At 45.0% G+C, this 72089-nt stretch overlaps 1 protein-coding gene across 1 annotated transcript; it reads right to left on the reverse strand.

Annotated features, from left to right (window-relative positions):
• Positions 1-1462: 1462 nt before the first annotated feature.
• ERP29 (endoplasmic reticulum protein 29) lies at positions 1463-49045 on the reverse strand. The gene is made up of 3 exons (XM_030219043.1): positions 48797-49045; positions 42058-42196; positions 1463-3141 (listed from the first exon to the last, which is right to left on the reverse strand). Exons 1-3 carry the CDS (start codon positions 48920-48922, stop codon positions 2642-2644), a joined length of 765 nt encoding a protein of 254 aa, XP_030074903.1. The 5' UTR covers positions 48923-49045; the 3' UTR covers positions 1463-2641.
• Positions 49046-72089: the final 23044 nt, after the last annotated feature.

Raw genomic sequence — 72089 nt, forward strand, 5'->3', positions numbered from 1 at the left:
TTCTTTAGGCAAAGTTCCCAACGGGGACCCACTTCACAAAGGCTTCTTCCGGAGACCTTACCAATCCCATGGACAACGGGTGCTGCTCATGGCCTGATCAAACAGTGACTTATTTTTTTAAAAATTCAGACACCTGTAGTTCCTGTAACCCACCATAATAGGTATTTACAAGTATTTAGATATATGGTGTGTTGATCCTTTTTAAGGGGGGGGGGGGGGGTTAAAAACAAATTGGACACATTCTTGGAGGGAAAGCCCATAAACTTAGTAGACCTAGGGACATCCCATACTTAGTCATGGTGGTAAGTAGCAAAATTCCACCTCTGTTTTGGATCATGCCAGGTACTCATAACTAATCCCCACTGTTGGAAAGAGCACTCTGCACTAAAATGACACTTGGTTTGACCCAGTATACCAAGTCTCATCTTTAAATTTAGTTCAGTTTACTTGGGGGGGGGGGGGGGGGGGTGTATGCTGCATCACAATAGTAAACATTAATCTTACTACTGAGAAGTATGATGCTAAAAGAGGGGTAAATCTAAAAGTTCAGTTTGGGGATTAATACAAAAAAAAAGCACTGCAAAGCTCCTTGGTTAGTTCAAATTCATTTTTAATTCATTTTCAAGTAATGAACTTGGAAGAAAACTGGCAACAATATTCTTAGCAAATGAAAACAGAACAACTGCTGGAAGTTGGATACTGCTCATGTAACATACAAGGTTTTGGTTTTAGTTTGACAGAATAACCATTAAACCAGGAAAAGAAAGCTTTTGTAGACTAAATCTGAAATAAAACAATAAAAAAAAACTGCATGGTATATTTCAATTTAAAAAAAACAAAAACACATTACGATTGATGGTCCCACTGAAGCCACTCCAGTCAGGCCCCTGTCTAATGCTGTTTTTTTGGCAAGATTGTGGACATTAATACTGCCAGTAATCAAACTATTCTCAATCCTGAGGTCCTCTTCCAGTGGCATACCAGGGGGGGGGGGGGGGGGGGGGGCAGTCCGCCCTGCCCTGGGTGCACGCCGCTGGGGGGGTGCCGCGCTCCTGTCGGCTCTTCGTTTTCATGCTCCCTTTGCCCCGGAACAGGAAGTAACCTGTTTCCGGGGCAGAGGGAGCATGAAAATGAAGAGCCGGCAGGCACGCGGCACCCCCCCCCCCCCCCCCCCCAGCGGCGTGCACCTGGGGGGGGGGTGTTCTTTCGCCGGGGGGGCGGGGCACATCGGTGATCCGTCCCGGTGTCAGCCCTCCCCCCCCCAGGAATGCCACTGGCCTCTTCCACTTCTTATATAAACCTTTTAATTAGTCAATACTCTACTAACACTATAAAGTCATACATTAGATGATGATAAATGTTGACTCCCAAGATATGCTTGGGGCACGGTGCTCAGGACCTAAAAGCTTGACTGCTTTTAGGATACTGCTCCTTTTCCAGGTCAGTTTGTTGCATTTTTTTGGTTTATATGAACAGGGAAGCCATTTAATTTAAAAAAAAAAAAATGGGTGGAGCCAGTATCTATTTCTCTTTCCAACTTAGAACAGCATAAGGAATGTATGGCAAATATGACAAAGTATTTTGTATATGGTGCTATTTTGATTGATGCTACTCTTTCTACTTTATTTGTACTTCCAATCCTTGGAAAATTCCAATTAAAAATAATTCAAGTACTTCCCTTGGCCTGGAAAATGCATTTCATAGTGTGACAAATACTTCAAAATACAATTATGTAAACCAACTTGACAATTAAACAATCTTTATTTCTACATATATTAATTCTTATTTCCAAATACTACAGTCAGACTACATTTTAAGTGAAATGCTGCTTTGTGTTGACTAGGCTACAGCAGGAATGTAGAACTGGCATCTCAGTTTGATAAGCTTAATCCAGCGGGCAAGGACTTAATTAGAAACGTTAAAAAAAAAATCCTAATCTCTGAACAGCTTATGAAATATGAACTGCTCCCTCCCCAGAGCCTAAATTCAAAGTAGATGTAGATCATTCATTGCAGATTATGATCTGGAGCAGCAACCTAACTAATCGTGAAAGCTGCTATTGCAGCCATCTTCAGTGATGTCTCTTTGGTCACAACCTGCAATGAACACACATCATTCTGCAGAAAACACTTTGCCTTGCACAACCTGTCTTCTGGCTCTATGCATATTTATTTTGCTTTTTTCCTATGCTTTAATTTCAAAAGCACTGAACTGTACTCAAGGCAAAAAAGGTTAGCCAGCTATTTCAGAGTCTAGGGGTGTGTCTTTGAATAATAAAAACTGGGTGGATCATAGCCAAAGGCCCAATTAATATGTAAATCTTGAAAGTCATAAAATTCCTTTTATCAAAATCTGGTTGCACTCTCTTATACCTTTGAAGAATTAATAATATAACTATGTTTTAAGAAGGGTATTTGGAAGCCAGGCACGCCTACCTTCTGTTGGGGAGATGTGGAACTTACAAAATTAAAGAAACAAGCTTACAAATTGAAGGTAGTTGAAGCCCTGCCTTTGTTCAGGTTATTTCCACAGTTTTTCCTAAAGTAGCCAGATCAATGGAAGAATGTAACCTCACGCAGTCTGAATTTCTGATTTAACTTTTTTAAATTGCTGGTAGGATGCTGATTCCTTACTCAAACTGCTAAAGCTCATCTTTCAGCTGGTTCTTCTGGAAGGAACTCAGGACGTTTAGTCTTTGCTGGAGCTCCTGCTTCTTTCCGTCACTCATTTTGTCCTTCTTAATCAGCTTGGTGATCCGCTCCACTTCAGCGGCTGTAAAGCCATCACCCTGCTCTACGATCTTGTTCATGATCTTCAGATACTGCCCAGCCATTTTCTGCTCTCCCTCTTGCATGTTTTGTAGCCAAGCTTGTCCCTTCTTCAGGAGGCTCTGGCGTTCTTCCTCCTGTACCGTGTTCACAAATTCTAGTGCCAGACTGTCAAACTCTTCCAAGCAACCCTCCATACCCAAATATACCCCTTTACTCTTCAGCCAACGCTGAATGGCGCTGGCCTTTATCTCCCCAGTGTAGGGCAAAGGATTCTCCAGGTCTCCATTGACAAATAAGAAAAACCCTGGATAGTTCTCCTTATCGATCTTGTACTTCTCACCCAGTTCCATGTTCAGTTTGTCACCGTAATCTGCAAAAGGAACAGAAAAAACTCCACTAAAACAGAAGAATGAGAGGATACTTAAAATTATTTCACTAATCCTAAGCGTTATGTTTTTTTATCATATGTGGTGACATATGTATGTAAAGGTAAAATTATGTATAATCATACCTGATAATTTTCTTTCCATTAATCATAGCTGATCAATCCATAGACTGGTGGGTTGTGTCCATCTACCAGCAGGTGGAGATAGAGAGCAAACTTTTGCCTCCCTATATGTGGTCATGTGCTGCCGGAAACTCCTCAGTATGTCGATATCAAAGCTCCATCCGCAGGACTCAGCACTTAAGAGAATTACACCCACAAAGGGACACTCTGCCCAGCTCACCACCGCCGAAACGGGGGAGGGGAAGTAACCCAGCTCATCCCCACACAAGTGGGGGAGGGGAATCCGTCCAGCTCATCCCCGCGGAGCGGGGGAGGGACACCACACCCGCCGATGCGGGGGGATCTGGCTTATCCTGCAACCGCAACCGCGGGAGGAGCTGATTGACCCGAACACCGCCGAAGCGGGAGGGGTACAAAGCTGCCCTACAGCCGCACGAAGCGGGAGGGAGTGCCGGCAGAATTTAGGTCTCAATCCAGCCCCGTAAAACGGAGGGGAGAGGAATGCAGCAGCTCACTGTAACACAAACTCGTCTCAACTCTTCAAGAATCCAAGTGAAGGAAGAACTTGAACGCGAAGTCTTTCTGAAGTAACTGAAGACTAAACTTGAACCTGAAATGCAACCAGAATAAAAACAGTACAGATATCTGGGAGGGGCTATGGATTGATCAGCTATGATTAATGGAAAGAAAATTATCAGGTATGATTATACATAATTTTACCTTCCATATCATCAAGCTGATCAATCCATAGACTGGTGGGATGTACCGAAGCAGTACTCACCCAGGGCGGGACATAGAAATCCCTGACCTCAACACTGAAGCTCCAAACCGGGCCTCCGCCCGTGCAGCCACAGTCAAACGGTAATGCTTGGAGAATGTATGAGCCGAAGCCCAAGTTGCCGCCTTGCATATCTCTTTCAAGGAGACGGATCCGGCCTCTGCCATCGAGGCCGCCTGAGCTCTCGTGGAGTGAGCCTTCAGCTGGATAGGCGGCACCTTCCCCGCGGCCACATAAGCCGCTGCAATGGCTTCCTTGACCCATCTTGCCACTGTAGGCTTAGCAGCCTGCAGACCCTTACGAGGACCTGCAAACAGGACAAACAGATGATCCGATTTCCGGAAATCATTGGTCACTTCCAAGTATCTGATGATGATTCGTCTCACATCCAGATATTTAAGAGCAGAGTACTCCTCTGGGTAGTCCTCCCTACGAAAGGAAGGGAGACAGAGCTGCTGATTCACATGGAAGCGAGAAACAATCTTGGGCAGGAAGGAAGGCACTGTGCGAATAGTCACTCCTGCCTCAGTGAACTGCAGAAAAGGCTCTCGACATGAGAGCGCCTGGAGCTCGGAAACTCTTCTGGCTGAAGTGATAGCCACCAAAAAGACTGCTTTCAACGTCAGGTCTTTCAGAGATGCCCTCGACAAGGGTTCAAAGGCGGCTTCTGCAATGCTCTTAGCACCAGGTTGAGATTCCACGCAGGCACCACTGAGTGCAGAGGAGGGCGCAGGTGATTAACTCCCTTGAGAAAGCGCACCACATCTGGCTGTGAAGCCAGGGAAGCACCCTTCAGGCGGCCCCTGAAGCAAGCCAGAGCCGCTACCTGGACTTTAAGGGAACTGAGCGACAGGCCTTTCTCCAGACCTTCTTGCAGGAACGCCAACACTGAAGCAATTGGAGCAGTGAAGGGAGAAAGTGAGCCTGCTTCACACCACGCTGCAAAGATACGCCAAACCCTGGCGTAAGCAGTAGAAGTAGAGCGCTTCCTCGCTCTCAGCATAGTGGCGATGACCTTGTCTGAGAAGCCCTTCTTCCTCAGACGCTGCCGCTCAATAGCCAGGCCGTAAGACCAAAGGGGGAGGGATCCTCCATCACCACAGGACCCTGATGTAACAGGCCCTGCTCCACTGGCAGCCGCAGAGGATCGTCGACTGAGAGCCTGATCAAGTCCGCATACCAGGGACGTCTGGGCCAATCCGGACCCACCAGGATTACCCTGCCGGGATGCTTTGCCACCCGGTCTAGCACCCTGCCCAACATGGGCCAGGGCGGGAACACATAGAGGAGCTCTTGTGTCGGCCACTGTTGGAGAAGAGCATCTACTCCCAGGGATCGAGGGTCCCGTCCTCTGCTGAAGAAGCGCGGCACTTGGCAATTGGCCGATGACGCCATTAGATCTAGGCTCGGCTGGCCCCAGCGCTTCGTGATGTCCAAGAACGCCTGAGCCAATAGCTGCCACTCTCCGGGCTCCAAGGTATGGCGACTGAGAAAGTCCGCCTTGACATTCATTACTCCGGCAATGTGGGCCGCTGAAAGCTGCTCCAGGTTCGCTTCCGCCCACTGGCAAAGATTCATAGCCTCCTTGGCTAGAGGGGCGCTCTTGGTACCTCCCTGGCGGTTGACATAGGCCACAGCCGTGGCATTGTCCGACAGTACCCGTACAGGCTTCAACACCAGTACCGGGATGAACTCCAAAAGCGCCAACCGAATGGCTCTGAGTTCCAGGAGGATGATAGACCACTTTGCCTCTGCAGGAGACCAGAGCCCCTGCGCTGTCCTTCCCAAGCAGTGGGCTCCCCAGCCCGACAAGGAGGCGTCCGTCGTGACGACAATCCACTCTGGGGTCACCAGAGGCATTCCCGCAGACAACTTGTCTGTCTGCATCCACCAGCTCAGCGCCTTGCGCACTGCTGGGTCCAAGGGAAGTCGCACAGCATAATCCTCCGACATCGGAGTCCAGCGCTGCAGCAAAGAGTGTTGAAGTGGTCTCATATGAGCCCTGGCCCAGGGCACTACTTCCATCGTGGCCGTCATAGAGCCCAACAGCTGCACATAGTCCCAAGCCCGAAGAGGAGAGGCTACCAGGAACTGGTCCACCTGAGCCTGAAGTTTGACAATCCGATTGTCTGGCAGGAACACTCTGCCCACTTGGGTGTCGAATCGAACTCCCAGGTACTCCAGGGACTGAGTCGGGCGCAGCTGGCTCTTCTCCCAGTTGATGATCCATCCCAGGGAGCTCAAAAGAGCAACTACCCGGTCCACAGCTTTGCCGCACTCTGCATAAGAGGGGGCTCGGATCAACCAGTCGTCCAGATAAGGATGGACTTGTACCCCTTCCTTCCGTAGGAAGGCCGCGATGACCACCATTACTTTGGAAAAGGTCCGCGGAGCAGTAGCCAACCCGAATGGGAGGGCTCTGAACTGGAAGTGTCGTCCCAGGACTGCAAAACGCAGAAAGCGTTGATGAGGAGGCCAGATGGGAATATGCAGGTACGCTTCCTTGATGTCCAAGGAAGCCAAGAACTCTCCTGCCTTCACTGCCGCTATAACAGAGCGGACAGTCTCCATGCGAAAGTGCCGCACTTTCAAGGCCCGATTGACCCCTTTGAGGTCGAGGATAGGCCGGACAGAACCTCCTTTCTTTGGTACCACAAAGTAAATGGAGTAACGTCCCTTGCCAAGCTGACTTTCTGGCACAGGAACGACCGCGCCCAGGCGGATCAGATTGTCCAAGGTCTGCTGCACTGCCACAGCTTTGACCGGAGACTTGCAGGGGGAGAGTACAAACCCGTCTTTTAAGGGTCGGCAGAACTCTAGCTTGTAGCCGTCTCTGATGACTTCCAGCACCCACGCGTCTGAAGTTATTGTGGTCCACTCGCCCAGAAACGAGGACAGCTGTCCTCCAATCTGCACTGGGGGGTGGACCAAGGCCCCGTCATTGGGTACGAGACCCTGGGGAGGACCGGAGTGAGCACCTCCGGGACGGCGGTCTCTGCGAAAGGAATGCTGCTTGGGGGAGAAATTCCTCTTGAAGGAAGAGGGGGCAGAGGAACCCGACTTGCCCGGGCGATACCGACGGGCTTCCTGCAACCGTCCTCTGGAGGTACCGGGACGAGTACTAGCCCGAGCCCTGACCTCTGGTAATTTCTTGCCCTTTACGTGCCGAGATCGGTCACGATTTTGTCCAGCTCGACCCCAAAGAGCAGCTTGCCTTTAAAAGGCAATCTAGCCAGGCGGGATTTAGAGGCGTGGTCAGCAGACCCATGTTTCAGCCAAAGCCACCGCCGCGCAGAGATTGTCTGAGCCATGCCTTTAGCTGAGGCCCTCAAGACATCATACAGCAAGTCTGCCAAATAGGCTAAGCCCGATTCCAGGGCCGGTCAATCAGTCCTCAAGGAATGATCCGAGGGGGAAGCCCGCTGCACCATAGTCAGGCACGCCCTGGCCACATAGGAGCCGCAAACTGAGGCCTGCAAACTTAAAGCAGCCGCCTCAAAGGACGACCTTAAGGCCGCCTCCAATCTTCTGTCTTGGGCGTCCTTTAGGGCCGTGCCACCTTCCACCGGCAACGCCGTTTTCTTAGTCACCGCAGTGATTAAAGAATCCACGGTAGGCCACAGATAGGCCTCACGTTCACTCACAGCCAAAGGATAGAGGCGGGACATAGCCCTAGCCACTTTAAGGCTCGCTTCCGGGACATCCCATTGAGCCGAAATTAAGGTGTGCATGGCATCATGCACGTGGAAGGTTCTAGGCGGGCGCTTCGTCCCCAGCATAATGGCAGAGCCAACAGGGGCTGAGGGAGAGACGTCCTCCGGAGAGGAAATCTTCAAAGTGTCCATGGCCTGTAACAACAGGTTGGGCAAATCCTCTGGGCTAAAAAGCCGCGCTGCAGAGGGGTCATCCGCTCCATCCGAGCGGGGATCCGTCTCCTCCAAGGAATCCGCAAAGGACCGTTGGGAGACCTCAGACACGCTGCCCTCATCTACATCGGAGGAGACAAAGTCCTCCAAGGCCTGGGAATCAACCCGAGGGCGTTTACCTCTGGGAACCTCAACCTCTTTACCAGACGAGGGAGCAGGGGCAGCGTTTTGCATGAGGAAAGCCTGATGCAGCAGCAAAACAAACTCGGGGGAGAAACCCCCCAGACTGTGCACTTCCGCAGCCTGGGCAACAGCCCTAGACGCACCCTCAACCGGCGCTCGCAAGAGCGGGGGAGAGACATGCTGCGCATCCAAAATGGCGTCCGGCGCGACACTCCGCGAAGGAGCCGCGCGGGAAGAACGGCGCTTAACTTTAGCCGCTTTTGTGCCGTCGCCCAAATTAAGGGCGTTCATGGCATTAATGTCTCCAATCTCAAGGGCGGCCCACGAAGAAGCCGTCCGAGCCGCGTGGCCGGCCAAGATGGCGGAGGCGAGGAGCGGGGGATGGGCGTTTATGGCGGGAAAAACCGCCACGCCGGAGGAAGGACCGGGACATTCATCGGTCACGAAACTGTCACCCAACAAGGGCGAATCAGGCTGTAAGACCCCCGCATCCCCTCTAGAAGCGCTCAAGCGATCCGGGGAGCGACCCTTTGCGCCCTCGCCCTCCGACGCCATATGCCACGAGGAGAAGGATCGGGGAACCCCCTGCCCGCTATAAAAAGGTAAAAATTACCTGCTGTCCGCTCCGAGCTGTAACGAACTGGTGTCCCAGTGAGTAGCTGCAATGAACGTTTAAATAAACGTCGAAATAAACGCCTTTAAGGACGTTTAAATTTTTTTTTTTTTTTTTTTTTAACGGAGCCAGCGGGAGGGGGGAGAAAAGGAGGGACCTGGCACCACCAGGTTTGCACTTGCTCAAAAGAGCCCTCAACCCCAGGCACTCAACAAAACCTAAAAATTAGGCTTGGAGGCCTAGCCAGAGCTGCTGCTGTGTGTGACCACCACCTGCTGAGATAGAGAACATACTGAGGAGTTTCCGGCAGCACATGACCACATATAGGGAGGCAAAAGTTTGCTCTCTATCTCCACCTGCTGGTAGATGGACACAACCCACCAGTCTATGGATTGATCAGCTTGATGATATGGAAACGGCTCTTAAAACAGTCAAAACCTCACCAAACTCCAAATATGTGATACCTTGTAAAATCAACAACAAAAAAAGGTCCTTTATTAACACCAAAGAACCTAATCCAAAAATAAATAGTACAGTCTCAATTATCTGATCTTTTGCTAAAATGAGCATCCAGCATATCTAACAGACCCCTCGATGATATCATTGTATTTATTTCTATTAAAAATCTTTGTTTTTAAAACAATTTTTGAAAATCAGGAACGCCTTTATGCATTGTTTTCCGTATTATCTGACGTTTTACTTAGGCAACAGGTCGGTCCTGTTTGTCGGATAATTGAGACCATACTGCATATAAGAGAGGCATCTTAAGAGCTCATTAACAGTGCATCATAAATCATACTTAGGAATAAACTACATGAAAGTCTAAAGGGGTAATATTTGACCTACAGCAGTAAGTGGCTTGTAAGCCACACACGGCCGTGAGCTGAACTAACCCTGCCTATTCAAAGGCTGGGCAAGCACGGCTCCCAGCCAGTGTTGTGTAGTAACTAAGTAAATGTAACTAGTTACTATATTTAAGTAAACATTTTGTCATTTTCACTTGTAAAGAAGTACAAGAAAATGTCACTTTACTTTTACCAAAGTAATAATTTTACCAATTTTTACTGTTTTTACCTAGTTAACGTCTGATGCTTGCAATTAAAAGTAAAAGTGGCAGAGAGACCTACATAATGATTCCTCAGTAAACTAAATGAAACACCAAAACCTGGAACAGGATTTTGCTACTCCAAACCTCATCATCACACAATCAGTGGATCATCTCATCTTAAATTTTGGTGTTCAGGGAATATAGCCTATCCTGCTTATAATCGAAAGAGAAAAACGCCTATATTCCGACCTAAATCTGGACATGGACGTCTTTCTCACGCGGGTGCCCAAATCGGTATAATCGAAAGCCGATTTTGGGTGTTTCCAACTGCACTCCGTTGCGGGAATGAATAAAGTTGATGGGGGCGTGTCGGAGGCGTGGTGAAGGCGGGACTGAGGCGTGGTTACCGGCTGAGCAGAGATGTGTGTGCTCGGCCGATAATGGAAAAAAGAAAGGCATTTTCAGAGAGAATTTAGGTCACTTTTGTTGGACCCGTTTTTTTCATGAACAGGTCCCAAAAAAGTGCCCTAAATGACCAGATGACCACTGAAGGGAACCGGGGATGACCTCCCCTGACTCCCCCAGTGGTCACTAACCCCCTCCCACCAAAAAAAACCGAACGTTAAACACTTTTTTTCCAACTTGGAAGCCAGCCTCAAATGTCATCCCCAGCTCCATGACAGCAGTATGCAGGTCCCTGAAGTAATTTTAGTTTAGTTAGTGCTGTGCGGGACCCATGCAGAGAGGAAAAATCGGAAGAAAAAAAAAAAAAAAAACAAGCAAGTGCAGTCAGGGACGTCTAAATTACCAGGATAGTAAAAGGGGGAATTGAACCAGCAACCTTCTGATTACAAGCTCAGTGCTCCAGCCAGTGAGCCACATTATTCAGGTGCTTAGCTGTCCTTCCCTTTCCATTAAGTCCCTCCAAGTTTCTGTCAGCCAATCACCGCTGTTTAGCTGACACAGATGTCAGCTAAATGAGCTGTGATTGGCTGACAGAAACTTGGAGAGACTTAATGGAAAGGGAAGGATTTCTAATCAGTGGTGCACTGGCTAGACCACTGAGCTTACATAGTAACATAGTAGATGACGGCAGAAAAAGCCCTGCATGGTCCATCCAGTCTGCCCAAGACAAACTCATATGTGTATACTTTACCTTGAATTTGTACCTGTCCTTTTCAGGGCACAGACCATATAAGTCTGCCCAGCAGTATTTCCCGCCTCCCAACCACCAGTCCCGCCTCCCATCAGTCTGGTACAGACCGTATAAGTCTGCCCTCCCCTATCCTCGCCTCCCAACCACCACCCCCTCTCCATCAGCGGCTCTGGTACAGACCGTATAAGTCTGCCCTCCCCTATCCTCGCCTCCCAACCACCACCCCCTCTTCCCCCCAACTGCTCCGCCACCCAATTTCAGCTAAGCTTCTGAGGATCCATTCCTTCTGCACAGGATTCCTCTATGCATATCCCACGCATGTTTGAACTCCGTTACCGTTTTCATCTCCACCACCTCCCGTGGGAGGGCATTCCAAGCGTCCACCACCCTCTCCGTGAAAAAATACTTGTAATCAGAAGGTTGCTGGTTCGATTCCCCCTTTTACTATCTTTTAATTTGGACGTCCCTGACTGCACTTGCTTGCTTGTTTTTTTTTTTCTTCCGATTTTTCCTCTCTGCATGGGTCCCGCGCAGCACCAACTAAAGTAAAGTAAAATTGCTCTGGAGCTAGGTATGATATTTGAGGCTGGCATAGAGGCATCTCAGGGGGACCAGTGCACTACGAATGCTGGCCCCTCCCATGACCAAATGCCTTGGATTTGGTCGTTTTTGAGCTGGGACGCTTCGGTTTCGATTATCGCTAAAAAAAAATGCCCAGCTCAAAAAAACACCCTAATCCAATGTATTTTCGAAAAAAAAGATGGACGTCCATTTTTTTTGAAAATACAGTTCAGTCCGCCCCTTCACAGACCCGTTCTCAGAGATGGACGTTCTTACACATAGGCGTTCGCGTTTGATTATGCCCCTCTATGAGAACAGTAGAGTTGACTGTTCTTGATGAACTGGTTACTAGGCTCCAGTCAAACAGACCAGTGAAGAGTTCAGTCACTTTGAAGCGGAGCTGAAGCTGGTTGCAATTCTTGGTGAACAGATATATCTCTCTACCACAACAGACTGCTGGACATCTCATGGAAAGTTTTACATTGGAGTGAATATCCACTGGATTAATATAGTCCGTTTGGCCATAAGACTGAAGAGTTTCCATACATTTGACATCATTGCATCAGTTCTTGAATATATTCAGCGTTTGCCATCAGAAGAAAAAGTGTTAGAACAACAATTGACAATGTAAAAGCCTTCTCTGTAATTGGACAGCATGACAATCAATAACAAATTGAAGACGCAAGTGCTGAATTAGACAGCACTACTACTAATGCAGATGTTAATAACAATCATGATGATAAAGCATTCTTTGCTATAAGGAAGTAAAGTGTTTCAGACAGAAATTCCCTTGATCAATACCTGCAGACCATGTATGTCAAAAGACATCAGTAATATCGTGGCCTGGCCTGATTTGAAGGAGCTTTTTAATTAGACTGAAGAATCCACTTCCTGATAGTGCAATCGTCAAACACCTTTTTAGCTGTGCTAGATTAATGACTCAAAAGCGCGTTCAATTGAGTGGCAGTCATTTTCAGCATTTAGTTTTACTAAAAGCAAAGTGGCTTGAATTGTAGAGCAATAAAATTGTTGGGCTAAAAATGTTAACAACAGTAGCATTCACTGTAGTTAAGGTATTTTTACTATATTATTAAATTTTTTACTTTCACAAGTAAATTTTTTAACGTGTTCTTCAAAATATACATTTATTTTTACTTTTAAGTATTTTGACCTAGTACTTTCAACAACACTGTTCTTGGCATTGAATATCCGGATATGGGGACTGATCCTGAAGTTAATTGGGCACTAGCTGCTATTCAGACCAGTGCTCGGTTAACTCTGCGCATAAAGTTAGGACACAAAGCTAAGTGCTATTTCCATTGCTTTGATTTTGAGCAGTGTGTATTTTTGCTCGCATTGGCGCTTTCAGCATTACTATTTAGAAAATAGTTCAAGTTGTATATTTGAGGCATTTTAGTTGCATGTTAGAAAGAAAAAAATAATTTGGAGAAAAACAAAAACCCCCATGATAGAAACTATCAACGGTCATATCATTTGGCAAGTTGTATACCTAGGACCGAAGGTCCGATAGGTTCTGAGGGGTTTCTCCTATAGACAATACTATCACTGTGGCATTGCCTATTTTGACTGGTGTTTTGTTTAGATTTACCCATTGATTACACCAGTTTCTTCCTGCATTTACAGTTTGAGTATTTTCCATTGCTCACTAGGGAACACATGGGTGTATGTGATTTATAAACACTGTTTAGTGAACACAAGGAGTAAGGGAGGTCTTGGTCCATGGTGCTTCACTAGGTTGGTTAAAATCTGCTTGTCAGTCAGTCAGTCAGTTAACATCTTGCATAGTGTTATAATAAAGGCTCCTAAGAATCAGACTCTCTCGCCTCTTTTTATATGTATGTTCAGATTCGGTTCCTTGGTGTTAATAATGGACTTGTCCTTTTCTTATATACAGTGCCAGGTTGTTATCTATGAGGCTTGAAGTTCACTTCTTAATATTTTAAATGTGTGATAGAATGAGGGAAGGGGGAAATAAAGTCAGTAATCTGTGGGTAAATATTGTAATCTGGCTTTACTGGTGCATTGTAAAAGGGACTAAACAGTGTTGCTGTTTTGAAACATTAAATAAAATTCAGATTGGGAGATGGAAGTTAAGGGAAGAGGAAGTTAAAGGAAGAAAATGACTTTGAAATATGTCTGACTAAGCTGGATTTTATTAGGTCATTTTGTAAATGCATTTGTGATATATGTAAAGTGTTCTAAAACACTAAGAGTGGAGGAGTGGCCTAGTGGTTAGGGTGGTGGACTCTGGTCCTGGGGAACTGAGGAACTGAGTTCAATTCTCACTTCAGGCACAAGCAGCTCCTTGTGACTCTGGGCAAGTTGCTTAACCCTCCATTGCCCCATGTAAGACGCATTGAGCCTGCCATGAGTGGGAAAGCGCGGGGTACAAATGTAACAAAAATAAAATAGATACTATTGGAGATTCTACATGGAATGTTGCTACTATTGGAGATTCTACATGGAATGTTGCTATTCCACTAGCAACATTCCATGTAGAAGGCTGCGCAGGCTTCTGTTTCTGTGAGTCTGATGTCCTGCATGTACGTGCAGGACGTCAGACTCACAGAAGCAGAAGCCTGCGCGGCCACATTGGTAATCCATGTAGAATCTCAAATAGTAGCAACAGTGGAGGAGTGGCCTGGTGGTGGACTTTGGTCCTGAGGAACTGAGTTCGATTCCCACTTCAGGCACAGGCAGCTCCTTGTGACTCTGGGCAAGTCACTTAACCCTCCATTGCCCCATGTAAGCCGCATTGAGTCTGCCATGAGTGGGAAAGCGCGGGGTACAAATGTAACAAAAATAAAATAGATACTATTGGAGATTCTACATGGAATGTTGCTACTATTGGAGATTCTACATGGAATGTTGCTATTCCACTAGCAACATTCCATGTAGAAGGCTGCGCAGGCTTCTGTTTCTGTGAGTCTGATGTCCTGCATGTACGTGCAGGACGTCAGACTCACAGAAGCAGAAGCCTGCGCGGCCACATTGGTAATCCATGTAGAATCTCAAATAGTAGCAACAGTGGAGGAGTGGCCTGGTGGTGGACTTTGGTCCTGAGGAACTGAGTTCGATTCCCACTTCAGGCACAGGCAGCTCCTTGTGACTCTGGGCAAGTCACTTAACCCTCCATTGCCCCATGTAAGCCGCATTGAGCCTGCCATGAGTGGGAAAGCGCGGGGTACAAATGTAACAAAAATAAATAAATAAAATAAACTACACAACAGTGCCAGGTGTAAAAATGCATATGCTAGCATTAATGCCTGTACTTTTAACATAAGCATTCAAGACTCCCTGTGCCCATACACCAAGCACCCTCACTGTCCATCTTCAAATCTCTACTCAAAACCCACCTCTTCAATGTCGCTTTCAGAACCTAACATTGTACCTAGTAACCTAGACTGTTCCAACTACTGATTGTCTGCTCTCCTTGTCCGTCTTGTCCTCTAGATTGTAAGCTCCTTTGAGCAGGGACGGTCATTGTTTGTTTATTGTACAGCGCTGCGTAACCCTAGTAGCGCTCTATAAATGTCAAATAGTAGTATAGTAGTAGTAAGGGTGAAGTCTGGGCAACTTTGGGCAGAGTTTGCAAGTTCTGCCATTTCATTTATATTATTTATAAACTGCCCTTATCCAGAGCAGGATACAAAATAAAAAGAAAACATCCCAATAGTAATAACAGAGCCAAAGAAATAATACAAACTGGCTCAGCAGGGATTGTAATCTACACAGGACCATTTGCCCCTCAGCAGTGTGTTCACACCTTCATCCAAGGCACAATTTTTGCCACTTACCCCTTGTATTTTACATAGTGACTAAATAAGTGGCTACTTGGCCTCTTGACCTAGGTGCTCTGCAATAACATTACCATACCCTTCCTCCTCATTCTATGTTAGCACCATTTGCGCTCTAAAATGAGAGAATAATAGCACTTATGTGGTTAATGGCATGCGTGCGATCAGCTCTCTTCTATAGCCAACACATACAACTCACCTAGCGCTTATACGCAATGGCGTATTCACAGGGGAGGGACATGGGCAGGACCTCAATTTACACATGTAACTTTACACACTGTAGTGCTACATTTAGGTGCCTGCGTTTACAACTGCTACTGATCGGGTGGAAGTGGGCGTGGCTAAATATAGATTGTAGATACCAACTTAAGCTAGTATTTCCATAATGAAATCTTGGCACATGCTGTTATAGAAATTATGCTCAGTACTCTACCCCTTGGTGCCTACTTTGGGGTGCCCAATTATTGAATTACCCCTAAATGAACTACATTCTATAAATGGTGCCTAAACATTGTGCCAAAAAAAAACCCAACCAACCCACGCTTAGCATTATTCTATAAACCTCACCTAAAGTTAGGTGCGGTTTATAGTATACGTGTACCGCCTGTCCCCACGACTAAAATGTAGGCAACTAAAACCTGGTGTAATAAGATCCCAGGCTCTCCTCTGTCAGTAGATTTATTATGTGGACTTGGAAGGTGCCTTACTTGTTATACGAGTTCCTGTTATTGTTAAGTGGGGGGGGGGGGGGGGGGTCTGATGTAGTTGGATGGGTGCCTCTTCTCATTTGCTATGTTTGTTCATGTAAACTCAAATATACTTGAACTAAAACCTGGTTTAAATACCAGATCGGGTGTATTCTATAACAGTGTGTGTACTTTTTAGAAATGCCTATGACCCTGCCCATGCCCCTCCCAAAGCCACACCCCTTTTACGATCCACACATTAGAATTTATGCGCGTCACTTTAAAGAATATGCTTAGAAAGTTGCACACATGAATTTTATTGTTGATAATTGCTTGTCAATGGCCAATTATTGGCATTGATTAGCTTGTTAAGCAATTAAGTTGCATGCGCAACTTTAGTCACCGTTTATAGAATCCGGGGGATATGGGCAATACAAATATAGGGGCCCTTTTACCCAGCTTAAAATGGTGTACCACGGATGTGCTCAGGTGTCCTGCAGTAATACTAATCCATATGGTAAAAAAATATTTCAATATTTTTTTTTCAGGAGTGTGTGTATGGGGAGGGGTTTTCTTGCACTAATCAGGTAGGAGCGCTTTTACAAAGGCATGTAAGGGCCTATGCACATGCAGCGCGCATCAAATCGGCATTACTGCCTGGCTAGCATGTGCGCCGGGCGGTAATTCCAAGTTTGGCGCGCAATGAAAACCCGCAGTAGAAAATAATTTTCTACTGCAGGGGTGTCTCCAGCGGTAATCGGCAGTTGGCATGCGCTAAACAGTTACCGCGCAGGTAACGCATGAGCCCTTACTGCTAAGTTAACGGGTAGCATTAAAGGCTAAGGCCATATGTGCACTTGTTTTAATTTTGCCGCACGTCCAATTTCTGGCCCAAAAAACCCCACCTTTTTTCCAGACATGGTGGAGAAATGATCCAGTGCGCGTCCAAAACGTGCACCCACAGTACCGGCCAAATTTTGGCACAATTTTGAAAATGGGCCCCTTAGTGCAGCTACAAAATCATGTGCTAACTGGTTAACGCAGAATTACTATGTGAACCCTTACTGTCAACAAAATGAGTGGTAGCAAGTGCTCACATGGTAATTTTTTTTTTTTTAATGGCAACATTAGCGCATGGTCATTAATACAAAAGATGGAAAAGCTGCCAGTTTATGGCTGCAGCAAAATGGCCTTACCACCCAGGACAAACCCATCTAACAGCACACACGCTAAGGGTACATTTTGCTACTCCGTAGTAAAACGCACCATAATTATTATTTTTTTCCCTATGATTATGGGATTGTTTCACAAATCCATTTTTTAGAACAAAGAGCAGGGTAAAGGGACAAAGAAAAAGCACTCAATTCTCATCCCCTGCTACCAAACGTTACATTAATATCTCAAAGATTAAGGATTCATGTTCATGTCAATAGCTACTATTTTAGTTTGAATGAGAGAACAGAGGTATAGCTAATAGTCAAAAATCTATTTTTGCTTTTACACTTCCTCCCAATCCACCTTGGAATGCCCGAGTGTTCACTTTGGGGCTCATTTTCAAACCACAACTTACAAAATTGTAATTCTAAGTGCTTTGAAAATACACCTCTATGCAACATAAAATTCAATTTTTAGATGCGCTTTCCTACTATAAGAGTTATTCTACATGATTCTGTGGGATATAAACATTTGGATAAAGAAGTAGCTCACCATGTTAACCTACTAAATGTTCTTCAAGCAATTTTACTGATTCTGGGAAAGCTGTAGTGAGAGCAGTGGCTTTGTTGTTTTACCCACTGCACCAGCCCACAAAGACCACTATTTCATGCTGGCTCGGCTTACTTTGGCTCTTTTGAATATTAAGACCTGTTCCATATGCATTTGTAAATGTACAACTATAATCTTGATGGGCGTGATCTCACGTTCCAATATTTTAAAAGTTGTTGACTGGCTCAGTGGGCAAGTGCTGTGCACTGAACTAGGGAAGAGACGTCGGACAATCAAACCTGGCAGAATTCCAGAGGTACGATTGTAGTCAAAAGCATTTATTGAAAACTCATACAATGGACTTGACACGATCCATGTTTCAGCAAAAAATGTGCCTGCTGCAAGTTTCAGAGTATCTACATGTACATGGCCTAGTGGTTAGGGTGGTGGACTTTGGTCCTGGGGAACTAAGGAACTGTGTTTGATTCCCTGCACAGGCGGCTCCTTGTGACTCTGGGCAAGTCACTTAACCCTCCATTGCCTGCCGCATTGAGCCTGCCATGAGTGGGAAAGTGCAGAGTATAAATAAATAAATAAATAAACACGATATAAACGCCCATACAAAACATATTAAAAATTATATATACATGTATGCAATGTAGTCAGAGAAGTGAAGTAGGGACAGTTAATCCACCTAAGTGGATGAACAGAAAAATCCCACAAATCAAAAAGACAAAAAAAAAAAAAAAAGGGGGGGGGGGGGGGGGGGGGGGGGGGGGGGGACAGGGAAGTGGACCAATGACTCCAGAGACTGGGACAGGAGGGTAAAATGAGAAAACCTTTATTACAGACTCAACACAGATCCGTGTTTCAGCCACAGGCCTGCCTCAGGAGTCTGGGACCATATAAAATAATCTGTATGATAAGTACATAAATAATACAGATTATATATATAAATATATAAAACATATGTGATAAATGGGAAACTTTTAAAGCATAAGTGAGCTGGAAAACAGGAGGAAAATATTAAAAAAATGAAATATAATCACGATAACATAAAATCATATTGTATTACACTTGAGACATACTATTAAATAACATGTTTAAAAATGACCAGTGGCCTAGTGGTTAGAGCACCGGTCTTGCAATCCAGAGGTGGCCGGTTCAAATCCCACTGCTGCTCCTTGTGATCTTGGGTGTCACTTAACCCTCCATTGCCTCAGGTACAAACTTAGATTGTGAGCCCTCCTGGGACAGAGAAATATCCAGAGTACCTGAATGTAACTCACCTTGAGCTACTACTGAAAAGGTGTGAGCAAAATCCAAATAAATAGCAAGATTCTAGAATCCTAAAGAGTAACAAGATTCCGTGCAGAATCTCTGAGTAGCAACATTCCATGTAGAATCCCAAAGAATAAGCGTGGAGGAGTGGCCTAGTGGTTAGAGCACCGGTCTTGGTGGCCGGTTCAAATCCCACTGCTGCTCCTTGTGATCTTGGGCAAGTCACTTAACCCTCCATTGCCTCAGGTACAAACTTAGATTGTGAGCCCTCCTGGGACAGAGAAATATCCAGTGTACCTGAATGTAACTCACCTTGAGCTACTACTAAAAAAGGTGTGAGCAAAATCTAAATAAATATCTATCATTAAAAACAATGAACACATATTACAATTTGGATAAAGTGACAAATAATGGTGTAAGCTGAATACACGGTATAAAATGCCTATGCTTAAGAATACCTTATTAAAAAAAAACTTGTAAATGCAAGGACAATATGTATAGTTACATTTAATTTGTAAGGCACATTTAGGTTGTAAAACTTGCGAAGATTTACTAATGCATTACTTCAACAGGGAAGTGAGCAGCCGTGATGTGTGTATTTGAGATAAGATCAATTGTACAAACGTAACTGAAAGACAAACAAGATTAAAAAAAAAACTGACCTTTGTGTGGTGTAATCAAAAGGAATTCGTCTGAGAGATTGGGTGGTCTGTAAAAGAAAATATATGTCTATGCATATATACATACAGCGAATGTTTGACAGCGATTGGCACTGTAAAAAGTATATGAGAACAAAAGAGAATAATATGGAGTAACAAAGCCGATATGAATGAACGAATTTTGGCAGGGGAAATGCTCTGCACGAACTGGTATACAGGAAAAGGTGAACCCTTAAGATGTATCAACTAGAAGTGTAGTGACTGGGATACAACTATGGTAAAGAGAGACGGGGAGAAAAGAAGAAAAAAAGACATTTACATTGATTGACTACATAGGTCACAGCAAACAGTAGTGTTATAGCTGAGATAAATGGAGATGGTGAGACAGACCGATGTTTGCATCAGTTGACTACCTAGGTCACAAGAAATGAAATAAAACAACTGAGAAGGGGAAAGTAAGTAACGTATATATCGACTGATTGCACGAGTCACCAAACAAACTGTGAAAACGTTGTTGGCGGTATAGAGAAGATAGGGAAGGGTAAATCCGCTAATGTTGATACGACGGGAATACCATGGAAGAATATGCTATGATAATATAATATGGATATCACGGAGAGATGAGAACAGAAAAAGTAAGACACCAATTACCATCCTGCAACCATAATGCAAATGGCAATGTTTTACCTTGAAAAAGACCTGAAAATGTGCAATCTCAAAGGTACGTAATTCAGCTCAATCGCCAGATCTCATACGGAAAAGCGCAAACAAAATTATACAGCTCTTGCTGCAGAGTATAAGCATAAAACAGAGGCAAGGAAAAGAGACGCCAATATAAAAGAAAAAAGGCGCCAAAAAGGGTCGGAAGTGAGATCTTTTGAATTTTAATGAGATGATGCAACAGCAGATGTCACTTTTCGTATGTATATTCTTGTGTGGGATAACGGAGGAAAACTGCCACATAGATGGAAACACAATGAATGAATGAGTTTAATGAGTGTAAACAATCTGTGTAGAAAAAAGTGTAATGCAAACGACTAGAACATGTACATCTGAGTGGAAACAGGAGAAAAGGATGTAAACAACGAAATTAAATAAATATGAGAAATGCTCATTGCAGGCAGACAGTAATACAAAAATGAATAAATATGGTGAATACGAAAATAAAACAAGTAATGACATAAAATAGTATACATGCTGAGAGAACAGTGGAACGGTAAACACAAATGCTGATTGAGAAATTTAAAGAATATAATCAAATGACAGAAAAAGCATAGGGAGCATATCGTGTATGACTCAAATAGCGTGATTACCTGATATATTGAATGGAATGTGCTGATAAAAATTTATATATATATATATTATATATATGGAACAATGTAACCATCAGGGCAGGTTAAATAAAGAGGTAGCAGTGGATACTGTTGATGAGGAATGTCATTAAAAAAACATCATAAAATAACCGGGGAGACCTAATAGAATGTGTATTAAAAAACAGATCATGTGCAACTATAATAAAATGGTTAACTATATATATATATATATATATATATATATATATATATATATATAAATAAAGAACCACAAGCTGTTGATCGATACATATCAAATAACGAAAAATTCTGTATATCCATGGGAGTATGTAAGCATTATTTGTGTAGAAGTCTGATGTAGAATTTATACATGAACCACATCATACGAAAAAACTGTAATCTACATCACTATTAAGTCCTGAGGGTGCTAATGTTTGCAACTCAAATATCAGTCTTTGTTCCTCCCTTAATAAAGGATTGTCCATATTTCCCCTTCTCGTGTTGGGTTGAAACACCTTGAAGACCAAATAGGAGAGATCAGAGATGGTATAATTGCCTGTTTTCCAATGACTGACAATAGGTGCACTTTCTTCTGTTGATGCAACTTCTGTGTTCTATAATTCTTGTCCTGATTGCTCTGGTGGTCTTACCAACATATAGACATGGACATTGACAAACGTAAACGACACTAGAGGTGTTGCAATCTGAGATATGGTGGCGATGATGTTTCCTTGATGCCACCGGATGTGTAAAAACAGTTGTATCGAGAGAGTGACTGCAAACACTGCATCTGCCACAGCGATGATGGCCGAGATGAAGAGGCTGGGTTCTGGTTAGCATAAACGGTACTAGATGTTCCTTTAGGTTCTTCTCTCTCGAATACACAATCACTAGTTTCTTGCTTCTAAAACACTCAAGTCCATCTAAGATGTGCCAATTTCATCTGATTGCCTTTAGTATATATTTAGCCACAGAAGAATATCTAAGTGTACAGACTATATCTGGCACCATCTTTTGTTTCGCTTGTTGGAGTAGAGTAGATCTGTCTTCTGTGACGGCCTGCATGTATCCTTCCTGAATGTATCGGGCTGGATATCCTCTGCTCTGGAAGCTATGACCTAAGTTCTCGGCTTGAATGCTGAAATCCTCAAAGTTGCAGCAAATCCTACGTAACCGGAGGAACAGACTCAATGGTAGATTTTTCTTAAGGGAAGGATTGTGGTAACTGGCGTGGTGCAAGACGGCATTTCTACCTGTGGGCTTATGGTAAATGGTTGTCTTGAAGAAATATTGATCTTTAGAAATAGTAAGGTCTAGAAAGTGAATGGCATCTGTACTGCATTCCATTTTAAATATAGGATTCATGGAGTTGAGCCAACTGTGGAAGGTCCGAAGAGTATCCTCATCGCCTTGCCACAAAATGAAAATATTGTCTATACATCTCTTGTATATTCTAATGCGTTCTCTAAATGTGCTGGACTCCAAATGCTCCTGTTCGAAATTCCCAAACTTAGAGATTGGCAATGTCAGTGCCATGGCTGACCCCATGGCTGTGCCCTTAATCTGGTAAAATGTGTTCTGAAAGGAAAAATAATTCTTAGTGAGGACCAAGGTTGCAAAGGGAGTACGAGATGGTTTGGAATTCTTCTATGTGTAGTCCTTTGGTGAAAAGTCCTCTCTATGATGTCCAAAGCTTCAAACTGAGGGATGTTAGTGTAGAGGGACTCTAGTCTAGTGTGACCATAATGGCATTGAGTAGCGGACCGTCATAGTCTTGCAGACTATTGGTCATGTCAGTGATGTCACGTACAAATGATGGAATGAATGGTCTGAAGAAAAAGTCCACAAAAAATAGAGAGGGGTTCAAGCACAAATCCATTGCCAGAGACAATCGGCCTGCCGGGTGGGTTCACCAAGGTCTTATGTATTTTTGGTAACACATAAATTGTAGGTATTACCAGATGTTTGACTTGTAGAATTCCCGATCTGTGAATTGTAATCAGTGTGGTTCATCACCACCACTCCGCCTCCCTTATCTGCCGATTTAATCACCACATCCTGGTTCTGCTTAAGATGTCTTTTGGCCTTCTTTTCGATCCTAGTGGTGTTAAAATATTGTGGGTGTTTCTTTTTCTCAAATTTTGAAATATCTTACTCTACGCACGAACTGAATGCTTAAATTAGTGGATTTATGGGGCCAGAGGGGACCCAGGATGAAGGTTTTTTAACTGAAGTGTCAAGGTAGGGACTGGAACTGTTGGAGAAAGCATGTAGGATCTGCAATTTCCAGTTAAATTTGAACAAGTCAACTCTTGTCTGAAATGCATTATACTTAACCGTAGGTACAAAAGAAAGCCCTTTCTGAAGGACCTTCATTTCTGGTTCTGTAAGATCCGTGTTGGACAAATTAAAGATTAGAATGGTCATCTCCATTGGTTGTCGTAATGGAACCTCTCCTTGCTGTAATGCTGTATGTGTGGTCCTCTGTACACCCCTCTGCCCCTACCCCTCTGTGGAAACCTCTCTCTGGGGGGGAGGAGGATATCTCCCTCTGGAGGGCGGGTAAGAGTATGGATTCTTGTTCTTGACATCTTTCCTCCAAAGTTCTTCTAAAAAAAAACAGAGGTACTGCCATGTGGAGGATCTACTGGAGATGGAAATGTTTCCTCAGGTAGAGAATGAGGTTCTCTGCTCCTTTTCCTTTCTGGTCATGGTTGCTTAGGCGCAAAGGTGATGTATACAAATCACCAGATTCACTCCTGACCCTCTTCCGTTTCTGCTCAATAGGGGTATTGTATTTCTGTGGTGTTGGTTCCACGGAAGAAAATTCCTCTCTGTGATAAGTGTTCAGTATTCATACCCTGGTTTGGGAAAATCTTGTCCTTATTACTGGAAGGGTACATTCTAGCCTTAGAGAATGGGTATACAATACCTCTCCTATACTCAATCTCATCACACTGAAATTTACAGTTTTTGGTTTCCTTAATTTCTTTCCTGGATTTAACCATCTTGGAACCTACATCTTTAGATACATGGTCAAAGTTAGTATCCAAGGTCCTTGCAGTTAACAGCTTAGAATCCAATGTTTCCTGCAATGATTTGCTCTTACGTTTGGAGGTTTCCGCTACTAAAATCATTAAATATAAGCTACATTTATTAAGAATAAAAACACCATTTGTCTAAAAATTCTTGATCATCTAAAAACAATGTGGGCGCCTTAGACAGTCTAAGGCCCCTAGGAATTCTTTTCACTCTACAATAGTTCAACACAGTATTAAAATGTAAATCATTTCTTCTAATGTTCTTCCTTAAATTAATAATTTCTAACCATAAGTCCATTGTAGATTGCACCGGCTGTGTAGTATCTTTATCCTCTTGATCCTGATGTTGTAGCAAATGGTTAAAAAACTCCTCGCTGTAGCTAAGGACATTGTCCCAGCCCTGGAAAGTCATGGTCCGGTTCTCAAAATGGGGTAGGGACAGGTAATCCACCTAGGTGGATGAACAGTGAAATCCCACAAATCAAGAAGACAAAAAAAAAAGGGGGGGGGGGGGGGGGGAGTGGGAAGTGGACCAATGACTCCAGAGATACATATATATGTATTGTACATGCAGATTTAAAACTTGTTAGTCATTGTTCTATTATGTTTTCTTTTGAAATACACCATCGCTGGTCTTTTTGAATATACATTTTTTTGGAGTATATCTGCTCCTTTAGACTCCCTCTGTCTATTAGTGATACTATATACTGTCTTAATCAGGCTACTCTGATTGCAGTAGTACATATACATTTTTTTCTATCAAGCCGCGCCCTCAGATTTACCTTTCAAGCCTCATTTCCACCGTTACGCTGCTTTGTTTTCATGCTGCTTTGCAATTCAAGCCTTGTTCCCGCATTCATTCTGTTCCATTTCCAAGCCTCGTTTTCATGCTGCTATGACTTCAGTCCAACAAAGGGTCCTTAAAGTCATAACTTATTTTTCCTTTCTTTCTCCTGCACTGTTTGAGCGTATTTGATAGGTTGAGATGACTGCTCGCACAACTGTGTGTGTTGTCTGCTTGAAACATATCTCACTTTTTTTGTGAGAGTATGTATAAGGTTAACACAGTTCAGTCCCTCCGTTTTTACTTTTCTTTTTTCTTTTTCTTCACGCTGTTTCAGGTTCCATCCCAATACTCTTATTTTTTTCCACTTACAACAACACTTGTATCTATGCTGTAAAGTCTTGGGTTTATATCACTTAAAAAAAATTTTTTTTAGCTTTATTGCTATTTATTTTGATTGTTTTCTGTGGTTGTACTTCACTTCTCCAACTACACTGCATACATGTATATATAATTTTTAATATGTTCTGTATGGTATTTACATGTGCTTCTCTGTGTATATTTTGTACATGTAGATATTCTGACTCCTGAAGCAGGCACACTTTTGCCAAAACACGGACCATGTCGATTCTATTGTATCTGAGTTTTAAATAAATACTTTTGACTACAATCTACCTATGGAATTCTGCATGGTTTGGTTGTCCCATGTCTCTTCCCTACTCCTTTGGGCTTTTTGATTCTTTGGAGGGAATCCTTCCTTGATTTGTCAAGTGCTGTGCACTGCCATACAGAAGGTCCCCCATTTAGCCTTCTACTCTTCGAGTCAGGGAAGGCGGTGGAGCTATGATCATTGCCTAAGGGTAATACCTGGTGGCCAAATTCAGGGCCCGTGATTGCAAGGTTCCTAAGGGAGCCCTGGTGCACAGCATCCAGGCCAGATGGTCATTGCAATGACTATTATTTGCATTTCCAGAAGTTACTTAGGGGGTCTTTTACAAAAGGCGTGCTAGCGTTTTTATTGTGCGATAAAAATTCACGTGTGCTAAACACTAAGATGCCATAGGAATATAATGGGCATCTTAGCGTTTAGCGTACACCGATTTTTAGTGTGCACTAAAAATGGTAGCGTGCAACTGTAAAAGGGGCCCTCAAGGTCACTTAACTCTCCATTGCCCCTGGTACAAAATAAGTACCCGAATATATGTAAACCGCTTTGAATGTAGTTGCAAAAACCTCAGAAAGGCGGTAAATCAAGTCCCATTTCCCTTTTTCCCTCATCAAATCTAATCTGGTACTTATCAACCGCCAATTCCTACAAAGGTCCAAACCAGTGTACAAAATCAAAAATACATTTAAAAAAAATCATATAATAACTAAACATATAATATTCATTAAACTAAGTAAGCAAATAGTCATTAAACAGTTGAAGATTTTTATGAAATAAAACATAAGAATTTTCAAATCTTAAATCAATTTGTAAAGTTTCATGGGGTGGGGGGGAGGAAGGTTAGCTGGATTTAGGGCCCCGTTTACTATGCAACGTTATAGACACATTAACGTTTTTAATACATATTAACCATATACATACCTACAATATTCCTATAGGCGCCTACATGGGCCCTTAGTTTGGTTCTTGGACTCAAGAGAAATAGAGTATCAGAAAAGTAAGGTACCCCCCATTTTGTTTGGAACCAGACAGTGTACTGTCAATATCACTTTCTCTTTTCTACTAATGGTTGTAAATTTAAAGCTTCCAATGTCTTGGTCTTGGAATTGGAAAAAGGGAAGGGAGAAAATTTTCTTTTATGTTTGTTCTGTATTATTTCAACCATTAATAAAAAGATTTTATTTAAAAAAAATTGGTGAAGACTTTCAATAAAAAGCAGCTTGAAAAGAATATGATCTTTCTTAGTTTCTTTTAGAGAGTAAATGATGAAAGAGAGGTTAAAGAAGAATATTATTGTTCTTAAATCTAAATGGTAACTGAGAGGAAGAACGGTCAAGTAGATCAAACAAATGAACAGAAGCTGAACCATGAAATGATTTAAAAACCCAACAAAAGACTTTATAAATAATTGTAATGGTAACCAATGTTTCAAGCAAGCTTTTAAATGAAGGCACAAGAGATAAAATGACCCTATAATTGAAGAGTTATTTGCAAATATAGAAGTAAGCAATGACGTTAATGTATTTGATGTTTAAATATTTTCTTTGTTATAATGTTTATATTGTTAGATTATAATTATCAATGTTTAAGTTGTAAACCACTTAGTACTAACGATAGTGCAGTCTAGAAAATTGTGGAAATAAATAAAATGTTTCAACCAAATGCCCATCCCTACTATTACATGTGAAAATAAACTTAGTTTCAAGATGGAGTAGGCCAGCAGCATGTGGTCAGAAAGGGCCCGTACATTTGACTTTATTTCCAAATCCATTTAATATGTTGCCATGCCCACATATGCTGCTTTTAAAAATATGTTTTAAATTTATTTTCAAGACTTATTAGACCACACAATCTAAAATCCTTGGCGGTTTACAGTAAAGGCATACACAACAAAGACAAACCACTCAGTTGTTAAAACATCAAACCTAGCATAAAAATACAATATTAGCTCAGTCAGTCAGCACTTTTCACTATAGTCAAAATAACCGTGCTATGTTCTGAAGCAAGTAACAGAGCTGTAAGAGCTGGGGCCAGCCCAAGAATAATTTAACACATGAGGCAAACCTGCAGCCATGCACCCTACCAAAGCGTGGTTTAAAGGCCAGCCCCATCACAGTGTTCAGCATCTCTCACCTTCCTTACCTCCCCCCCCCCCCCCACAATATGTTCAGTTTCTTCCAACCTCCAGGGTAGCACTGGTGCCAACACAGCAGTCATGGTGTCTACAAAATAGTCATCATGCCCGGCACAGAGTCTTGAACATCTGGACATGCTCAAGGCCTACAGGGTCCAATCTCCTGTTTTGGAAGGGGTGGGGACTGGCAGGCTTTGAGCATACACAGATGCTGGAGGCCCTGCACTGCTCATGATAACTGTTCTATACCACCATGATTGCCACGTCAGTGCCCGCCCCCCCCCCCCCCCCCCAAAAAAAAAAATTGTGCTGCTGTAGGTGAATGCCTAGTCTGTCAAGCGGATTGGCTTGGGTGGCATGGGCGCTCACATATAGCCTTTGACAGCAGAAGAGACGTAATATAAGATTTGAGGGCTCTCTCTGGCCATAAATCCAAGTGCTGATAGTTACCTGTTGCTTGCTTTTTTATTTTTATCCCTAATGGCTTGTGCTCTGGCTTTTTCCATAGCTACATCTGTGAAAATGTTAAATCTGCAGTAGAGAGCTGCACAGGAGCGGGTACCGCGGAAATCCCCTCTAGGTCTGCGGGATCCCTTTAGAAATGCCTTCTCTCCCCCAAGCGCAAGGTGCCCTCCCGGCACATACCTCAAAGTACCCTGGTGATCCAGTGGCTTCTTCAGGGCAGGAAAGATCCCCACTCTTTCCTACCCAATGCCACGGCACTGATCCTGCTAGAAATCTCGGCAGCCATTTTAAAAAAGTGGAGACAGCAAGAGGATCAGTGGCATCGGGTAGGAAAGAGTATGGATTTTTCCTGCCCCGAAGAAGCCACTAGACCACCAGGGTACCTTCAGGTATGTGCCAGAAGGGCACCCAGGACCAGAGGGGAGGTGGCTGGCTGGAGTTGGGATGATAAAAATTGAAGCTATGTAGGTGAGTCTCTGTTTCCCTTTCCTCACACAGCCATCATTGTTGTACATTCAAAACAAAGCAAGCAAACCTATGAGCCACTGCATCAATGTTGTCGTTCTTTATTGTTAGTGGCATTTTTATTTAATCTCACTTATACTTTCAAACATGCCGGCTTGTGCAGCATACAGATGTACACAGAGGAAGTATAATAATGGAATAACTTTACACAGGTACAGTAGTAATTTGTTATAAATTGTAATCAGTGTGTCATTTGGAGGGGCTGGTTATAGGAACACCCTAGCGCTGTTATATTCATGCAGAGATTTTTTTTTCTCCTGGTAAAGGGCCACTAAAACAGACATCATGTTATGAGAATCAGGTGCTCAACATTCAGAGTTTTTATCTATTTATTTATGACATTTACAGTGGTGGAAATAAGTATTTGATCCCTTGCTGATTTTGTAAGTTTGCCCACTGACAAAGACATGAGCAGCCCATAATTGAAGGGTAGGTTATTGGTAACAGTGAGAGATAGCACATCACAAATTAAATCCGGAAAATCACATTGTGGAAAGTATATGAATTTATTTGCATTCTGCAGAGGGAAATAAGTATTTGATCCCCCACCAACCAGTAAGAGATCTGGCCCCTACAGACCAGGTAGATGCTCCAAATCAACTCGTTACCTGCATGACAGACAGCTGTCGGCAATGGTCACCTGTATGAAAGACACCTGTCCACAGACTCAGTGAATCAGTCAGACTCTAACCTCTACAAAATGGCCAAGAGCAAGGAGCTGTCTAAGGATGTCAGGGACAAGATCATACACCTGCACAAGGCTGGAATGGGCTACAAAACCATCAGTAAGACGCTGGGCGAGAAGGAGACAACTGTTGGTGCCATAGTAAGAAAATGGAAGAAGTACAAAATGACTGTCAATCGACAAAGATCTGGGGCTCCACGCAAAATCTCACCTCGTGGGGTATCCTTGATCATGAGGAAGTTTAGAAATCAGCCTACAACTACAAGGGGGGAACTTGTCAATGATCTCAAGGCAGCTGGGACCACTGTCACCACGAAAACCATTGGTAACACATTACGACATAACGGATTGCAATCCTGCAGTGCCCGAAAGGTCCCCCTGCTCCGGAAGGCACATGTGACGGCCCGTCTGAAGTTTGCCAGTGAACACCTGGATGATGCCGAGAGTGATTGGGAGAAGGTGCTGTGGTCAGATGAGACAAAAATTGAGCTCTTTGGCATGAACTCAACTCGCCGTGTTTGGAGGAAGAGAAATGCTGCCTATGACCCAAAGAACACCGTCCCCACTGTCAAGCATGGAGGTGGAAATGTTATGTTTTGGGGGTGTTTCTCTGCTAAGGGCACAGGACTACTTCACCGCATCAATGGGAGAATGGATGGGGCCATGTACCGTACAATTCTGAGTGACAACCTCCTTCCCTCCGCCAGGGCCTTAAAAATGGGTCGTGGCTGGGTCTTCCAGCACGACAATGACCCAAAACATACAGCCAAGGCAACAAAGGAGTGGCTCAGGAAGAAGCACATTAGGGTCATGGAGTGGCCTAGCCAGTCACCAGACCTTAATCCCATTGAAAACTTATGGAGGGAGCTGAAGCTGCGAGTTGCCAAGCGACAGCCCAGAACTCTTAATGATTTAGAGATGATCTGCAAAGAGGAGTGGACCAAAATTCCTCCTGACATGTGTGCAAACCTCATCATCAACTACAGAAGACGTCTGACCGCTGTGCTTGCCAACAAGGGTTTTGCCACCAAGTATTAGGTCTTGTTTGCCAGAGGGATTAAATACTTATTTCCCTCTGCAGAATGCAAATAAATTCATATACTTTCCACAATGTGATTTTCCGGATTTAATTTGTGATGTGCTATCTCTCACTGTTACCAATAACCTACCCTTCAATTATGGGCTGCTCATGTCTTTGTCAGTGGGCAAACTTACAAAATCAGCAAGGGATCAAATACTTATTTCCACCACTGTATATCCTACATTAAACATGAATTAGGTTGACGAGGAGCATTTAACATCTTTTTTGCCTGTGCCTATATCAAAAGAAAAAGATGGCATGTGAGAACTTGATTCTTTTGTTTTATGGATTGCAGCGGTATTTTATAAAAAAGCACTTGCCTTTTTTATTACTGCTTTTTCACAGAGAGGTATTAAATAATTATGCAGAAGTTTTGTCCAGCGTCAGTTTAACTGTGCCAACACTGTCCAGTTCAAAGAAAAAAATGGCTTTGAAACTCCCAGTGATAAACTTCACCAAACAAATAAATATGCAGTTGCATGGTTCACAATAGGATTGCACATTGAGTGTGAAGGGAAAAGTCTCATAATGTCACTCAGGCTATTCATGTCCTCAATTAACACTCACAATCTGGACAAGCCTTGGCATTTGTGACTTGTGTAACCACAGACGAACACCCCTGACCTCCTATGTTTTAATAACAAAAGTGCAGTGATTCAGCCAATGGCATAACTCGTTGAAAGTATTTTTTTTAACTTTTTCTCTTTTTATACTTTTTCCGCAATACTCTATCAGCTTCAAAGTATTATACTGGTTATGGCTTTTACAGACAGTCACTTATCTGCATAATCTGGAGGAGTGGCCTAGTGGTTAGGGTGGTGGACTTTGGTCCTGGGGAACTGAGGAACTGAGTTCGATTCCCACTTCAGGCACAGGCAGCTCCTTGTGACTCTGGACAAGTCACTTAACCCTCCATTGCCCCATGTAAGCCGCATTGAGCCTGCCATGAGTGGGAAAGCGCGGGGTACAAATGTAACAAAAATAAAATAGATACTATTGGAGATTCTACATGGAATGTTGCTACTATTGGAGATTCTACATGGAATGTTGCTATTCCACTAGCAACATTCCATGTAGAAGGCTGCGCAGGCTTCCTGTTTCTGTGAGTACGTGCAGGACGTCAGACTCACAGAAGCAGAAGCCTGAGCGGCCACATTGGTGATCCATGTAGAATCTCAAATAGTAGCAACAGTGGAGAAGTGGCCTAGTGGTTAGGGTGGTGGACTTTGGGCCTGAGGAACTGAGTTCGATTCCCAACACAGGCAGCTCCTTGTGACTCTGGGCAAGTCGCTTAACCCTCCATTGCCCCATGTAAGCCGCATTGAGCCTGCCATGAGTGGGAAAGCGCAGGGTACAAATGTAACAAAAATAAAATAGGTACTATTGGAGATTCTACATGGAATGTTGCTACTATTGGAGATTCTACATGGAATGTTGCTATTACACTAGCAACATTCCATGTAGAAGGCTGCGCAGGCTTCCTGTTTCTGTGAGTCTGACGTCCTGCACGTACGTGCAGGACGTCAGACTCACAGAAGCAGAAGCCTGAGCGGCCACATTGGTGATCCATGTAGAATCTCAAATAGTAGCAACAGTGGAGAAGTGGCCTAGTGGTTAGGGTGGTGGACTTTGGGCCTGAGGAACTGAGTTCGATTCCCAACACAGGCAGCTCCTTGTGACTCTGGGCAAGTCGCTTAACCCTCCATTGCCCCATGTAAGCCGCATTGAGCCTGCCATGAGTGGGAAAGCGCGGGGTACAAATGTAACAAAAATAAAATAGATACTATTGGAGATTCTACATGGAATGTTGCTACTATTGGAGATTCTACATGGAATGTTGCTATTCCACTAGCAACATTCCATGTAGAAGGCTGCGCAGGCTTCTGTTTCTGTGAGTCTGACAAAAAAAAAAAAATCTGGACATTCTCGGGACCCCGCCAGGTTCCCATTTCATCTGGGCTTTGTCAAGGGGTCTGGGTTGATGCAGATTTGTGTTCTTCCTACCCCCTCCTCATTCGGGTAGGAGGGGGTAGGAAGAACACAAATCTGCGTCAACCCAGACCCCTTAACAAAGCTTAGGTGAAACGGGAACCCGTCGGGGTCCGGAGAATGTCCAGATTATGCAGATAAGTGACTGTCCCTCTGTAAAAGCCATAAACAGTATAATACTTTGAAGCTGCGAATAAAAGCGGAAAAAGTATAAAAAGAAAAAAAGAAAAAGTTAAAAAATACTTTCAACAAGTTATGCACATTGGCCGAATCACTGCACTTTTGTAATTAAAACATAGGAGGTCGGGGTTTTTTTTTTATCTGTGATTACACAAGTCAGGAATGCCAAGGCTTTATTTATTGCATTTGTACCCTACATTTTCCCACCTCTTTGCAGGCTCAATGTGGCTTACAATACATCATGAATGGTGGACATATATTAGAAAATAGACATTTAGTGATACAGAAGGATCTTGGGTAACATGATAATGATAAAACGTGATAGTAGTATAACAAGCAACTATTATAAGCCAGTTTTGAATATCTGTGGAGGAGTTGTGTATATTCACATTGGTTGACCTTTGTGGTATGCCTTGTTAAAGAGATGGGTCTTCAGTAGTTTGCGGAAGTTCATTAGTTCGTAAATCGTTTTTATGTTGCGCGGCAATGCGTTCCATAACTGTGTGCTCAAGTAAGTAAAGTTTGACGCGTGCATTAGTTTGTATTTTAGACCTTTGCAGTTAGGGAAGTGTAGATTCAGGAATATGCGGGATGATCTTTTGACATTCCTGGGTGGTAGGTCTATCAGGTCTGACTTGTAGGCTGGTGCATCTCCGTGTATGATTTTGTGAACTAGGGAGCATATTTTGAACGTGATGCTTTAAGTGGGAGCCAGTGTAGTTTCTCTCATAGGGGCTTAGCACTTTCATATTTTGTCTTACCGAATATGAGTCTGGCTGCAGTATTCTGGGCTGTTTGAAGTTTCTTGATTATTTGCTCTTTACAGCCGGCGTAGAGTGCGTTGCAGTAGTCTAGATGACTGAGCACCATTGATTGTACCAGGTTACAGAAAACAGTCCATGGGAAGAAAGGTCTTACTCTTTTTAATTTCCACATTGAGTGGAACATCTTCTTGGTTGTGTTTTTCACGTTGTCCAGACTGTGAGCATTAATTGTGGACATAAATAGCCTGAGTGACATTATAAGACTTTTCCCCTCACACTTAACATTCTCCAGTTCAGCACACTATTAGCCACCAAGTTCATACAAAGTTAATTATGTTCAGCAGAAAATACATCTGTTGGCTCATGGTGCTTGCTATGTGAATATTCCATCATTGTGCTACCAAGTATTACATAGTAAGGGCATTTATTTATCCAGTCTTTACATGCACATGGTTTTGCTTTAAACCCAAAGGTGAATCCTAAGGGTGGCTGAACAATTAGGTATAAACATTACTTGTTTTGGAATTTGGACTGCTTTAGGTTCTGTGCTATCTGTACGTCTGCTGTCTTAGCAGTGTACAAAAGAAAATTATTTATGTTAATTTTACTAGCATTTTTACTGCTTATAGAATCTGGCTTTTTTTGTGTGTGTGTGTGGGGGGGGGGGGGGGGGGGTGTCAAGGTGACTACAGCATGGCAAGGGCTGGGCAGGCCAGAAGCTGGGATGGAGGAAATTACTTGTGGCGGGGACAGACAAGGATGAGTTAGATTCCAGTGGGGACAGGATAGATCTCTGTCCATGTGCAACCCTCTAATCTGCAGAGGAGTTGATTTAGAGCCTCACTGCTGTGCTTCTTCTTTCTGATATTGCCCAAAGCCAAAATTGTTGAATGCCGTTCTACAAAACAATATTCTGTACAGGAAACATTACTACTACTACTACTATTTAGCATTTCTATAGCGCTACAAGGCATACGCAGCGCTGTACAAACATAGAAGAAAGACAGTCCCTGCTCAAAGAGCTTACAATCTAATAGACAAAAAATAAAGTAAGCAAATCAAATCAATTAATGTGAACGGGAAGGAAGAGAGGAGGGTAGGTGGAGGCGAGTGGTTACAAGTGGTTACGAGTCAAAAGCAATGTTAAAGAGGTGGGTTTTCAGTCTAGATTTAAAGGTGGCCAAGGATGGGGCAAGACGTAGGGGCTCAGGAAGTTTATTCCAGGCGTAGGGTGCAGCGAGACAGAAGGCGCGAAGTCTGGAGTTGGCAGTAGTGGAGAAGGGAACAGATAAGAAGGATTTATCCATGGAGCGGAGTGCACGGGAAGGGGTGTAGGGAAGGACGAGTGTGGAGAGATACTGGGGAGCAGCAGAGTGAATACATTTATAGGTTAGTAGAAGAAGTTTGAACAGGATGCGAAAACGGATAGGGAGCCAGTGAAGGGTCTTGAGGAGAGGGGTAGTATGAATAAAGTGACCCTGGCGGAAGATGAGACGGGCAGCAGAGTTTTGAACCGACTGGAGAGGGGAGAGGTGACTAAGTGGGAGGCCAGCAAGAAGCAGATTGCAGTAGTCTAAATGAGAGGTGACAAGGGTGTGGATGAGGGTTTTGGTAGAGTGCTCGGAAAGAAAGGGGCGGATTTTACGGATGTTGTAAAGAAAGAAACGACAGGTCTTGGCGGTCTGCTGGATATGAGCAGAGAAGGAGAGAGAAGAGTCAAAGATGACCCCAAGGTTTCGAGCTGAGGAGACAGGGAGAATGAGAGAGCCCTCAACAGAAATAGAAAACGGGGGGAGCGGGGAGGTGGGTTTGGGGGGGGAAATGAGAAGCTCGGTTTTGGTCATATTTAATTTCAGGTGGCGTTGAGACATCCAGGCAGCAATGTCAGACAAGCACGCTGAAACTTTGGTTTGGATGCAAGGTGAGATATCAGGGGTAGAAAGGTAGATTTGGGAGTCATCAGCATAGAGATGGTAGGAAAAGCCATGGGATGAGATTAATGAACCAAGGGAAGAAGTGTAGATAGAAAAGAGGAGGGGACCAAGAACAGAACCCTGAGGTACGCCGACAGGCAGAGGGATAGAAGTAGAAGAGGATCCACCAGAGTGAACACTAAAGGTGCGGAGGGAGAGGTAGGAAGAGAACCAGGAAAGGACAGAGCCCTGGAATCCAAGTGAGGACAGGGTATCGAGAAGTATGTTGTGATCGACAGTGTCAAAAGCAGCGGAAAGATCAAGAAGAATGAGGATGGAATATTGACCTCTGGATTTAGCCAGTAATAGGTCATTGGAGACTTTAGTAAGCGCAGTTTCGGTTGAGTGGAGAGGGCGAAAACCAGATTGTAATGGGTCAAGAATAGCATGTGAGGAGAGAAAATCAAGGCAGCGGCGGTGAACAGCACGCTCAAGTAATTTGGAGAGAAAAGGAAGGAGGGAGATGGGTCGGTAATTAGAGGGACAAGTAGGGTCAAGTGAAGGCTTCTTAAGGAGAGGTGTGACCACAGCATGTTTAAAGGCAGCAGGAACATCTTTCACATATCCTGTGGTGCTTTTCATTATAAGCTCAAAATACTGAATAATACAGTTCCTTCTAAGGCATGTGTTTTTATTATTATTTTAGATCAAATTCCACCCTACCTCCCTAAAGGCATGAACAGGTGTAGCCTTTAATAAATGTGAAGCACAGTCTTTTTGGTGTTCTGGGAGGCAGGCAAAGGGAGCAGGGCTCCCATTACAAAGGAAAATAGCACCTCACAACAAAAGTTAGGAACTTTAGGCTAACAAAGTCCAGACATCCACTTAATGGATTATACCAAATACTATGTATTTGTTCAAACCATAACCAGCTAACGCCGTTAACGGTTATATGTAAGCCACATTAAGCCTGCAAAAGGGAAGGGGGAAGGGAAATGGGACTTGATGTACCGCCTTTCTGTGATATTTTGCAACTATATTCAAAGCAGTTTACATATATACAGGTACTTATTTTGTACCTGGGGCAATGGAGGGTTAAGTGACCTGCCCACAGTCACAAGGAGCTGCAGTGGGAATTTAACCCAGTTCCCCAGGATCAAAGTCCGCTGCACTAACCACTAGGCTACTCCTCCACTCGGTGGGAAAATGTGGGATACAAATGTAACAAATAAATAAAAAAATAGTCAAAAGATTCATTGTTGGAGTTCAGCAAAAAAGTATAACGAGTGGAGTGGCCTAATGGTTAGAGCACCAGTCTTGACAGCCAGAGGTGGCTGGTTCAAATCCCACTGTTGCTGTTCCTTGTGATCTTGAGCAAGTCATTTAACCTTCCATTGCCTCAGGTACAAAATTAGATTGTGCCCTCTATGGACAGAGAAATACCTCACCTTGAGCTACTACTGAAAATCCCAAAAAATAAAGTTAAAGGCTCTACTTAAGAGTCTAGGCCTCAAGGGCTGAAAACCAGTCTGGTTTTATGGAGTTCCACAGTGTAACTGCTGTGTAACTTGCTTTGGACTGGAAAGACATGTAGTTTGTATATTTGCATGCACTGCCTCTATTCTATGCAAATGTATCTCATGCATATTCAAGATGTGACCATTTGATGCATTACAGACCTACTTTATAACTTGTTCAGATTATACAATCCTATATAATAAAACGCAACTCCATGGCTAAGGCATTCCTGCTCTCTGGCTCCAGCTACTAAACCGACGTCACGTAGTTCTGGGTATGTCAGCAGGACGAGGCCCCGCCCCTGCTGCCCTCGCCTCAACGCCACGTCCCCCCAGGTCGAACAACAGCAGCTTGAGGCCCCGCCCCTGCCGCAACGCCACGCTCCCAGGTCGAACGACAGCAGCACAAGGCCTCACCCCTGCCGCCTTCGCCGCAATGCCATGCCCCCCCAGGTCACCGCCCCCAGGCGTGCAGGCTCAGCCCTTCTCTCTGTTAGCTCTGGTCCCACCCTCATTTCCTGTTTCCGCAATGAGGGCAGGACCAGAGCTAACAGAGAGAGAAGGGCCGAGACTGCATGCCTTTTTATGCTTCTTTCGTAGGCCAAAAACACGATGTGGTGTCAAGATGATTTTACAAATTTGGAGAGAATTTACGGCAGAGAGGCAGAATGCTGCAAAGGGAAGGACCAGATTTGGCCCAGACAGCCTATTGCCAATGCCAGTAAAGATATAAGGTTTTTGGGGATGGAAGGATATGAAAGTGACAGACTGGGGGGGGGGGGGGGGGGGGGGGGGGGGGGGTCACTGGACTCACAGGTAGGGAAGGAAGTGGCACAGGATCTGCATCAGGAAGAGAAGAAAATACAGGGAATTAAATACAGAAAAAAAAAAAAAAAAAACACTCTCTGTGCTGTCCTCACGACACACTGGTTGAGAACCGCTGGCTTAGAGGGCTCTCCAGAATCTTAATTTTAAAACTTCTCCATGAGGTAACATGAATCCCTGAAGAGAGATACTGTGCCCCTTCACTGGTTCCTAAGGAAAGTCTGTGGCACCTTTTACAGCCTAACCTATTCCTCAGCAGACAGACCATGGCTCGGCACAAACCTAACACGGAGGAAGGGAGGGACGATGACCCTAGAACTGGGAGGGAGGGACGATGACTCTAGAACTGGGAGGGAGGGGGACCCTGAAACTGGGAGGGAGGGAGACCCCAAAACTGGGAGAGAGAGAGGGAGACCCCAAAACTCGGAGGGAGGGAGGGAGGGGAGGGCCACCCTGGAACTTGGAGGGAAGGCCCATGGCACACTCTCTCATTCTCACACACACACTCGCACCCAGTCTCACTCTCTCTCTGTAACACACACACAGTCGCACATTCACTCTCTCTCTCTCACACACACTCTCTGAAACATACACACTCCGAGGAAAACCTTGCTAGCGCCCGTTTCACTTGTGTCAGAAACGAGACATCCCCACAACCCCCCTCCTCCTCCTCTTACACCAAAACCCTCTCAGTTCACCAACCCCCACTTTCATTGTGAGACACACAAATAATATCACAAAAACAAAGACACTCACCCCCACACTCCCAGTCCACCCCACCCTCTCTCACTTACAAACACACAAACACACTCTGTGACACACAAACACACTCACACAAACTACCTCTGTGACACACATGAACTTTCACACTCATACACAGACACACAACCCCCCCCCCCCAAAACACCACAAATAAAACACACACACCAAACAAGGAGACATGCACACTCACTCCCTCTCTCTTGATATCACCCCTGCAACAATAACCACCCTCAAAGCCACCCCCCACATCCTCCTACTTTGCCAGCAAAGGACATCCCCAAAACCCCCGCCCCCCTTAAACCACAACCCTCTCAGTTCTCCACCCCCTGCCCCACCCCCCTTTCATTGTGAGACACACACACACAATATCACAAAACCAAAAACACTCGCCCCAACCTCCCAGTACACCCCACCCTCTCTCACTTACACACACACACACACACACAATATCCTCTGTGATACACATGACCTTTCACTAACACACACACAACCACCCCCCCCCCCCCAAAAAAAAAAAAAACACACACTCTCATGCGGAACATGGATAGATGCACATTCCATCTCTCTCTATATACATCATCCCAGAAACAATAACCACCCTCAAAGCCACACAACACTTCATCCCACTTTGCCAGCACAAGACATCCCCAACCCTCCCCAACAAAAACACCCCCACACCACACAATACAAGCAAGCAACAACATGGCCAACCCCCCCCTAAAAAAAAAACCCTGACCCAACCTCCAAGCCCCCTGCCACACCCTCTCAGATCACACCCCCCCCTTGGCGAGAAACACACACACTAGCACCCAACCTCCCAGTCCGCCCCACCCTCTCTCACTTTCACACACACATACACACACTCTCTGTGCCACACACACAGTGATGCAGGCTCAGAGATTGCCAAACACGCCCCCCCCCCACACAAACGCACAATGATGCCGCCTCACAGATCACCACACACACCCCCCCTACCCACACATCATCTCTCTCCCCCACATACTCCTTCCCATGCATCACTCTCAGACACACACATACTCACTTCATGAAACTGTCAGACTTACTGTCTCCTAACAGAGTACTACAATAAATAATTGAAAATACATGAGAATTGTGACACTGCCCATTTCATTTCTAGCAGAACACTGGACACACAGAAAACAACAACTGTGCCACCAAATAACATTACAACCAACACAACAAAAAAAACTAAATTAAAAAAAAAATACTATTACACACAACACAAAAATGTAAATTAATCATTACCATGACAACACAATTATCCTAAATATCCCTTTCGAAACATTAATTGCAGAAAACAAATACCTCACTAGCACCCGTTTCATTGGTCTCAGAAACGGACCTTTTTTATTAGTATAAAATAAAGCACCTTCTCAACCTTCAAAAATACAGTTCAAAGTAACGTATCTTATTAAAAATAAAATTCAGTAAAACATCCTCTCTTCTCCCAAATAAAAAAAAACAGACTCACAAACTAAGAAAGCTACCAGAGACTCACCCTGCTCCAAAAACCCTCCAACTTCCAAAGAGGAACTAATCAAAATAAACATTGCAACTCCCACTGCCTTCCTTCCTTGTGAATCTGGGCAAGTCATTTAACCCTCCACTGCCCCAAGTACAAAATAAGTACCTGTATATAATGTGTAAACCACTTTGATTGTAACTGCAGAAAGATTGTATATCAAGTCCCTTTCCCTCCCTTCACACTTGGGCTACTAAGGTCAAACAGGTTTTTTTTACCTTTTATTTCAAAAGCCATAATGTCTTGTTTGAACCTAACATTCATGGTATTTGCTCCAAAAAATGGAGACACTGCTGCAAAGGCACATGCTCATATCCAAGCACCTCTCTTTCCTAAAAGATGGAATCTCTAGCAAATCTCTCTAGCTAGACCTTAGCTGATTTCACAGGCACTGAACAGGGGTGGGAGGGGTTCGACCACAGGGGCCATGGCCCCACCAAAATTTGGAACTAAACCCCGCCCACCGGCCTATGGCAAATCAGCAGGACAGGAATGGTGCATCTCACCTCCCTTTTTTTTTCTCTTCATCCTTCCATAACTGCCACCCTACCCCTTCTGGAAGTAACACACATAGTAACATAGTAGATGACGGCAGGAAAAGACCTGCACGGTCCATCCAGTCTGCCCAACAAGACAAACTCATATATGCTACTTTGTGTGTATATCTTACCTTGATTTCTAACTGTCATTTTCAGGGCACAGACCGTACAAGTCTGCCCAGCACTATCCCCGCCTCCCAACCACCAGCCCTGCCTCCCACCACCGGCTCTGCCACCCAATCTCGGCTAAGCTCCCGAGGATCCATTTCTTCTGAACAGAAGTGAAGAGGAATGTAGCACCACTGACAGGGCATTAAAGCACAAGCCCACACTCATGTGATGTTGTGTTCCTCCCACCTCTGGGAGAAAGGTTTGCATCAGAAGGGGACAGGACGATACAGCATTTGCGTGTGCGTCTCTACTTCCAGGCTCCATGCCAGTGCTGAATCCTCTTGCCTCTTATGCTCCAGAACAGGGAAGGCAGTAGTAGCAGCAGCAACAGCAGGTCCAGTAAGCGGAACGGAAAAGTGGGAGACGCTGGACTGTTGGGAGGAGAGGAAACGGAAAGAGGAAGACAGAGGTGCTGGACTGTTGGGAGGAGGGGTTAGGGAGGGATGCTGGATTGTTGGGGGAAGGAGTTAGGGAAGGAAAATGGAGACGCTGGACTGCTATGCTCAGCTTCTTGCTTCCAGCCACTCTTGTAATCCTTAGTCAAGACAGCATGCCAAATCCAGGAGAGAAGTCTGCTCTATGGCCTGAACTATAAATTTCCTATACTGATAAACATAAAACTCATGTCGCCACCTGAGTATTTATTCACTACTCTGCCTGCTATGATCTTTTCCCTTGAATAAATACTTCCACAGAAGTTCTACATCAGTTATGAAAAAGGGTCCTATGTACTTACCATATTCATTCTCTAGATGCTTTTACTCTTCACTTTCCTATCGGATTTTGTAGTTCTTTTCTAATCTGTGTGATTTGGGGGCTCGTTTTCAAAAGAGAAAAACATCTCAAAAACGGCATAAGCCCCCAGGTCCTACATGCACATCAGCGCAACTTAATTGATTAATGAGCCAATCGGTGCTAATAGCAACTTGATTAATGAGCAACCAACTATTGGCGTTAATTGGACTTAACTGGGATTTATGCACGGATCGCATTCTATAATGATTCACACGTAAATCCTAGGAAGCATATTTTTTTTTGGGGGGGGGGGGGCGTTCCTATGAATTACGCACACTCTTATAGAATATGCCTGATCCATGCCTAATTTAGGCTCTGGCATTTACACCTGGTTTCAGCAGGCATAAACGCAGGCGACTTAAGCATGGGTTAATCGCTATTCTATAAAGTGTGGATGCCATTTATAGATTACCACTCAACGCATAATTTTTTCCACGCCAATTTTTTGGCTTGATTTACTGAATCTGGTCCAAAGTGGCATTTGGATGTTTTTCTCAAAAAAAAACAACAAAAAAAAACATTCAAATCGTGATTTCGAAATTCGCATAATTCATTACACCATGAACATAACAGGACTGCTTGAACTGCAGATGTTAAATCTTTGATCTTATGGCAAAAGGTAATCAACATTAGGGCTCATGCCTATTAATATAACAAATTTAATCTTTTCAGTAACAGAACATTTAGTATGAGAAGTCCAGAATAGCAAATACTGTTACTACCCCACATTACCTGATATTCCCACCTCAGCAACCAGAAGGTCCTTGCTGGAAGAGGAGCTTTCAGACAGTATTTTATACTCGTCCTGCTTTTCGCCATAAGGATATTGGGTGTCAAATTTTACCAGGACAAACCTACTCTTTGGAATGACCTGAAGGAAGACAAAATTTAGCATAAGGTATTTTAAACACTCACTTGTGAGAAAGCGATTTTAACCTACAACTAAGTGAAGGGTTATTTGCTTAGATTGGGTGGGGAGGGGAGGGAATAGCATATTACATGCTCTCTCATCTGTATATCACAGACAGAGATTATGCTTCAATACTTATGTGCACAGATTCTGCTATGCAGCACATGGTCCTAATGCTTTTTAATAATTCATGATATGAAAGCACTATCTTCAACAGCATGATTTAGAAATTCATCAATATGCATGATTCTAGACTAAGGCTGCCAGCTAGATCCAGATTCACAGGACAGGGTTGATCCAGTCCTAGGTTTACCCTGTTGCATGCAGGGACTTGTAGTCTTGCTTTTCTTAGGGAATGCAATGGGGAAATTAGATCAAGTCCCTACATGCAACAGGGTAAACCCATTTCCCCATTGCATTCCCTAAGAAAAGCAAGACTACAAGTCCCTGCATGCAACAGGGTAAACCTAGGACTGGATCAACCATGTCCTGTGAATCTCAATCCAGTTGGCAGCTTTATTCTAGACCTGAGAGGGGGGAGGAAAACAGATGTTTGATTGTTGTGTTCCTACTATAACATATGGTGATGGGGGAGGTTTGTACCCCAAAAAGCTTACAATAGGGTGGTACAAACTTTTCCTGGGGCCAGCACAGCTAGTAGAGTTTTCATAAAGTCTACAATGAATATAAATGAGAAAAATCAGCACATACTGGGTCTCCAACACATGCAAATCTGTCATGTGTATATTGTATTACAGATATCCTGAAAACCCAACTGGTTCCAAGGTCTCCAGGCCAGGCTGGAAAAACTCTAACACCACAAATGACGATAACCAGAAACTTGGATGCGGACAGGGGCCGCCACATGTGTTGATTTCAACAGTAAGGATACCAGAAGCTTGGGCTTAGATAGATTTTGCAGTCAGTTGTGAGGTAGGATTCACCAGTGGCAAGAGTGGAAAAGGGGAGGCAGCTTTACTTTATATCCCACATATACTTCAAGAGCTCATTGTGGCTTACATATAGTAACATAGTAGATGCATGAAACAGGCAGCATTTCTGGGAAATTAAACTCTGGAGGTTCTAGATTCAACTTTCTATCTAAAAGCCATCAAACAAAATAAAACATGGAAAAGAAAATGTGGTAGCAGATCTTTTTCAAAAAGTTTGTTCATTTTCCGATCTGACGAAGAAGGGCAACCTTCGAAAGCTAATCAAGAAATGTATTAAGTTATGTCCAATAAAAAAAGTATCATCATATTTTCTTTTCCATGTTTTATTTTGTTTGATTTCTATAGATTCTACATGGAATGTTGCTATTCCACTAGCAACATTCCATGTAGAAGTCGGCCCTTGCAGATCACCAACGTGGCCGCGCAGGCTTCTGCTTCTGTGAGTCTGACGTCCTGCACGTATGTGCAGGACGTCAGACTCACAGAAACAGAAGCCTGCGCAGCCTTCTACATGGAATGTTGCTAGTGGAATAGCAACATTCCATGTAGAATCTCCAATAGTAGCAACATTCCATGTAGAATCTCCAATAGTAGCAACATTCCATGTAGAATCTCCAATGGTATCTATTTTACTATCATAGTAATGCTTGAATGTTTTCACTTATATATGCTGTCAGCTAGCACATTTGCTTCTTTCCGATCTGACGAAGAAGGGCAACCTTCGAAAGCTAATCAAGAAATGTATTAAGTTATGACCAATAAAAAAGGTATCATCTTATTTTCTTTTCCGTGTTTTATTTTGTTTGATTTCTATAGATTCTACATGGAATGTTGCTATTCCACTAGCAACATTCCATGTAGAAGTCGGCCCTTGCAGATCACCAATGTGGCCGCGCAGGCTTCTGCTTCTGTGAGTCTGACGTCCATGTTTCATTTTGTTTGATGTCTATTGATAACCTTTAAGAGTGGACTAACACGGCTACCACACCTCTCTACTTAAGATGGAAGATACCGCATACAGCCGCATGAAAAGGCAAACTTTTGGAAAAACAAACTTTTGGAAAAAGATCTGCTACCACATTTGCTTATTTCCGATATGACGAAGAAGGGCAACCTTCGAAAGCTAATCAAGAAATGTATTAAGTTATGTCTTATTTTCTTTTCCATGTTTTATTTTGTTTGATTTCTATTGATAATATCTAAAAGCCTAAATTTGGCTTCCAGAAACTCCCTCCCACACTGTCCTATGTCAGTAGTACTGTGTTGTACAAAGACAGTTGGCTCCTCCCCAGCACGTGTAAATGCCCTAGTGGCGGAGACAGGTATTGCACTTTTAGAAAATTATTACAATAAGTCACGATTTCCCCAAATAACTTGCACCAGACTAGGAAATTTACTATTAAATATTTGTAATTAATAAATTTCACAGAAGTTGTTTAATTGATTAGCTAAGCAAACGAGTTGTTTCCTGCTTATACAATAATTTTGATAAAATGTTTCACTACAATTAAAATGTTCCTTTCCTTCAGGAAAACTGCGTCGCTTCTGTCACCTTAGATTCAACTTAAAACACAAATACTCAGATAATTATCATTTATCTCACTGTCCTTCACTTTAAGTTCTTCCTTTTGTGTACACACCAAGGATCTCAGGCACGTAACTGTTTTTTCTCTTCCCAGGACTTTCTTGTATCCTTGGCTGGCTCTTGAGTCCTCAATAATCTACAGCAACATCAGGCTCTCTCACAGGTAAGCAGATCCTCTGTACTTCTTCTCCCTACTAACCTGGCTCAACCAACTCAAAGAAAATCCTACCTCCCTAAGGATCCCTATGTGCATGTGCAAACCCATTTTAACAGGCATGGTCACCAAAAATAATACAGACTTGGTGTTACTAACTAATCCCCAAAAACAAAATTTAAAGTTCTCCCTATCTAGTTCCCTCCCAGCATCAGTTCTATCTTACACTCAAGACTCTCACATATGCTGTCTCTCCCCTCTGAACACAGCAATACCAGAAGGCTGTCTTATTCCCACCTCCCATCTCTCTCAGCAGCTCTTCTCTCATTCAGCCAAAACATTCCTTGCTGAGCTGCCTAAAATTTCATTTGTCACTTCTGCCAGACATCACACACACAACCTGTTCTAGAGCCTCCCCAACACACACTGGCACCCTGTTACTACATTTTACACAGCTGCTGCAACTAAATTAGCCTCTTCTCATAATCTGCAGCCCTCAAAACTCAATAAATCACGTCAGCAGACAGATACTTACTTAATATGTCTCTCTAACTCACTTGCCCATCCACCTGACACAGGCAAGCAATGGCGGCTGTAAGAATGCATCTCCTGGTCGCTAGGGGCAACCGGTCACCATGTGCAGGCCTGCACTAGCATATCTTCGCCTGTTCTCACCTGTTGCGCTGTATCAGCTTCACCATAAAAATAAAGTGGGTTTTCCCTCCTCAACAAACCCCTTACCTTGCCTTCCACAGTTGTCTTCCCACAACATGGCAGGGAGAGGCTTTCCCCAGCCTTGCCTCTGGGATCAGAGTTCTTACAGAGCCCATTTGGGCTTAAAACAACTTAAAAACCGGGTCTCCCGGTTCCTAGAGCGAGCCGAGGGAGAAGACCCAGGCTTCACTCCTGCCAGCTTCAGCTGCCACCGCCCTGCAGCCTGCTAAGTCCCGAATCAGCCTCCCCTCTCTGACTGCTGCAACCTGGCTCTAAGTGCGCACGCATGAATTACTTCTGGATTCGTGGCAGCCAGAAGGAAGCCCCAGTGCTGTTCTTGTTCTGCCTGCCGGCACTACTTCCTAAACAGCCCAAGTCCACTCTTCTTCCCTAGGGCAGCCGCCCAAAGTGCAGCCAGAACCCCCCCCCCCCCCCCCCCTTCCCTCAGGCCTGAAGCACCATCACAACCCACAGTCCTATTCCAACAACAGGGATCCAACACCCCAGCCCAGGTGAGCAAGTTTATTAATATGTAACACCCCTTTACATTAGATTTACTAGATGCACAGGGCTGGCTCAAAGGTGAGGCAATGGCTTAGGGGGCCGGAGAGAAAGGGAGCCACAATCCCAGTTTGGTCTACCTTCAGACTCCTAGAGGCATAAATGCTGGACTGGGATTGTAGTGCCCTTTATCACCAGTGTCTAACCTGGTCCAGCAAGAGGGGCGGACTTGAAAGGAGGGGGAAGAGGGAGATATTGGATCACAGGTGGCGAGAAGACTGAAGGGAGAGAACCAGATTGCGGGGGGCAGGTACAAAATGCAAAAGTTGGCTCAGAGCTTGACAGTCCCTTGAGTCAGCCCTGATACTAATGCATTTAAAATCAAGCTGTTAATAAATAGGCCCCAGTAAAAATAATGAGGCTTGTATTAAATAGCACTGACACACGTTAGTAAATCTAACCTGTAGACTAAGCAGTGCGGGGTTTTTTAGCGTAAAAGGTGCCGGTACTCAAATGCCAGGCCACCCTTCAGGGGTGGGATGATCACTGAGGGGCCCAACCCACAATGGCCAGGCCCCCTGCAACCAGTCACAGAATCTATGACAAGGCAGCTTTGGTGTGTAGGGCCCTAGCGCTTTCAAAAATCACTTGGGGACCATGGGTCAATTTTAGCAGACAACAAAAAAGGTGCCAGTACTCAGTAGGTGCTAGTCACCAAAACACGGCCCGTGTCGGGTCTTTTTGTCAAGGCTCATTCATGAAAGAACTATGTTCCATTTTTAAAGGCCCGTGGTGCTGTTTCTTTTGTTTGGACTTTAGTTTGTACTTCGTTCCCTCTCTTTTGTTATATCCAAGAAACAAAAACAGTGACAGAATTCAAAATGGCACGGGATGAACATAGAGGATATCTAATTAGAAAATGGATATTATTAAAAAAAAAACAAAAAAAACAGCCTAACCTTAACTGGTTGCATGTGTGTGATGTGTCAGGTGACACTTTGATGGCGACTCCAGCTGTGATAAACTAGGGCTGGTGCAGGGCAGACTTGTACGATCTGTGTCCTTTTTTGAAGCTGCTTTTAACTCCTAACCCTTATTCAGTTGTTCAGTACCCATGTCTTTTGCTTCATTCCCACATTATTTCCCTTATTTGTCCTGTCTGTCCTGATTAGATTGTAAGTTCTGTCGAGCAGGGACTGTCTCTTGCATTTTAAAGTGTACAGCGCTGCACACGTCTAAAAGAAATGATTAGCAATCCAGTTTAGGAAGTGCTTCGACAGCAGCCACTGTGCTGGGCAACTTTTACAGTCTGTGTCCTAGAAATGACTAGACAGATATGCTGGAGTCTGCTTCCACAGCAACCCCTGTAGTTGGGCACATAAGAACGGTGCTGGGTGGACTTCTACGGTCTATGTCCCACAAACACCAAAGAAAGACCATGATCAAGTATTTTACATCACATTCATGAATCATTGTTGATTTCATGAATTGATGAGTGTGACAATTGGGCAGACTGGACGTGTTCAGATCTTTATCTGCTGTCACTTATTACTATGTAAAACTAGGCTTTGAGATTTTTTTTTTTTTAATGGTGAAAATACGGTCCTTCCAACTAAAAAGTGTAAGACGATGCACTGCTAGCTCCATTCAATTCACAGTTAGGTTGTTGATTTATTACTACTTTATACAGAGCTGTCAAGTTACCCATTCCAGGAGGGAGACGTTTTGGCCAGTCCCGGATTTCTGCCAACCTCATCCTGGTGCATTATGGGACCTGCAGCACTGATTTCAATGGATAGAATCATGGACTACAAGTCCCACACTGCTTTGGGATATGTTTAAAACCAGGACCAGACAAAAAGTCTCCCTCCTGGAATGGGCAACTTGGCAGCTCTGTTTATATTTAGATAAATACTACTCTGTTGTGTGGGGGTTTTTTTTTCTTTTTTGCCAACTTGTATTGTCTTTAGTTGTGTGGGGAAAAAATGACCATACAGGCCCAGCCCATCCCCCCCCCCCTTCCAAACACCTCTTGCGTTGTAGGCTGCAGCCAATGGGTCCTTCCAGTCGCTTCTAGTGCACGTGCGTGACAGCTTCGCGCACAGTCTTTGCATTTAATACACAACCAACCCCATAGGTGCGAGCGACAACCCCAAGCTCCTTGAACCCGCTCCGCGTGCTGCTCGGCTGCAGAGACACTTGGACTCACGGCATTGGTCAGACAGTTACCTGCATCCACAGTACAGCTCTGAGCTGTTCTTTCTCTATTGGTTCCCCAAGTCAGGGGGAGGGCTTTGCATTAAAATGGATCATTAGTCTACACATTATACTATATATATTTTTTTTTTTAATATAAGAGCAGAGCAAACCGGTCTTATCAATAACGTTTTATAGGAAACACAATTTCGTGTTAAACGCGTCCGACTGTAGATCCTCGCGTGTAACTAAATATAAGCTGCTCTCCATAAGACACTGTAGTTACCAATTAGTTAAAGTAGATTGTGAGGATCCGTCCCCACGTGTGCGGCTAGGAAAGGGGGGGGGGGGGTCTGAATCTGCTACACAGCGAGTGATCGTTTTCATCAGTGTCAAAAGGATGCAAAACAATTTAAGCAATGGAAGTGCAAAAATAAAAGCCAAACAACTGCTTTTACCTTATGGAAAGTGATGACATCCAGAGGCAGAGATCCTTTAGTGTGCAAACCGCTGCTGCACTGCAGGCTTAATAAGAACAAGAAAACAATAACCAGAGACGAAAAACGAGGCCTGACAAAAGCCATGATGACAAACGGAAGATCAAAACCTGAAGGGGGAGGAGGGGACACACGTGATGTCTAGGGGCAGACACCCGGAAGTAAAGGGAAGGGGTAGAGTGTTGCCACCAGTTACAAGGCGGTTGGATGAAAACGAGACGGGGGTGTGAGTCTAGCTCTACCTAGTCCATTATATGGGCTGAAGGCAGTAGGCGGAGCTTGATACCGTTGTATTACACCCAACACACAAATAACAAAAGATTATTAGAAATAACGGACTAACTATGCAACATGGTCCATCTGTAAAAAGTCTAAACCTGTGCCAGTTGGATAGGCAGTGCCTTAGGTGGAGGGCAAAATATTGTTTTTCTTTTTTTACTTATTTGACACTTGACAGCTTTTTAATTTATTTGAAAGCCTCTAATATAAATATCATTAAATAAAAATTGAGTATCAGTAAAACAACTTTAAAAAAATATTGTAGCTGGTAGAAACAGCAGTTATAAAGTCTGTATTTTGTGCTCATTTTTCTATACTGTTCTAAACAATACAAATGGCCAAGTTTCAGTGAGGATATCTTGTTTCCTGATGGGTTCATCTTAACTTCTTGTAATCTGCTCTGGTATTATAAAGATGGGATATATTGAAATTAAATGGACGTAAAATTACTCTCCTTTCATTGGGGCACATGGAATCACATCTTCATCTGTTCTATAGAAGTTTACATTTTAGATACACAAATGGATTATCTGTTTTGAACATGTTTCAGTGGCAAGAGTTTTATAAGTCAAAATACAAATAAATATCTTGTTTCACGCAGATCTCTTTTGTTTAAGCATAACTAAATGGGCTATAAGACCCTAATGCAGTCCATTGGTTTTCTTATATTATGTTCTTGTGATGACTTATACTGTGCCAAAACTGAAAACTCTTATCTCTATCTTCTGGTAGATAATAAAAGGAGCACATTGTGAACACTATCCACCTAAAAGGTTGTTTTGTGGCTGTACATGATGAATCGTGATATCAAATAAATAAGTGTATGCTTGTGTCCCTAGTCATGCATTATATAATCCCTTCAAGAAAGCCAGTTAGTCATTTAATTTATTAGTGGAACATAACCACAGACGCATGGTTAGGTCGTATTTTCAATACAGTAATACTAGGGCCCAGCTAAGGAACAGGTTATTTTGAGTTAGTCTTCACTGGACCAAACTTGCTTTCCTTGTGCTATCACCATCCAGCTGGATAGGCAGTGTCTTAAAAGGTGGAGGATAAAGGATTTTTATTTTTTACATTTATATCACACATTATTCCAAGCAAAGTCGGGTTCAGTGTGGCTTACGTTTGAAAATACAGTGACACAGAATAATAGAATTCAGTTATATCATGGGAGCAAATAGATGGGTATGTCTGAAACATTTAAGAAAGTTGAGATTAGCATATATATATCCCAACTGGGCATTTAAAAGTCTGTTCTTTACTGATGCCGCATGTCAACAAATCATAGCCATATGTATAGACGTGCACACACCAGAACAAGCATCCATACACCAGGGGTGTAGCTAGATGGGGGCATGGGCCCCCACAGATTAAGTCCTGGCCCCCTCTACTTTTGACCCCCCCCCCCCCCACCAACCCTCGCCTGCCACTTTTGACACGCTGCCGCCGCAAGGTACCTTTGCTGGTGGAGGTCCCCAACCCCTGCCAGCCTTCATTTTCTTCAGTGCCAGTCTCCGGCGCGTTCGCTAATCTGTGCTGTGAGTCCTGACGTCCAGCACGTCCTGTACGTTCCTTATCAGAGAACGCGCTGGAGACCAGTGCTAAAGAAGACTAAGGCTAGCAGGGGTTGGGGACCCCTGCCAGCAAAGGTACCTTGCGGCGGTGGCGGAGTCGAGAGTGGTGGAGGTTCGGCGGCTGGGGGAGGCAGGTAAAATGTGCCCCCCTACCTTAGGCTCACAAACCTAGTTCCAGCTTGGAAAATGTGACACAAGGTGCGCGCTTGCAGCAGGCTGAGGACCGCATCTCGCGCTAGGAAGACCGAATGGAAGCGGCGAATGTGAGGATCGCAGCATTGGAGCAGAAGTATGCTCAGTTAGTGCAGCAGGTCGATGATCAAGAAAACAGAAGCAGAAGAAATAACCTTAGAATTATAGGGGTCCTGGAAAGAGTGAAGGACAGACTTCTGGCAGCTGGTCGAGCGCTGGCTGCCGGATCAATTGGGCCTGCAGTTCTCAGCGCGTTGCGGATCGAAAGAGTCCACAGAGTGGGAGTGCTGCGTGAGGGTGAAACGTGGCCATGGCCAGTGCTGACCAAGATTCTGAATTATGCAGACAAGGACAAAATATTACAAGCATTCAGAGGAAAGAAACAGGTGCAATACGAGGGCAGCAAGAGTCTGCTCTTCCAGCTAAAGTGCAAGTTGTACAGGATAACAAAGCACTGTACTTTACTGATCCCAAGGACCTTGGAGCTTTTGTGGGTAGACTACAGTGACCCCATGGATATACCCACTGTTGCTGGAGCAGCCTTGGTGGAAGTCGTAAATGCTACCAAATGGTCTGCGGCCTAATGTTAGTTTGTTTGCCAGTTGCTGAGTTTGTGTACTCATTGCTAGTTTACTGCCGCCGCGGAGTTTAGAAGGACTGGAGGTCTTGGGGAGGGAGGTGTCCGGTCCCTGAGATCTTTCTGGAGAACTAAAGCCTTAAAATCGGTAGCTGGTGAGGAAGAGCAGCGCCCAAGAGGCCTCTGAGGCAAGGCCTGACAACTAACACCTTGCGACCGGGAGCGACCCTGCAGAACCGACTTTGCCTGTTTGCTTCAGCAGTGACATTGTTGGATCTAGGTTGATCAGCGGCTATCCAGTCGGTCTGGAAATATTTAAAGTTTGATTTACAGCTTTATCACTTATGATACTATAAAGCAGATGTGGTGGGGAGCAGAGGAAATAGGGCGTGGGGAGCTTTCCTTATGGAGTGTTATGTATGATTTGGGGGGTGGGGTGGTGGTGAGCAAGGGGGGGTTGAATGTTGCGATATGGTTGTATGTGTGGCTGGGGCTGTTTCAGGTTGTTATAGTTAATAATGGGAGAATGTGGGTGGAACTTGGGTGGTATGTTTCTTCTTCTAAGGGGAGGGGGGAAGTTGGGAGGGACTGTCCAGTATCTCCTTGTCCGGATATACAAATTGGTCACAAAGGGAACTGCACCTTACTGTGTCAGGAGAAGCACTTTTTTCCTACTGATCTACCCAGATGGTTATAGCAATGTTGGGAGGGTCCAGCTGGGAGACCCTCTGGGCAATTCCATCAGATACTAATGGGTAGGGGCTGCTTCCTAAAGATGTGGTGAATGGACAGTGGGGGGAGGGAGGGAGGGAGGGACATTTTAGTTCAAAAATTGAGTCAGAGATGAGTCTTTTATGTTCCGTTTCCTTCTGAATAGTGTGTATTACACATAGGCTAAGCAACTATTTGCAAACGAATCTCTTTTGTATTGGCAGTAGTGTATTCTTATGATTTACCTTTTATGAACGTCAATGTTGTGTTCTGACTTAATAAAGACATTTTCCAAAAAAAAAAACCTGGGAGCTGCAGGGGGAGCCTGTAGCAAGCGCACCCAAACAGTGTTGTGTGATGGGGGGGGGGGGGGGCTGCAGAACCAGGCTCCGTGCTCAACCAAGTATGTTCCAGAGACAAACTTTGGGAGCGACTGTTGGGGGCTCAACAATGCTGTGTGGCTGCAGCCAGCAGAACAGAGAGCTAGGCCAGGGACCGTGGGACCACCGTCAGCATGACCTACCACCTGCTGAAGATAAGATTGTTCCAGTGATGTCACTGGTAGAGTTCAGTTTTCTGTACCTCCACCTGTTGGTAGGAAGGGTAACACCCATTGATGCAGAACAGTGAAGGTTCAAGGTGGCATTTATTTGATTGATCACCTAAGGCAAAGCCATCAAAGTGACCAGAAGCGACCCTGCAGAACTGACTTTGCCTGTTTGCTTCAGCAGTGACATTGTTGGATCTAGGTTGATTGGCGGCTATCCAGTCGGTCTAGAAATATTTAAAGTTTGATTTACAGTTTTATCACTTATGATACTATAAAGCAGATGTGATTTACATATAATAAAAGTTCAAACATACAGTACAATACATTAAGTTAAAATTGTACAGCATAAACAAGTCCATAAAATATGGACATGAAAAAAAAAATAAAGACAAAAAGCAAGCGTATCCCACAGGAGCCTAAGAGAAGCTGATGGGAAGGAATGTTATTTCACAAGAAGAATATGCCCAGTGTACAACGTGGTTTCACAATATAGTTGAGGGAGTGAAGTAATTTATTTGCACTTCTGAGGAATGCTGCCAACTCACATCCCTGGGGGAATCTAACGTAATGTAATTTCACTTGTGGAGTCCATGCCATTGTACTGGTAACCCAGTACTTGTGTGTTTTTAATTTATGGGCAGAAATAAAGATCGTTGCCATAGACTGGAAGCTCCAGGTGGCAGAAGATAATTGGGTGTACACTAACTGTGCCCTTTGCAGTATTCTCTGTAGAGCTTCCAGAAAGGCATGCTGTTACATGCAGTTATGTATATTGGGCTTGAAAATCTTAGGAGATGAGTGCTGTAATAGATTACCTGATCAGTTTTCACATGTTTTGGGTGGAGGGGTAGCTTTGGGAATTTTTTTTTTTTTTTTTTCAGGGCTCTGCAGTGGCTAGAGATGGTGAGGACCGGAAGTTGGAAGGGAGCAAAGAGGATAGAGGATGGATAGGAAAGCGAGGAAGGAGATGAGGGTAAGAAGACTTTGGTGAGGAAGGAGGTTACAATGCAAAACTAATCTAGCGTTTGTTGAACTTTCTGTTACAGGATAAACTGTTTCTTTGTATTTGGAGCTCAGACCCCCTTCGGTGGATACAAGGCTTCTGGCAATGGACGTGAGGGTGGGGAATATGGCCTGGAGGCATACACAGAAGTAAAAACTGTGAGTGTTACAGTTCTGCTCCTCTAGTAACGAGCCACATTTAATGCCAAGCGTTGGTTGACAGATGTGGTCTGCATTTCCAGATGTTCTCCTGAGGAATTTCACAGGATAGGGACGCAGATGCAAATTTTTCACATCAAGTAGAGAAAATATTACAAAATGCATCAAAAATGGTGTCAAAAGTATATAAAGGAGGAAAAGACCTCAGAAGTGGCAGGAGAGAGACATGCCCCGCCCTTTGCCTCCCAAATGAAACTGTCAAACTATGCCCATGCTTCAACTAGCATAAAATCAATTCCTGATTAGCTCAGATTGTGCCCTCTCACTTTTGTTCAATATTCTTGGCATAAAAAGATCAGATCTTTTCTGGTCTTATAGTAATGGTGCATGAGGGATTTGGGGAAGCAGACAGTATTTTGTAAACTGACCTGAGGTCCATGTTCTGTCTTGAAGTCAAATGGGTTACCCACAATTCTAGCTTTTGCTTTTTCAACACTCCTCTCCAGGAACTCCGGATAAATGTCTTCCTGTACATAGATACGAGAGCCCGCACAGCAGCACTGCCCTTGGTTGAAGAACAAGGCAAAGTGGGATTGTTCAACCGCCCAGTCCACTAAAGAGGATTTAAAAAGGATGGGGGGGGGGGGGGGGGGATGGAAAAAACCACACTTGGAACACACCATCTCAAACAAGAGAAAATGATTGTGACTCCAAGTGAAAAGGTATCAAAAAGTGGGGCATGGTACTTATTTATACCAAAAGATAGACAGCTATCAACTGAACAATCCTGCCAAACTTCAGCCTCAGGTATGGGCTAATTATGTTTGTGAATAAAAAAACAAAAACAAAAAAACGAACCCTAAAAACCACATACCACACTTTAGGTACCTGCAGTTTTTAGGCTGTAGAACGTAAAACATCGTGCCATGCTACTGCCCCTAAAGTACACAAAACTTTCAAAAATAACAAGTTGCTCCTCCAAACTTTTACAGCTTTTATCTCTGTTATTTGTAACCATACTTTTGGCACCTTTTCGCTCAGTGGGTCACATAGGAGTCTGACTTGTCTTGCTTTTCCAACAGGAAGCAGTCTCGGCAGCCATTTTGAATCTCGCCGAGACCGTCAGGCAGCATACAGGAGGACGGAGAGCAGCGCGCTGGGCAGGAAAGAGGGGGCTCTTTCCTGCCCCGACGTCACTAGACCACCAGGGAACATCGCTGACGTGAGTAGGGGAGGGCGATCCCGAACTCGGGGGGAGGGCGATCCGGAATCGCTACCTTCGGACTATAAGACGCACCCCCCATTTTCCTCCCAAATTTTTGGGGAAAAAAGTGCGTCTTATAGTCCGAAAAATACGGTAAATTAGCAATGTCAGGAGCCATGGGCTGATCCCATCGCTGTACCTCTTATTTGTTGGGAAAACCTTGGCATTCCTTTATACATTTTTCACATTTGATTATGATGTCTGTGGGTCGGTATCTATCCATGTGGAAGCATGCCTAGTTCATCTTATTTCTTTGTTTATGGTTCCATGGAAATATGTTATGTGCCTTTTGGATATGTATCAAATATATGTGTATTATTTTAAAATCTATGTGTGACACTTCAACCTATGGTTTGATGGAATTTGTTTTTGAAATTCATTGATTTTAAACTCATATTGGTTATGTATTTCTTATTTTTAGACATCCTTGTTCTTTACAATTTCATTGTAATTCAGCTGTTTCATCTGTTCCAACCAAAGCTGATAAGCATGTTTTTAGAGTATCATTATACTTATTATATTCATCCTTTTTTTTTGGTTTTACATTTGTTGTATTATGTTTAGTTATTTATGTCAATATATTTGTTTATTTATAGACCCCTGATGCAGGCCGGTGTGGCCAAAACACGATTCGTGTCGGGCTTTTATTGATTTTAATAAAGACATTGTTTGGGAAGACATTACATGAGAGAGAACTCTTTTTTGGATCCACTGTGTGTACCTGGTGTTCTTCATTTCCAAAAAGCAAGCATCCATGAGCAGCACGTTCCCCTCTCCTCTCCATTCCCTTCTATCCATGTGCTGCATTTCCCTTCCCCACTCTTCCTACCCTTCCCTCCATTCACAGCATGTCCCTCTCTCCTTTCCCTTCCCTTCCATCCATGTGCAGCTAGTCAGGGCCGCCGATAAGGGGGGGGACAGGGGGGACAAAATTCCCCAGGCCCTGGCCTCTGGGGGGGGGGGGGCCCGGCGCCGCTGCCGCAGTCCGGCCCGCCTGCCCTCCATCGTTCCTGGCATTGACCTTAAGCGCCTCCCTCACCTTCGCAGCAAGCAGCGACAGACCACTCCTTCCTTCCGTGTCCCGCCCTCGCCTGACGTAACTTCTGCGAGGGCAGGGCACGGAAGGAAGGAGAGGTCTGCCGCTGCTTGCTGCGAAGGTGAGGGAGGCGCTTAAGGTTAGTGCAGAGGGCCCGGGGTGGAGAGAGCGCCCAGCCCGGTGGCGGGTGGAGGGGGAGCCCGGCGACCTCGGGTGGGGGGGGGGGGCGGCCTTGTCCCAGGCCTGGCCCACTCTCGGCAGCCCTGCAGCTAGTCCCCTCTCCCTCTCATCCATGTGCAGCTTGTCCCTTTCTCTCCCTCCCAGGGGTGTTTCCTAGGTGAAATGAAATGCAATGGGGCCCTGAATTACTGATACCCAAAAGCTTACACCTCAAGAGTGGAGGAGTGGCCTAGTGGTTAGGGTGGTGGACTTTGGTCCTGGGGAACTGAGGAACTGAGTTCGATTCCCACTTCAGGCACAGGCAGCTCCTTGTGACTCTGGGCAAGTCACTTAATCCTCCATTGCCCCATGTAAGCCGCATTGAGCCTGCCATGAGCGGGAAAGCGCAGGGTACAAATGTAACAAAAATAAAATAGATACTATTGGAGATTGTACATGGAATGTTGCTATTCCACTAGCAACATTCCATGTAGAAGGCTGCGCAGGCTTCTGTTTCTGTGAGTCTGACGTCCTGCACGTACGTGCAGGACGTCAGACTCACAGAAGCAGAAGCCTGCGCGGCCACATTGGTGGAATAGCAACATTCCATGTAGAATCTCAAATAGTAGCAACAGTGGAGGAGTGGCCTAGTGGTTAGGGTGGTGGACTTTGGTCCTGGGGAACTGAGGAACTGAGTTCGATTCCCACTTCAGGCACAGGCAGCTCCTCGTGACTCTGGGCAAGTCACTTAACCCTCCACTGCCCCATGTAAGCCGCATTGAGCCTGCCATGAGTGGGAAAGCGCGGGGTACAAATGTAACAAAAAATAAATAAAACTCCTGATATACAGATTCAGACACATAAATCCTAATACCATGCTCCATCCCAAACCACACAAACTCTTGCATCCCTGCCCAGTACTGGCATACAAATTCTGTCACCCCAAAAAAGAAACAGCTCCTGACATACCAATTGAAATGTGCAAATACTGACACAACGTATGCACCCTACCATCAAATACAAACAGACAAATCCTGAAGTCTCATCCACATACATACCAACAGTGACATCCGTTCCTAACAGACCCACACAAATCCTAATACTCAAAAGAAATATACACAGCTGATAATCTTCCTCACTATCGCAAAAATGGACACACAAACCTTAACACAAGCACACAAACCATAACACACCTAAACAGGTTCATATTAATCTCCCACATCTTTTCCCCCCACACAGTCCAACAAAATCTGACACCTAAACATAAATGCACAAAACCTGGCACACTTTCTCAACACAGGCACCCAGTGCCGTAGCGAGGGCGGCTGACATCCGGGGCGGGTTGCCGCTGCGCACCCCCCCCCCCCCGGGTGCAGCATGGCGACCCCCCCCATCGGCGTGCACCCTCCCCCCTGGAGTGCATTCTTACTTCAATTAGGAAGCGAGGGGCGGGCGCCCCCGAGTGCACGTCGCTGGGAGCTGCGTCGGCTCCGCTGGTTCCTTGCTCTCTCTGCCCCGGAACAGGAAGTAACCTGTTCCGGGGCAGAGGGAGCAGGGCACCAGCGGAGCCGACACCCCCCCAGCGGCGTGCACCCGGAGCGGACCGCCCCACCGCCCCCCCTTTCCTACGCCACTGCAGGTACCCTCTTCTTTTCAAGACTGCTAAATATGCATATATTACATGTGATCAACAAAACATTTGCCAACTATCTTTAAACACTAGCCCTTCAAATACCCCAAACTCCAACATCGGCATTTTCTCTCTACAGTACTGCGATCCTTGTCTCACAGATCATGATATGTAAAGTAGACATCAAAAGCAATAGAACTGCAGTGAGTGCAGGAAACAGCAGGTACTGTGGGAGGCAAGGCAGAAGGGAAATCTTGTACAGAGCCCCAATCCCATCTCTGGGACAAACTTTCCCTGCATGCCTCATCTCATATTGGAGGGAGCCAGACAAATTTCTAGGGCCCTAATTTCTGGAGACGGATGGGTTGGCATCATGCAGGGTGCCACTGATCGCCCCCTTCCCCCAGTATATCCATTAGAAATGTTCCCTAACCTACATGGCCTCCACTGTGCAGCGGGATCTGAGGAGCCAGAGGGTCTGTGCAGCCTCTGCCCAGGCAGGCAGGGAGTGAGTGCAAAGCCCTGCACCAGCAGCCCAGCTCGCTGGCTCTGTAAACATCACTGCCATTTCTGCAGTCTGATCGGGCTCCCTGCTGCTCTACTCCAAAACAGGACGTCCGGGCTCAGCCCAGGGGTTTTAAACCCCCTTCTCTTTCCCCACCCTTCCCAGCGGGGTGCCTCTGAGGGGCGGGAAGGAGCCCGCCTCGCCCCGCTCGGGCTATTGCGCATCCCCGTCGGGGCACGGCGCCATGTTAATGGCGGCTCTGTGCACCTGTTGGGGCACTACGCCTTGCTTTTTGCATTGGCTGCTTGCCCTGGGTTCAGTTCAGGACTATAAAATCAGGCAATCAAAGGACAGCTATACATTCAAAACCCATTGTGAGGGGGAGGGCATGAATCAGGGAGCTCAGTGCTGGCTTTTCTCTCTATCTCAGTCTGCTTCTCTCTCTCTCTCTCTCTTCCTACCTACCTACCTACCTCTCACATTCTCTCTCCTTCTTTCCTACAGTTTCTTGGAGTGTGACACTGTAGAGGGAGGTATGGCACATCAGGCTCCCTCCAGCAGGCGATCCAAGTCTTTTGCTCTGCCAACTGGGTTCTCTTCACAAGGCAACAACAGGAAGTTGCAACAGAGGGAAGGACCCAAGGCTGGCTGCAGCTGGGGCGTAGCCAGACCTGACATTTTGAGGGGGCCCAGGGTTAACATGGGAAGGGGGCACTAGGCATATGGCATACTCCTAAATAATGCCTTAGAGTGCACTTGATAACAGATTTCTAAGTAAACAGTCTGTCCTGCATCAACATAAACCACATGCACACGTATGGAAACCTTGGAAACGCTGACATTTTTAAATGAAGTTGCATTATCCCATAACTTAAACTTTACCATTATAATAGACTTGACTCTGGTCTACCTCTCATCACAATATCCTGGAAAATAATTACCACAGTGGCACATATCCCTCAACTTTATAAGACATATAAAATGCCTTATTAAGTTGTATTCATAAAATAAGTCTTCTTGTCCCTTCCTCTGGTTCTACTGCTTTCTCTCCTTTCTGAAGCTGACATTAACCAATTCAAGTCCCTGGAATTCCTGACAGTGTTCCTTCCACCCCCTTCTCTTTACTGAAGGAGCAGGCAAATAAAGAATGATCTGCCAAATTACTTTGTGAAGTAACACTAAAGCCTGCAAAGAAGCTTCACAGCACCAATTCTCAACAAACAAATATCAGTAACTCTACCTTTAAAAGGGCAGCAGTGAATGTACAGAACCACAATATACTTCCTGACAGGGGCGTAGCCAGACACCCAATTTTGGGTGGGCAGAAGAACCTCGCCCCGTCCCACAGGTGATTTGGTCTCTCATCTCATCTGCATGCCATATCCCCCCCCTCCCGTATACCTTTTAAATAGCAGATTTTCACCAGCAGCGAGCAGCAACTAATACACACTGCTCATGTTGGCCCCACACCCTTCCCTCTGATGCAACTTCCTGTTTCCGCCTAGGCAGAAATCAGTGTTGCCAGGTGGGCGGTTTTACCGCCCAATTGGGCGGTTTTCCGCGACCCGCCGCGGGAAATTTTTGCCCGCGGCGGGTTGCGGTTTTTTGGGCTTGTTTTGGGTCTTTTGGGCGATTTTTTAAGTGGTTTTTTCGGCCGCGGGGGCGGGGCTAGTGGCATTTTGGGCGGGGTTAGTGACGTTTTGGGGGGGTTAGTGACGTTCTGGGCGGGGCCGATGATGCGGGAGGCGGGGGGCCGATGACGGCGGGGCGGGGTTGATGACGGCGGGGGCGGGGGTGATGACGCGGGGGTGGGGGTGTCAGGGGCGGGGTTTGGGCTGGATTTGGGCTCGTTTGGGTGGGAAAAAAATTTTCCACCTGGCAACCCTGGCAGAAATGCATCAGAGGGAAGGCTGTGGGGCCGGTGCGAGCAGTATGTATGTCACTGCTCACTGCAGGCGAAGATCTGCTACTTACAAGGTATGCAGGAGGGACACTTGTTGGGAGTTTTCGGCTGGTGGAGTTTGGGGATCCCTGCCAGCCACATCATAGGTATGCTGCTACTGGGTGGGCCTGAACCCAAAGTGGGTGGGCATGGGCCCACCCAAGCCCACCCTTGGCTACGCCACTGCTTCCTGTTGGAAAAGCAAGACAAGTCAGACTCCTATGGATCCACGCACAAATTACATGCTGGCAGAATCTCTCACCTTGGTCACCCACAGAACACAGACCAATCCTCACCAATCACAGAATAAAGAACAAAAATTAGAAAAGGAAACACTGAGAAATCACATTCTTTGTAAGAAGTACAGCACAGGATAAAAACATAAAAAAGGGATTATCTACTGTAGGGAGCAAAATACTAGATCACTTTCTACCCCAAAATAAAACCCACAAATAAATTATCTGGCCATGTGGAGGAGTAGCCTAATGGTTAGTGCAGCGGGCTTTGATCCTGGTAACCTGGGTTCAATTCCCACTGCAGCTCCTTGTGACCCTGGGCAAGTTACTTAACCCTCCATTGCCCTGGTACAAAAAAAACTTAGATTGTGAGCCCCCTAGGGACAGAGAAAGTACCTGTATATAATGTGTAGAGCACTGCATACATTTCTTTTTTTATTTAGATTTTTGCTCACACCTTTTTCAGTAGTAGCTCAAGGTGAGTTACATTCAGGTACTCTGAATATTTCTCTGTCCCAGGAGGGCTCACAATCTAAGTTTGTACCTGAGGCCAGGGCCGGTCTTAGGCCAAGGCGACCGAGGCGGCCGCATAGGGCCTCGCGCTTAGGGGGGCCCCGCGCAGCACACCTCGCCTCGCCTCGCCTCACCTCACCTCACCTCAATGCCTGCAGCAGTGATCTGCCTCCCGTCCTCGCCTCCCGCGCGACTTGCACCTTCCCCCCGCTCTCGCCCGTCCACGTGGGCGCTTGTTTTTAAAGTCCTGAGGAGTTCTCCCTCCGACACCGGCAATTCACATAGCCAGCCTTCTGCCAGCGTCGGAGCCTCTCCTCAGACGTGTCCCACCTCCGCGCAAGACAGGAAGTTGCATTAGAGGAGGCTGGACGCGTCTGAGGAGAGGCTCCGACGCTGGCAGAAGGCTGGCTATGTGAATTGCCGGTGTCGGAGGGAGAACGCCTCTGAGGAAATAAATTTAGAAGAAAATGTGAGCCTGCTGACACTTCCACATCCGTGAGTTGCATAGAAGGAGGGAGGGAGGGCAGGACAGGCTGGAAGCCAGACAGTGAGGGGAGGGGGACAGCAATAGTGAGGGCTGCAGAAAATAGCAGCAGAAGGAAAAGTTTGTTCCTGAGTCAGAAATTAGAAGCAGACTCTATAAACAGCCTGATGAGGAGAGCAGGTATCCCCCAGCCCCTTTCCCTCCCATCCTGATGTCTGTTCCCACCCCACCCTCCTCAGCCTGCACATGCCAGCTGGCACTCAGCCCGCTGTGCTGCCACAAGGGCATCCGCGCTCTTCTGATTTGAACAAATGCTCCTCATCTTGCTGAAATGTGATCAGCAGCACTGTAACTTCCACCATAGTCTCAGCACAGTCTACAATTGGCTCCACGCTTAAAGGCGCACACAAAGCTGGTGGCAGAAGTGGTACTTGATGTCCAGTTTCCAGTTGACATAGTTCTTCTGCATGACATATGATGAGTGTTACAAGGGAAGAGAGGAGAAATGTTGGGCAGGAATAGAGGGAAGGAAAGACAAAGGAGATGCACATGGTAGAGAGGAGAAATGCTGGACATCATGGATGTAGGGTAGGGGAGGAAAGTAGATGCACATGGATGGAGGGGAGTGATGAGAAATGCTGGATATGGATGGAGGGAAAATTGCTGAATTTAAGGGCTGGATTGGAACACTTTGAACGCAGATGCTGAAACTGGAGAAAGGATAGGGACAGGGCTACAGATGGTAGACAGGACACAGGAGGATGGGGACATGGTGAGAGAAAAATTATCAAATGGAAAGAAGACACTGCATAAAACAGAAGACACTGGGACCAAAGCGAATAGAAAAACTAAATGATCAGACAACAAAGGTAGAAAAAAGTATTTTATTCAGAATTTGAAGATGGGTAGGGAGGGGGCTTGGCATAAGGGCTCAGGAAGTTTATTCCAAGCATAGGGTGAGGCGAGGCAGAATGGACGGAGCCTGGAGTTGGCGGTGGTGGAGAAGGGTACTGAGAGGAGGGATTTGTCTTGTGAGCGGAGGTTTTGGGTGGGAACGTAAGGGGAGATGAGGGTAGAGAGGTAATGAGGGGCTGCAGACTGAGTGCATTTGTAGGTAAGAAGGAGAAGCTTGAACTGTATGCGGTACCTGATTGGAAGACAGTGAAGTGACCTGAGGAGAGGGGTGATATCAGTATATCGGCAGGCAGAATATAAGACGTGCAGCAGAGTTCTGAACGGATTGAAGGGGGGATAGATGGTTAAGTGGGAGGCCAGTGAGGAGTAGGTTGCAGTAGTCAAGGCGAGAGGTAATGAGAGCGTGGATGAGAGTTCGGGTGGTGTGCTCAGAGAGGAAAGGGTGGATTTTGCTGATGTTAAAGAGGACGAAGCGACAGGTCTTGGCTGTCTGCTGGATATGCGCAGAGAAGGAGAGGGAGGACTCAAAGATGACTCTGAGGTTGCAGGCGGATGAGACAGGGAGGGGAATAAAGTGCTATTACTTTGGAACGGGCACATCACTTGGGGCCTATTTGCACTTCGGATAACAGATTTTAAGACTCTATAAAAGCAAGTCTGAAGAGTTGAAATTTGAAGGACACTCGAACAGGATCTTCCAAGATTACTCAGCTGCCCTCTCTATGAAGCGGCGCTTGTTCTCACCAATTTGCTCACTTTTAATAACCAAACATCTGCTCTTTTCTTTGCAATACCCAGCTGTCTTGAAAATTCAACATGAAAATCGCTGACACTCTTTTGCTGCACCAGAACAGGCGAAATCGTGGATACAACCTTTGGATTCTTTGCATATGGTGATACATTTTTTTTTGTTGTTACATTTGTACCCCACACTTTCCCACTCATGGCAGGCTCAATGTGGCTTACATGGGGCAATGAATGGCTCCTAGGAATGCTGTATTGGAAAGCTTCTGTTTTAATGAATGAAGTATGCTCTTGAAAGGGATATTGTGTTGTCACAGTTGTTGACCAAATGCACTGCAATACTTAGACAGGTTTTCAACCCAGTCCTCAGGACACACCCAGCCGTTCAGGTTTTCATAAGACACAGAAGGCAAAAGTAGAGACTAATAAACGATTCACCACTGGAGACGTGAGTCCAACAGTCTTTATTAAAATCAGAGATAACGACCCGACACAGGCCGTGTTTCGACGCTAAAAAGCGTCTGCATCAGGGGTCAATAAATACACCAAGTAATGAATGCAAAACGAAGAGTCCTACTTGTATATGTGTTGTCAACTCACTGATCACGTAGCACCAAACAGAATATGCTCTTCATTTTGCATTCATTACTTGGTGTATTTATTGACCCCTGATGCAGCTTTGGGGTCCTCTCCCATATTTCTTCCCTGGGCCCCAGCCATGTCTGACATATGCCAAATCTGACATAGTCTAATCAAAAAATGGAAATAAAAATAATTTTTTGTACCTTTTTGTTGTCTGGTCATTTTATTTTTCATATCATATTGGTCCCAGTCTCTGGTTTCTGCTTCCCTGTGTCTTTCCTGTCCATTTGACATTTCTTCTGTCTCCATGTCCACCATCCATCTCCCATCTCTGTGACCATATATTTCCTTATCCAGAATCTCCTGTGTTCATATCCCCGCATCCATCATCATTCCTTTGTGCACCCATGTACCCCATGCACAGCATCTCCCATCTGTGTTCCTATTCTCCCTCTTGTCTGGTATCTCCCCTCTGTGTCCATTATATCTCTATTCCCATACCTCCCCCCCCCCCATGTCCATTGTATCTCTATTCCCATATCTCCCTCCCCACCCGCATGTCAGGCATTGCCCCTATGTGCCCGTATGCCATCCCAATACAGCATCTCATCTGTGTCCCTGTCCCCATGCTCCCATCCAATGCTCATCATCTCCCTTCTGTTTCTTTGTACCTCTCTATGTCCCCTTTCTCTCTCCCACACACCAATGTGTCCCTTTCCTCTCTAACCCCACTCCAACCAGCAATTCTCCTTCTCTCTTCCCTCCCCCTTATGCATCTGATTCATTCTCCACTGTGGGTTCAGCATTTGACCCCCCCCCCCCCTATTCCTTTATCTCCTTGATCCAACATCCCTCTCCCTTTCCTCTAACACTAACCCCTCCCCCTCTCATACGTCCAGTACTTCTCTCCCTTCGTTCTAGCCCCCCTTGCAGGTCCACATCTCTCCCCCTTCCCTCCAGCCCTCCCCCGCATATCCAGCACCTCTCTCCCTTTGCTGCAGCCTCCCTTGCATGCCCAGCACCTCTCCCCCTTCCTGCCTGCCCTCCCCCACATATCCAGCACCTCTCTCCCTTCCCTCCCACACCCTCACCCAGCACATCTCTCCCTTCCCTCCCACCCACATATCCAGCAACTCTATCCCTTCCCTCCCCTCGCAGTTCCACATCTCTATCCCTTCCCTCCAGCACCTCCTTACATGCCCAGCACCTCTCTCCCTTCTCTCCAACCTCCCACCCACAAGCATGCATGTCCAGGGCCCCTCCCCTCCAACCCCCATGTCCAGCGCCTCTCTCCCCTCCCACAGTTCCGGCACCGCCACCTCCGTATCTTCCTTACCCACCCCCCATCCTTGCCGTGGCGCTTGCTCACTCTATCATTGCCGCCCAGCAGGAACTCCAAACAGCACTGTGTCAGAGCCTTCCTCTCTGCTGCGTCCCACCCAGCCTGCGTAAACAGGAAGTTGCGTGAGATGTGGCAGAGAGGAAGGCTCTGACACAGCGCTGTTTGGAGTTCCTGCTAGGTAGCGATGATAGAGTGAGCAAGCGCCGTGGCAAGGATGGGGGCTGGGTAAGAAAGATGTGAAAGTGCCAGAACTGCAGGAGGGGTGAGAGGCGCTGGACATGCGAGGGTGGAGGGAAGGGAAGAGGCGCTGTGCTGGACATGTGGGAGTGAGGTTGGAGGGAAGGGAGGGAATGTTTTGGTTTGGGTGTAGCGCTTCTGGGTGGGCCTGAACCAAGACTGGATGGGCCTAGGCCCACCCAGGCTCACCCGTAGCTACGCCCTCTGCACTGGGACTATTTATTTCAGGTGCTATCTTATGTAGGGGTGGAGGGCTGGTTTTTCCAGGCTATAAAATCTTTATATACTGACCCGTCTGCCCGTCTCTTAGTAAATGGGCACAAATCTCATGCTTTTGCAGTTCAACGGGGTACGAGACGGGGCTGTCCTCTTTCACCTCTTCTGTTTCTGATTTATTTAGAGCCCTTGCTTTGTACAATACTCATGGACCCAGATATCCCTGGGGTTTATCTACCAGGACAATCAGTAAAAATTCTTGCTTTTGCGGATGACTTATTTCTTACCCTTACCCAGCTGAATCAGTCCTTATATCGACTATTATCGGTTCTGGATGAGTTTACTTTTTTTTTCCAGGTTTCTCTTTGAACTATTAAAAATCAGTAGCTCCACCAATTCAACCAGAGGTAAAAGATCAGTGGGTTGGCTCCTTTCCCTGGGAACTCACCGCAGTTAAATATTTAGGTGTTTATATCCCTTCAGAATTAACATAACTTTCTAATATGAATTTGGAGGCCCTAAAGACTCAGATAGAAGAGGTTTTGCGGGGATGGCAAGGGCTACCTCTATCTTTATTGGGACGAATTGCGTTGTATAATATGGTTTTCTTTCCTAAATGGATCTATATATTTCAAACAATTCCCCTTATATTTGGTTATAAAGATGAGAGATGGCTACAAAGACGACAAACTTTATCTGGCAAGGGAAAAGAGCACGTGCCCCCCTATCTAGAGTCATGTTACCATGTATTAAAGGGGGACTAGGACTCCTAAATTTACGTCTTTTCTCTGTAGCAAGTTGTGCTCGTCACTTTTCTGATTGGTTTCGATCAACCCAGTTTTTTTCCTGCACTCAGGCAGAGATTTCGTACCTGAAACCATTGCATTTTTCTTATTGGCTCCATGCCCGGAAGGGGGGGGGGGGGATTTCCTCTTTGGGACATATTGCGGTACATTTTCGCTCCCTGCGCCGGGCATGGAGATGGATGTGCAAATTTCATTCCATAAATCCCGAAATATCTCCGTTACTTCCTATTCAAGGGAGCTTAGCTTTCCCCATGGGAGATTCTTCGTTGATCTTTCGGAAGTGGTCCTCTAAGGGGATATGCTATCTTTTTCAAGTGATTACTGAGCGGGGAGCCGTAAAACCCTCCGTAAATCTGTGTGAAGAGTTTCGTGTGGATGAGTCGGATGTATTTGCCTATTTTCAACTTCGCCACTATGTAAAATCTTTAGATCCTCAAGCACTATCATTAGAAGTATAGGAGCATTTAAAGGATATGCTAAGATCTTGAGGCTCAGCAGCGCACCCCATTGAAATACTTTCACTCTAACTTAAGAGATTCAATTGTAAAATATGATTTTTCTAAAGAAACGCAGAAATGGAATCTAGAGTTGGGCTTGAAGCTTCGACCGGAACAATTGGAGACATGTTTGTTATCAATCTATCATTTGACAGAAAATGCGAATTGGTGGGAACTCCATTACAAGTTCGTGATGCGGCTGCACATCTCACCCCATAGAGCTTTCCGGGCTACACTACGAGACAATAGTCTGTGCCCGCGTTGCTCTAATGATGGAACCCATTTGGGACATATGTTCTGGTCTTGTGTTTTGACTATGACTTTCTGGATAGATCTGTCTCGCCATGTTTCAAACCTTTGGAAAACCACCTGGCGCCCATCACCTGCTCAATTATTTGACATTTTTCATATATTAGGCCCTATACCACAAGGTATGAAGGCCTTCCTAAAAAGGTCTATGCTAATGGCAAGAAAGGTGATCCTTCAGCTGTGGCTTGACTCCAATGGACCTACATTATCACATTGGCGTTCCTCTATGATACAGCTTTGCTCTCTAGAACGGTCAGGAATTTCTGATTTAGCCTCAAAAAAAAAGGAGAACTTTTCTGTGTAACTTGGGCTCCTTTTTGGGATTCACTTACTCCAATGGCACACAGCAAGATTCTGAACTCCTAATTGGACAGAGTATCAAGGATAAGGGCAAGGTATGGTAGGGGAGGGTGGGGAGGGTTAATGGTACGGAGGGAGGGGGATGTTTTCTTCTCGGGGGGAACAAATTCTTATATTTGTAACTACAGTTTGAATTTGTAATTCTGGATATTATTTGGTTTACAAGACTTTGTCTAGTATGTACACTATCCAGCTTATAATCGAAAGAGAAAAACGCCTATATTTTGACCCAAATCGGGAGATGGGTGTTTTTCTCGCAAAGGCGCCCAAATCGGTATAATCGAAAGCCGATTTTGGGCGTTTCCAACTGCACTCCGTCGAAGAAACGAATAAAGTTGACGGGGGCGTGTCGGAGGCAGGACTGGGGCGTGGTTATCAGCCGAGGAGAGATGGGCGTCTGTAGCTGATAATCGAAAAAAAACAAACAAACATTTTTACCGCGATTTTGGGTCACTTTTTTTGGACCCTTTTTTTCACAAACAAGTCCCAAAAAAGTGCCCCAACTGCCCAGATGACCACTGGAGGGAATCGGGGATGACGTCCCCGGACTCCCCCAGTGGTCACTAACCCCCTCCCACCAAACAAAACTCCACTTTAAAAATTTTTTTCCCAGCCTGTATGCCAGCCTCAAATGCCGTACCCACCTCCATGACAGCAGAATGTGTTCGATCCTCTCACAGCCTTTCCCTGGGTCAGATGTGGCTCTCGGGTGCACTACAGGGTCACATCAGCATTGCATTGTGGTGGGTGTAGGGTATTGGGCTCCGTGATTTCATTAGCTTGTGTTACAGTCTCAAGATGTTGGTAGTTGGTAGGCTCTTCTCCCATGGTGCTTTTCCCCCTGCCTACTGGGTCAGAGTGTGCCCTGTTGTGTTTCCTGTTGTAGTCCATCCATGCGGTAGTGGCCATTTTTGTAAGCCAGTTTTAGTTCCCTTTCCTGTGTCAGCCACGTTAGACAACTTAGTTCTTCCCTTGAATGTGGCTGAAAGAGGGCATTGTACAGCATTCTGCCAGCTCTGACCTACTGCTAATCTCAGTACCAGGGAGACTCGTTGCCAGTGGGGCACAACCTCTGCAGTTAACTATGAGTAAATGTGCTTATTCCAATAAAGGACGTTTTCGGAGAGATTAGTCTTCAGGTATCAACTGGTGTGCCAATGTTATACAGCAGCAACAAGTCCTAGAGGCCTGCGTGTATGCAGGTCCCTGGAGCACTTTTAGTGGGTACCGCAGTGCAGTTCAGCCAGGTGGACCCAGGTCCATCCCCCACCTACCTATAACACTTGTGCTGGTAAATGGGAGGCCTCCAAAACCCACTGTACCCACATGTAGGTGCCCCCTTCACCCCTAAGAGCTATGGTAGTGTTGTACATTTGTGGGTAGTGGGTTTTAGGGGAGGGGGTTGGGAGCTCAGCACCCGTGGTAAAGGAGCTATGCATGTGGGAGCTTTTTCTAAAGTCCACCGCACTGACCTAGGGTGCCCAGTTGGTGTCCTGGCATATCAGGGGGGCCGGTGTACTACCAATCCTGGCCCCTCCCACGACCAAATGGCTCGGATTAGGACATTTTTGAGCTGGGCGTTTTTAGTTTCCATTATCGCTAAAAAAAACAAACGCCCAGCCCATTTTTTACGAAAATACGGTTCGGCCCGCCCCTTCACGGACCCGTTCTCGGAGATAATCGCCCATGGAGATAGGCGTTTGCGTTCGATTATGCCCCTCCACATATCCTTTATTTGTTTAATAAACAAGAATTATAAAAAAAAAAACTTGTGGACCAACAGTGAGCTGTATTTTCAAAGACTTACAAAGTTAAATAGTAACCTGTGGAACTTTAAGTGCTTTGAAAATGAGCCCCAACTTATTAGTGGAACGTTAACCACAAAAGCATGGTATGGTCACATTTTTAATAGAGCCCTACTAAGGAACAGGTTATTTTGAGTTAATCTTCACTGGACCAAACTTGCTTTCCTTGTGCCAACACTATCTGGATAGGCAGTGTCTTAAAAAGTGGAGGATAAATGACTTTTTTTTTTTTTTTACATTTATATCCCACATTTTCCCAAGCAAGCTCAGGTTCAATGTGGCTTACATTTGAAAATACGAGACAGAATAATAGAATTCAGTTATATCAAGGGAGCAAATAGATGGATATGTCTGAAACATTTAACAAAGTTGAGAACATAAGTACTGCCATACTGGGACAAACTGAAGGTCCATCAAGCCCAGCACCCTGTTTCCAACAGTGGCCAATCCAGGTTACAAGTACCTCGCAATATCCCAAAACAGATTAGTGTATGTACCCAACTGGGCATTTAAAAGTCTGTCTTTTAATGATGCCGCATGTTCAGAAACCATAGCCATATGTGTAGACATGCACACACCAGAACAGGCATCCATACACACATTGCAAAAGTAAACAACTTCTACAGATTATATCCAAAGCTTAATTTGTATTTTCCCATTTCCATCTTCCAAAATTCTAGACAGCAGACATACAGATCAGTAGCACTCAAAGCAGTCCAAAACAAGTAAAGTCGGAAACAACACAGTTTATACCTAATTGTTCAACACTGAGGGGCATCCGGCAATTAGTCACAGATGAGAGATTGAGAGAATGTGAATACAGGATAATATTACAGGGGTATATGACCAAAGTACAGCTGGCTCACATACTGGACGAGGAGAGTGCTAACTGTTCTAAATATGATGGGGGCCCAGGTTCTTTTTATCACGCAATATGGCAATGCCCTAAGGAGCGCGCTTTTTGGCAGCGAGTCCAAGAATTTTTGATAAGATTGGGCAATAAAATCCGAGGAACTGAAAGGCAATTTTTGTTAGATCAACCTAGGGCCTTTGCGCCCTTAAAACCACCCGCAGCTCTTTTGTGTAGGAAGCTGAGTTTGGTAGCTCGTAAATGCATTATGCAATATTGGACCTCTACGGAGGCGCCTGCTTACTGCCAATGGAGAAACCAGGTCCATCTCTTGGCTTTATGGGAAGCTCGTGATGCAAAAAAGTCTGCTAAATGCTAGAAACAATTTCTTCAGGTGTGGGCCCCATATCTACAAATGTTGAGCCCTAGGGGGCGAAGCCTGCTTATTAACACCTGCTAAGAACTGAAGAGAGTTGTCAGAGGCTCCTGAGGATATCCCTAATCAAACTTGATTTGCCAATGGAGGGAGGGAGGGAAGGGGGAGGAGGGGGGAATAGATTGGGGACAAGGAGGGGAGGAGGTAAGGAGGCAATATTGTTGAAGGTTGTATTGAATTGTGAGTTGAGACATTATGTTGCCTATAACATTCTGTTGTATCATAAATTGATCAAACGGAAGACAAACGGTGCCTATATTTGTCAGCAAGTAATGTTAGGCAAAAAATATTATAATATTATCGCAAGCTGAGTGTAAAACGTTTGATACGATTCCAATGTAAGGACATATGAGGTCTCTCGAAATCGGGCTATAAGAAACAAGGCCCTTTGAGATATTATTCTGTAATGCAACAGGCTTTATGTACTATGTTCCTCTATGCTTTGATGTTAACTGTTTTTGTAAATGAAAAATTTAATAAACATATTTAAACTATACCTAATTGTTCAACCACCCTTAGGATTCACCTTTGGGTTTAAAAGCAAGACCACATGCGGCACAAAACGTTACTGGTTATTTATCAAGCAAGAAAGCATATGGGTTTCCACAACACTACAGCGCCCCAGTAACTGTGAATCAGACCAAGGTGACTGGGCTTGTGGACACTGGCTCTAGCATGACTTTATTACGACCAGAGCTAGGGTGCACTGCAGAGGCAGTTAGCCAATGGATCCAGAGAGACTGTACCCATTGCTCGAATATTCCTGGATTGGGTTAGAGAAGTAGGAATAATGAAAAACATGCCAGCATCAATGCTGTGTGGGACCGACATGGGTCCAATGAACATTACCCTTGATAGTGGAGTCAGCATTTCTGCTATGGTGACCTGTAGTCAGGCCCAGGAGGCCCAACAAGCAGAAGCAGCAGAGATACCCTCTCCAGTTCCAGATCCTGAGCCGGTCCAGGTGGAACCAGCTGACCAAGCAGCAGGAGGAGGCACTCCAGTGCTTCCAGCAGCAGCAGTTCCAAAGGTGACTGGGACCGTGAATATGGAACAGCCTGACTTAACTGACACACCTATTGATCAGACTGTTGACCCTGATTTATCGGAGTCATCAGTAGAGACTTTCCAGATATGGATACTGATGTAGGACAGAGACATGCTTGTCAGGAAACACAACACTCTGACCCTTACCTGGAGGCCCTGAGGCAGCCAACCAAATGAGACTTGTAAAGACCACATCCTATGGAAAAGGGGCTTGCTGTACACAGAGACTGATCCCATTGATCCTAACAGGCCCTGGACAGCAGGCAAACAGTTTATAGTGCCCAAAGCATAC

The sequence above is a fragment of the Microcaecilia unicolor genome, chromosome 11 (genome assembly GCF_901765095.1).
Source record: "Microcaecilia unicolor chromosome 11, aMicUni1.1, whole genome shotgun sequence".
Taxonomy (NCBI): Eukaryota; Metazoa; Chordata; class Amphibia; order Gymnophiona; family Siphonopidae; genus Microcaecilia; species Microcaecilia unicolor.

Excerpts from the sequence above, each read along its gene's own strand:
- ERP29 (XM_030219043.1), bottom strand. The coding sequence starts at position 48,922 with ATGGCTTTTGTCAGGCCTCGTTTTTCGTCTCTGGTTATTGTTTTCTTG. Across the intron at positions 42,197-48,796 it reads ATGTCATCACTTTCCATAAG|GTCATTCCAAAGAGTAGGTT; the intron begins GTAAAAGCAGTT and ends GTCTTCCTTCAG. Across the intron at positions 3,142-42,057 it reads TGCTGAGGTGGGAATATCAG|ATTACGGTGACAAACTGAAC; the intron begins GTAATGTGGGGT and ends TTCCTTTTGCAG.